The sequence below is a fragment of the Spinacia oleracea genome, chromosome 1 (assembly GCF_020520425.1).
Source record: "Spinacia oleracea cultivar Varoflay chromosome 1, BTI_SOV_V1, whole genome shotgun sequence".
In the NCBI taxonomy this organism is placed as follows: Eukaryota; Viridiplantae; Streptophyta; class Magnoliopsida; order Caryophyllales; family Amaranthaceae; genus Spinacia; species Spinacia oleracea.
Window position 1 is genome coordinate 129,722,589 of NC_079487.1, and position 61,932 is coordinate 129,784,520.

Consider the following 61,932-nt stretch of genomic DNA (forward strand, 5'->3'; position numbering starts at 1 on the left):
TTATGGAACGGTCAATATGGCATAACAGGGGATAGGAGGTTTTTTCCTTCTTTTTTTCCGGGCAGCTTAGGTTTAGTAGGAGAGGGTCCTACTTTGTACTTTTTTTTACTGATCATGAAATGAGAGACTGCCCTTTGCTGGGATGGATGCTTAAGCAAATTATTTAGCTAATATCTTTAACTAACTCGGTGCACCTTCATATAAAAGGCTTATTAGATATAAAAGACAATGTTGTTACAAACTTATAATAAACGTATAACAGTTTCATTTACGTTTTCTTGAAACACTTCAAGCTTCAGGATCAACATGGAACGTCCCTGTTAGGAATATTAATTACTTCGTATAAGATAGAGACCGATTAAGTATTAATCATAAGGCTTCGGAGGGTAAAGTATCTGCTGAATTGAGTATGGTATAAATATTAAATAATTGGAGAGTTTCTATTACTAGACTGTTGGTTAGAGTAGTGATATCATGTACGGTTGTACGTAGGAAGTTGGTATGGCCTTGTAGACCCTGATCAAAGATACACCACTCAGATTTCCTACTCCTTGGAGAAGGAGTACTCTTCTTCTAGCTTCTCTCTGCAAGTCTTCTCTGTTGTCAATAGCAGACTAATAAGTTTACGAAGGCCGTAAGACAAATTACTAAACACCCCTGGATCAGATTCATTCTAAAACTTCAGAACACGCGACTGCAACTTGCTATGATTATCAATACTATAACAGATGACAGTAGTTGTGGATCTTGTTATAAACTCCACTGGTTTCTGTGTATCTTTGTTCTTAACTTTTCCGAGGAGGCAAGCCAGCAAATAAACCTAGCCTGGTGAACATCACAGCTTTGAACTAGGAACCTGAAACATGGAAAACTTGGGAACTCACGCAATTAACATTAACATTATTATAAGCAGTACCAATCTTAAACTTGGCTTATCCCACGCTTCCTTGCTGCTTTACCATTCAGGAAGTGTTGTTCTATACACCTCGAATCTCGACACCAGATATCATCAAGTTAACTGTAGAATGAAGAAGGTGAATTCAGATGTAGTTAACCGTAAACAAAACTTATCGGTACCTTAAAAAAGGGCCTATGTTCCTTTCTATAACCGTCATGAAAGCCAATTAAGTACCTATACTCCCCTTAATCTCAACACCAACTAGGTCCTTGGCATTCATTCTCTGCATCTCATATTCTGAAATTAGAAGGTTCATGACTTTCAACGTGTTGTTGATCACTTCAAAGTCGAACCTCTTATTCCTTCAAACTCTGTAGCTTTTCCCTTGGACATGCTTGAACTGATGCAAAATAAAAGTGACTCAATATTAACTTCCACATTTATGTTTTCTGATGCAAAATAAAAGTGACTCAATATTAACTTCCACATTTAAGTTTTCTGATGCTTGGATGGACAGAAAAAACTAGAAAAACAATACCAGCATAAATGACCTCGTTTCAAAATCCTCAACGAGGCATACAAGCAGCAGCTAGGCGTACGACGTCCTGGACTCGGAACTGGTTCCGGATCCGAAAGTTTGAACCCAGTCAAAACCGTTCCAGTTTCGGTTCTTGACAAAATCGTGTTTCTCATCCCATATTAATTGGAGTGTAATTGATATGGGGTGTTTAGCTTGCATAGTAGTATGTGCTTGGAATCAGAAATAATATCCAAAACGGTATGCGTTTGGAACTCGATTTTTTTTTGTTGAGGGAATTTGGAACTTGATTCTTAATGTTTGGTTTGGTTTAGTTTGGGAATAAGCTTTTTCCTTTCTTTTTTTAATACCGGGAAGGTGTGAGCCAAACTCACATTTCTACTAGGTTTCTAAATTAAATACCTTATGAAGTTGAGGGTTTGAAGTATTGGTTTAAAATTCTATTAAAATCATTAACCAAACACATGATATGAGTTTAGACACTTCATACCTAAAATTCGCTAACCAACCACCCTATAAAAGGTTGTAGTTCATTGTGGGGGTTAAGAACTAGTCTAGGGCTTCAAAATTTTAAGTGTGAAAGCCCAATAATTTCTCTCCAAATCCTATATTTGTTCTTTTTCTTCAGAAAGTTAGATTATGATTACATGTGTACCTTGCTTATTGTATTCTTGACCGTTCCAATTGAGAGAAATATTTTTTGGTTGTTGGGATGTTTTTTTTTCTTCTTCTGTAAATTAGATTATGAATACATGTACACCCTGCTTATTGTATTCCCGATCACTCCTATTGACATAAAAGTTAATACAAGGCTTTATTGAAACATATTAATAAAATGAACGGATTTTTCACCAAATGCCCTCGAGGTTTACTTTAATGCACCAAGTACCCCTAAACTTTCCAAAATGCACCAAATACCCCTGACATTTAAAACAATATCATCAAATACCCTTATTGACCATTTTCCGTCTATTCCGTTAACTTTTCCGTTAACATTTCTTTTCCTCATTTTTCTTTATTCTTTCCCCTTCCCATGGAAATCTTTATCCTCTTCCTCAACTTGAATCCAAATCATCAATTATCCACCAATTTCTTCAAATGTCGCAGCCATCCACTACTATTGTTTGTTGCTAGCCAGAAATCTCCACCCACTATCCTCTTTCTTCCGATCTGCATTTTCGGTCTCCTCTCTTCTTTTCTCTTCCACCCATCCTTGTAGTGAAGCCCAAACCCAAAATTCGTCGGGATTTTTTGAGCAAATCCAAAGCAATTTCGCACAAAAAAAACTGAATTGTATATCGAATTATATACTTAATGAGCTTTAATTTTCATCTGGGTATCTCGAATTTTCTCTTGAAATTTCAACAATGGTGATGCAGATTTCTGGGATTCAAAAGGAAAGAAACCAGATTAAAACTTGTGATATGATGCAAGTTGTGGTGCTTGGAAAACCCGAGGTAGCCGACTGTGAGCACCCAAAAAAATCACCGAACATTGTAGCTTAAACCTAGCAAAAAATCAATTTGATTCAATTGGGATTTTCGTCAATTTCACTTTTTTTTGTTGATATGAGAAAACTAGGTACGATTGAAGTAATGATCGGTGGTTGAGGGATGGTGTTCAAATGTCGGAAGCGGCGGAGCCGTGGTGGTTGGATTTGGTGGTTTGGGGAAATTGGTTTCAACTAATAGAAATTAGCATTGGTCTAAGGGATGCAGTTGGCCGACGTATGTAGCAAGCAAAAAGGGGGAGGGGTTGGTCTGGATGTGGAGGTTCGAGTTTTGACAATGGTGGATAAGAAGAGGATGATGATGATGGCGTTTAGCAGAGGACAGAAGTGAAGAGGAAGCCCAACAGATGTTTTGGGTTTTTTTTTTTTTTTTTTTAAGATAATAGTTAATTAATTATTTTAGGGGTTTAATTCATTTAATTAAGGTTTAATATTAGGATTAATAGAGAAATGGGTTGAGTAAGGGCAAAAAAGTAAACACACGCTAACGGAGACTTAACGTCTGTCAGCCTCAAGGGTATTTGATGATATTGTTTTAAACGTCAGGGGTATTTGGTGCATTCTGAAAAGTTTAGGGGTACTTGGTGCATTAAAGTAAACCTCGAGGGCATTTGGTGAAGAATCCGTAAAATGAAAGGGTTTAAAGTCAAGAACCAGTGGGCTTGGCACACGTAGATACAACCAGAGAATGGCTAAGAAAGGCCCTATTATTCATTTCAATCCATACATCTGTTAAAGCATGCTTACCCCTATCTTTTAAACCTAACTTATATTCCTTTAATCCTCTCTCAGTATATCGACCCATCATATTGCCTAAAGGTACACCGTGTGTCCAAGTCTATTCATACATCCCTTTGTGACTATGATACTTATTACATACCCCGTTACCTTTTACAGAGTAGTCGATAAGGAGAAGATATTTTACTAAGTCGAAAATTATCATAGGTTACATTGACTCGAATTTAGCAGTCACAAGTCACAACTCCTTAAAAGCAGGAGGAATGGTAAGAGAATCTCTACTCCTGAGAGTGAGAGTGAAAAGTGTTTCTAATTTATGACGTACGTTGTTGCTTAAAATCGATTTTAATGACATTATGCTATAAATTTTTGTGCATATGTTTTTATTTTATGGTAATTACTCTATGCACGGGTTTTTGGGAAACTTTTTAGCTAGGAGAATCGAAACATCTCTCACGGGAATAGAAAATGGATCTCTCACCACCGGGCCAAGTAGCGAATAAAAACTACTAATAATAATTAAAGTACATATGATACCTGAAACTTTACCGTGAGTTTTGATTATAAGAACAATCGAATATATAATAGACTTGTAGACTTTTGATTATAAGAACAATTATGTATAATAGGCAATTAGGCATATAGACAAAGGGATAACTACAAAGTTTTTCAAAATAGTTTTCAAGTAAGCATTGAACCCCACTCGGGTGACCAAAAGCTAAATGCAATATAATAGTTCTACTCCGCTTTGGCAACATGTAAAAGGCAAATTCCTAATATTTATACCATATGTTGTTCATTCGTACGTATTACTTACTATCCATATAATAACATATTAAAACAACTGATATGATAATTAAAGTAATGGGATTCATTAATTAATAAAATAATTAAATGGTGTGATTCTCTTGGTCTTTTGACTACCATTTGTTTATCAACACTGTTTAGTGTTTACTTTACTTATCCCTTGGGATATCTTTGTCGATAGGATCATAGACTGTTTGTTCTCCGCGTTCTACCCGCGGTGTAACAATATCTTGTAAGTAGACCTGTCAAACGGGTCGGTCGGGTCGGGTTGTAAAAAAATTATTTTCGGGTTCGGGTTGAATCGGGTCGGTCATTTTCGGGTTCGGGTTTACAAATGCTTGTTCAAGACCCAGAACTTTCGGGTTCGGGTCGACCCAACGGGTTGAGAGATTTTAAAACGCGCATTATATTTTCATTAATTTAGGTGATAAATATACAAAGTATTAGCAGAAATTAACAAATTTTCCCACACAAGTTTATATTTAGTCAAATTCAACTATAAAATGACGTATAAGTATAAATAAAATCATATTACACACAACAATAGTAAAAACAACGTGCTTATTATGCTTAAATTTTCTCATAATCTCATTTTTTAGTATAAATACAATGATTTTCAATCGGTCGGGTCCAAAACGGGTTCGATCGGGTTTTGACCCATTACTTTTCGGGTTGCTCGGGTTCGGATAAAATCGGGTTACGGGTCACAAAATCTTGTTTAGGACCCAGTATTTTCGGGTCGGGTTCGGGTCGGTTTTCGGGTCGGGTCGATTTTTGACAGGTCTACTTGTAAGTGCTCTTTCAACGCCCATGAATATATATATAATGTTATAATTTTAAATATCTTGGTGATTAGTTGATTACTACCCAGAGAACAAAATATATTGACGTTAGAGAGAAAAATTAAATGTGGTATTTCTTGTTTTTCAAAAGAAATGTTGTTTTACACCTTTAAACAACAACAACAAAAAGACGAAAAAATTATTTTCTTCGAAAGTGTTTTACGTCAAAATAAATAGAGCCCGAGGACGCGTGATGATCACCTTAAAAACTAAATTTATGTCTAATAAGTTTAGATACGTTTATATAAGATAAGACAAGTTCAGTATTATTAGATAAGTTACAACCAATTCTAATAAGTTTATTATTTATTATTATTTGTATTATTATTATTATTATTATTATTATTATTATTATAATTATTAATAATTATTATTATGATTATTATGATTACTATTAAGTTCCAATCAGATCGATTAGGTTTGGTCAATTCCAATAAGTTCAGATAAGTTCAAGTCAGATAAGTTAAATAGAAGCACCCTTAATTTAGTTGAATAGTTGTTGGAGTTTAGGTTCTGTCTTTTTTACGGAACTAAATGAATTGAATTATAGTATAATTCAAAAAAATGAATTGGAACCGACTTATAGAACCTAAATTGAACTGATAAAATGAAAAAAGCTTATTTTTTGTAATCTATACTAATATATTAAAAGGCGTTGTGGAGAATGTATATGTGTGACGTAGTACTCTCCTCACGCCACATCATCCACTCACCAAAAATCAATACAATGAGGTTCGAACACCAGACCTCAAGTGTGAATAATAATTCCCATTACCATCTTAACCAACCACCAATTGTGGTTTATCTCTTCACATTAATTTATAAATAATGTTCACATGAAGTCTAAAACAAATAAATTTTTATGTGACTTTTTAATTTCTATGGACTATTTTGAAAAGAAAAAAAATTAAAACATTATGACAAACATGAAGTCATAAGTCTCATAAGAATCAACCATAGGATTGTCTTACATAGCTGCATATATATATATATAATTTATTGTTTATTAATTTGACGCACTTAGTTCCACGAGAAAACAAATTATACAAATTGTAAGATGATATGATTGAAAACTTACTTGCCATGATAAATGACTTAGCGTGTCTGTGTAGTTGACGAACTTAACGGATATTTTTCATTCTATAGAATACAAGTATTTTGGTCAAATATTGAGTTCAAGAAAAATCTAAAACTTTAGTTATTCAATGTAGCAACCGGGGCATCGCCCGGACCACACACTAGTTTTATGGTTATAACATGTAAATATGTAATAAAGCTTGAAGTGCTGTGTGGAAAAACTAGCATAGCATGTAGTTAAAGATTGTGAAAAATTATAACAATGTTTTCACAATCTAACATGATAGTGTTTGATTTAACTTGAAATACTATTACTCCCTCCGTTCTCGAATATTAGTCACATTTTGACTTTTTAACTCAATATTTAAACATAAATATCTCCAAATACGTATGTTAAACAAATATAAAATTTTGATATTGTTAAACTACATATTGAGACGAACAAAGTAAGATCTCACATGAATATGTTTTAAAGTACGTATTTGAAAGAAATTAGAAGATTCTCTTCAATTGTAAATAGTGTCAAGATTTCAAATGAGACTAATATTCGAGAACGGAGGGAGTACTACGTATTTCAAGAAGACATAATACGTAGGGGTGAGCAGAACGTCAGGGTACCCTGAATCGGAACCGGAACCTGTTAGGAACCTGAGGTTCCGGAACCAGAACCTGTTGTGCAGGTTCCGGTTCCGGGTAACAAATTTGGGAACCTTTGCAACAGGTTCCGGTTCCGGTTCTCAATTTTTTGGAACGAGTACCCTGTTGGGTACCGTGTACACACTAATTCTAACATGGAGTACCCAAAATAAGGAACCGAGCCATATAAAAATGCTTTATATGCTCAAAATATAAAACAATTCAAGTTAATTTGGAAAATATAAATATAGAATTACAACTTAAGCTCAAACTAAAAACAATAAAAGCCCAAACCATAAAGTAGATAGTTTTTCAATAACATATCAATAATTTTTTAAATTTTTTAAAATGACAGGGTACCCTGAATCGTTTTCATTTTCAGGAACCTATTGCAACAGGTTCCGATTCCAATTCCTGGAATTGTAACAGGGTACCCTGTTGTATTCACCCCTAATAATACGTTGTAGTTAATTAATTTCATTCTAAATGATTAAACCAATACTCCTTGTGTTCTTTTTTGTTTGTCCGGTTTATGTACTCTTGGGTGCAAAGTTTTCAAAGCAAAATACACAATATATCTATTTCTATAACCACGTAACACAAAAGTTATAAAATTTAATATTTGGAAATTGAAAATTTATGAGACAGAAATTTAATAAGATTACACATGCCTGTTTTTTCATATATATTCCATATATATTTGTTGTATAAGGTTCCATTTGAATTGAGGGACTACTCCCTCCGTATTTTTTTAGGAGTCACAATTATTAATTCCGATCGTATTTTTGTAGAAATCACAATACCATTTTTTTGTAACTTTTACACCCCTCCTCAAAGCCCATTTAAATCATAAATAATTCCATGTTTGCTAACTTTTACACCCCACTTGTTTTTATATATTTCTTTATTATATTGTCAACTACCCTATGTGTATCATTATTACTCCGTATATCAAATTTAACTATATATGCTTCAATTCCTTAATACTTGTGCCGGTTAACATGCGACTCTTTAAAATGTACGGAGGGAGTACTATAGTTTATTAGTTTCTAATTCATAATTGAGTTTTAAAATGATCAATAATAGGCAATATAGTATTATTACGGATGATCTAAATACTCAAGCATCTATAACATAAAGATATGAGGTTTATCTATTTATATTCTAAATATTTAAATTATAATTGTTTGCAATCTTTTCTATCGACCAAATACCAAACACTAATACTCCGTACTCTATAATGAAGTAATTTGTTGTAAAATTATGCATTATTGTTTACTACTCCAATCATACATTTCAACAAATAAAGCCAAAGGAAAAATGGACAATCTCTCCCAAATCAAAATCAAAATCAAAATCAAATATCACTATCACTTTCTCGATAATTCACATATATAATCTTGTAAAGACACAATGAAGAATATTTATGCAATCAATTTTAAGGAAAATACATTAGTGGACATAGAAACGATAGAATGATGATTGATGAATAGTTTATTAACTTATCCTGACCCGACTTCTAAACATGTAATGGGTCCTATCAAGGAGAGAGGATTTGGGTTAGTCTTAATCTCATCTTCAATAATTTACCTCTCCGGCTTAATTACCTATCTATCCACCCTTGCGGGTTTTCTAACTCTTCTTATGTGGTCCTCCTTCTTACTACTTTTGTGTTTCAATGTACATGGACGTTTATATTTACTCATTAAAATTTAGAAAAATTTATAAATTAGTACCTAGGTTTTTAGTGACTTACATATTACTATCTAGCTTGTTACTCCGTAAAATTTATCAATTAATACCTAAGTATTTAGTTATTATTGTCAACTACTATCTTAATCCATATTTCTGACAAATTAATTACTAATCATATCATAATTAACTATTAATCATATTCTTAATATGAAGTTACAAGGTCAAATATCATCTGGCATAAAAAAAACACTCTATCGAATATGGTGTATCAACTAACTTACAAAATCTAACATATTATCATTTTAAATCAAATAACATACTGCAAAAAGTCTGATAAATTACACATTAAATATTTGATCGAAAATCCCATCAAAAAAAATAAAAATTGATCGAAAATATAGATGATACGTGTCATGTGTAATATGTTGACGTGAATATATTAACATCGCACAATTAATCAAGAAGCAAAGCATTTTTAGAAAACCACAAAAATAAAGATTGAAAGTTGATTTGATTGGTTAAGTAACATGGTTAAGCATAAACCTTTGGAGATAAACTTTGATTTAAAAAGGGGTTAAGTACATGATTGGCCTTTAAAAAATGCCAAAGGCCAGAGGAAGATGGACACATGTACAATATGTTTGTTGTATTGAAAAAAGATAAAAGAAAAGATTATCCAAACATATCATTATCAATTATTTTATTATTTATTTTAATTAAATGGCTAAGATTTCATGCTTTTGAAAGCTACAAGTCATCATACCACGTGACATCGTTCCTTGGGTTTGATCTTTGATGTCTTTACATACGTTTACACACAGTTCATTCTCCGCATCACACATTTCTCTATTTTACATATTTTTTCTGTCAATCTTAATTAAAAAGTCCCTAAAAAATAAAATCTTATTAAACAATTCCTATGGGCTATGGGTAAAGTATTCCAGACGGAGTAACATTAAGATATTATAATCTATTCATTGCATTTTTATGTGTAAAAACGTACGGATTACAAATTTTTAGGTACACCTCCACCTAATTAGAATTCGGTGTCATTTGAATAATTACCTTTACTTTTTCATAACTTATCAAACTTGTTGATATTTTTTTAATGGAGATTATACTCATTTATATTATCTTTATTGGAGTACTTGTTACTCCATCCGTCCCGGAATACTTGATCCGATTTGACCGATACAGAGTTTAAGAAACTTGAATTGACTTATTTAATTTAATAGGTAGCAGTTGATAGTGGGGTATTATTTTAATGTAGTTAGTGGGAGGTGGGTTAAGAGGTGGGGTTGAGGGAGAGTAGGGGTTGGATTTTTAATTATTTTTTGTAGGGGTAGGTGGGTTAATAGGGGTGGAGTGAAAAATAATATAAAATTATTAGAGTATTTCCATTTTTAGAAACATGTCAAGTATTAAGGGACGGCCCGATAAGGAAAACAAGTCAAGTATTCCGGGACGGAGGGAGTACGTAGTATGAAATATTGCTCCATACGTACTATTGATTTTCATTAACCTTTAACTTGATAAATCTGCACTTTCTTGAATAAGTAAATTTAATCGGAAACGAACATAACCTTAATGTTCAGAAAAAATAAATCTTATTATTGATTATTCATTGTATAGGGCTTGCAAAATCATATTACTCTATTTCCCTGAAAAACTAAAACTAGTTTTACTTTAGGTAATCATGGATTATTCAGTATACACAAACTTTTCAGAAATTACCATCATAAATTACTCTCTTATAAGAGGAAGGTTATCCGCACTTGTTATAATCTTTTAGTTACCCTTATTGATGTTATCCGCACCTGTTATCCGCACCTGTTATAATCTTTTAGTTACCCTTATTGATGTTATAAGTTTTCTTTATTGTAGTTATAAGTTACCTTATGTTTAAGGCTATTAGCTCAAATGGTAGAGCAATGTATAATATTGTACATGGTGTGGGGTCAAACTCCACGTAGCCTACTACCTATATTACACTTTGTGTATTGGTGTAAATTTTCATTGTTGGTGTTGTACTAGTCACCGTTATAACTTGTAAAAGCATATCACTCTTGATCAGGGCGCTTCATTTTTTATTGTTAGGTCGCATTTTTTCAATGGTTAGGGGTCACATTTATCCTTGAGTAAGGTAACTTTAGTTCTCGAATAAGGTCACTTATATCTTTGGTCTGGTTCACTTTTATATTTGAATGTACGGTAAAATACCGTAGATCGGGGGCACACAAAAGTTTTTGTTCAATATATACTTTCTTTTTATCTTTTAGGTGCTTAGAGCAACTTAAGTGGTTAAAAAATGTATCTGCTAGCAAAAAATAAATACATGTGAGCAGTTAATCAACCATTGGTACATTAATTACATAAGCAACTATTCAAATCTTGTAGGTATTTTGAACAAGTAGTTGGAAAAAAGAAAGGGGAATTTTTTTTGTTTAAATTAAATATTACAGGGAGCTACAACGTATTGTAGAAAACCAATGTAAAAATGCGTAGTTTAAATCAATTGTAGCTAGAAATTGATGTGTCAAACTTAGCTACACCACCTTGTGTAGCTCACCATTAAAGTTGTTTTTATCAATATTGAAAATTCTACCGATTAGTAAGGTCCATAAAATTGTACACATAATAATCTATTGTCCAAGAAGATCCCACGTACCCAAGACCTACAACGGATCTTACAAATTTACAATGCACTTAAAATTACCATCATAAATTTACTCAAGTTTGAAGTTTCTACTTTATCATAGGTCAATCAGATCATCAAGTGATTTTTGAACCTCTTCTATCTTTATAGTGCAAAGTATTATATGGCCTTTAAATTCTTTTACATAATAATCTATTGTCCAAGAAGATCTCCAAGTATTGTTGATCAAACATTTTTCAAACGAACAAAGCCCTTTTATTATTCCTGCATAATACTCCGTACATGTTAGATTATGGCCATTTTTTATCTTTTTACCGTTCAAAGGAGTAAATATCAGAATATATCTCAAAATTGCCCAGCCAATCAGCCATCAACTAATTGAAAAATATACTCCGTATTTACAATCTGCCCACCATAAATAATAATAAATAATAAACTCAATCAAATTAAACTAAACTATCTAGTCCTAGCCACCGGCGGAAACAAAAACCGGCCACTATTACTGGAAACATCAAATCCCACAGATCGACATTTCACGGGAAAATTCGACGCCGCCGTCGAGGAATCCGCCGTAGATGACGGTAAATAATTCGTGGTTCGACGGTACGCGCCGAGCCACTTTATCTGCATGTAGCGGTTCCTCCTCCACGGCGGCAAAGTAAGGGCGTTGATCTTCATCGATCTCCGAGCTTCGTCGCACAATGTCCGTATGATCTTCTTTAGATCCTCTACTTGTCCGACGAAAGCCCTAGGCAACGAGCTTCTCAAAATCCTGTAGTTCTCCGTTTCTCTCGCGATCTCAAACTCGCCGGCAAATTCGGCGTCAATAACATACCTAACCAATGAATTCGGCCGGATAACGTCAATAAATTCGTAATTTCCGGCAGTTAGGGTTCCGCCGGCAGAGGTGTCCCATTTTGTCTTGCACAATCCAGCGTTGTAGCCGATTTCACGGAGGTACGCCATTAAATTCCGGTTAAACATCGATTTACTTTTGGTCCGAAAAATGGAGAAAATCTCGGATGCTTTGATAACGTGAGAGAGAAGCTGGTTCCGAAATGGATCAGCATTGTTCCAAACAATCGGATTAATAACGTCGTTAATTATTGCGGTTGGATCAGAACGTAAGAACTCGTCCGAGTCGGAGTCGGACGAGTCCTGAGTGTGGAACGGGTCGTAGGTACTTTTTGTGGTAGTGTTAGACGGGGAATTGTTTTCTAGAAAGTTCTGTACAAGGTGGGATAAATTAGAGGCGGAGGAAAGAGAAAACGACGGCGAAGATACGACGTCGGTTTCAGCGTCGTGCTCGCTGCCACTACTACTGCTAGTAGTGCTACTAATGGAGCTAAAAATTCTAGCTCGGACTTTCTCATTGAAGGGATCAGTGACTCTTTTGTTGCACCTTCTCATATTCACGGCCATTTTGTGGGTGTTTACCGTTTAGTTTTTGGAGTTGTGATTATCTGATAGTTGTGGAATGTGGACTTGTTTGTGGGTAATGAAATGAGAAGGGATAGTTTGGGTAGGGGGATATATATAAAGGGAATAATTTATTTATTAAAATGAAAAAAAGGGAAAATAGTAAAGTAGGAATTTAGGAAAGGAATATTCGGGATTAAAAAATGAGTGACTCTTGGGATAAAACAAAGGAGGAGGAGTTTATCCGGTTATATAGTTAAAGGGGTGGGCTTTTGAAAGTTTAAGGGGAGAGGATATCCTTTTAAACAAAGAAAGGGAATTGGAGAATGGAGATTAGAGGCATTTGTGACAATGGGAGGGGGTCGAGGTGGATAGACATTGGACTATTGGAGGGTAAGAGAGATAGTGTGATTTTGTTGTGGGGTTAAAGGGCAGGGAAATATGGTACTGGGTTAGGCCGGCTTGAGGCACGACACGGTCAAACACGACATGGACATGTGCACGGGCAAAGCACGCCCCGACACGGTTATAAAGTCGTGGGCCGAGGATTGTGCTCCGGCTGTATTTTTTTTTGGAAAACCATGACACAGTCTTTACATGATAAAACATGTTAAACTGAGTGAAAATATACTTATGCACGAAGACATATGGGCTTGGACAACGTCTAGGCCGCCATTTGAAATTTTTACACCCGATACAAAACAAATGACCTTGTTATAAGTGGGTCCATTTAAGACAACAAACACGATGGCTTAGCATGAATAAAGCACAACCCGACATGACCCATAAGTGTTTTTAGGAGGGCCTAAGGGGAATATGTTTTGAGTAATATGCCATGGGTTGGCATGTGGATTTCACGTGACACTTCAAAGCTACGGAGTATTAATTTTCTTTTTCCATGGATGCAAATTTTTTTACAAACTCCATAATAAAAAATTTCCTTAAACATAATTCTTTTCTGAAAAACTTGACTAAATAAATACTTCGTACTAATAAAAGGGTCATAGAATCATGATGATACGGATTGCATGTTACGGAGTAACCAATAAAGTATTTCTAGCATCTTTCACTTGTATAGAGACTTTTCTAATCAATAGGAGTACAATAGTTGCATTGAAATTTTAATTTGGAACATACATGAACTTAATTAACGAGTTTTCAAATGATTTATTGTGAGACATTAATAATTGTTATCTTTTAAAAGAGGTCAGTATTGAGGATGTGGAATATTCACTTCTTAAAGCGTAACAATAAGTTCACCACGACGAAGCCGTAACAATTTTTCCTATCCATTAATTGATAAACTCGTGGGATATTGACATACACCAAACGGACAAAAAAACATATAACTTATTGTACAAGCCCCTTTCTCTCTCACGTCGTGAAGGCCCTAGTTATTGGGCACTCACACTCAATCAACACATCAACAACAAACCATAATGTATTGATGTGGTATACACCAATGAACATGTATGTAGTATATCATAAGCCCAGTAAAAACATGGGCGGAGACGGGGCGGGTGGGGGCGGCCGCCCACGATAATCTTTTAAAAAAACTTATTTATAGTATTAAATATTAAAATAAATCACTAAATGCTTTTTATTCAGTAATTCAATGGTTCTTTTTTGGTTTATTAACTCGCGAGGACTCTTTAGTCAAGGATTAGAATCAGGGGACCTTCCACAGAGGCCATTTGGCGCCAAGCCCCTGATAATTTTTTTGAAATTATAAACTATGCAAGTTAAAATATACATATAAAATGACAGTGACATATTAATTGAATGCACTTATAATTTTATATTCATTAATATGTTAAAGTTTTAAATCTTGGCCTCTCGTAATTTTTTGGCCAAAGTCTGCACTGATTAGAATCCTTTATACTACAATATTACTATGCCCTCATTTGTAATACTCCCTCCATTCCTAAATACGTGTTCAGTTCCCATAAATAGCGTTCCCTTATAAGTGTCTAATTTTCATTTTTGGACATACAGCTTTCCCACTTTTCCATACACTTTTCCCACTTTTCCACACACTTTTCTCATTTTTCTATAAATCATTATTATTTTTTCTTACACATTCTACACTTTTACCACTTTTCAATCACCACATCCACTTTTATATATACTTTATTAATAAACAATTATCTACTTTTTCCTTTCCCCCCAAAAAAAAAACATTCTCAATCATTACCTCTTACACACCATTCAATTTTATTAATTACCGTGTAAATGTCCAAAGTGAACACGTATTTAGAAACGGAGGGAGTATTTTTTTTTATCAATTAACTCGTATGTTTCATATCATGACACCTAGCTATAAAAGTAAAGAAATCCTTGACAACCCCCTATTTACCAATACCCCCTATTGCATTTGTAAAGTATTGATGTATATAGATGGACCATCTCCCTTAGCCCTTTGCTAGGTTTGGTGGGGCAAACTCTTTCATAAGTGTGAATGGAGATAACGATTGGTCTATCCAGGAGGGTATAGAGTACGCTAGAGTTCACCGGTTAAGCTTTATGCTAAATTAAAGCTACCACTTGTGCCTTAATTGTTTGGTTTGTGTTTACAATTAAGATGGTCATGACTCATGAGTCATGACATTGTGAGGTTGTCCTGTTGTCCAAATGGCATCAGTCAATTATGCGGATTTGGGTATAGAATTATCCTCCCCAAACACAGAATTGCTTGTCAGTCAATAATAATCTAAACTTAGCACAAGATACAAAACAAAAAAATTAAAAGAAAATCAAAGAAACGTAGCCATATTTTTTTTGTGGTCCCAAGGTGAGTTCATCCCTAAGATAATTGACTATATAATACTAATAGTTTGTCCCAACAAAATGATCATAGAGTTTATTAAGATCCTTTGCTATGTTGTGGTTGGTGCCATGTACAAAGGAGGAGGAATATGCCAATATGGTATATTCTTTCATGTAATAAGAATGATAAAGTTAATTATTAATTATGCTATTTGGCACGTAAATGTATTGTCGACCAAGATGTTAGCTAGGATTTTGTGGAGAATTAATTAAATAGCGAGTTTGTACAATAGGTTATGTGTTCAAATCTCTCTCTCTCACTTGTAAGTTGTAACTGTCCTTGTAGTTCATTCACCCATAAAAAACTTTATAATGGGTGCCTTTAATCATCAGAACTTAATAAACCTTATTAAAATTTGATAGGACTTGATTGAAACTTATTATACATTATTAAACCTTGTAGTATTGTATTAAAATTGGTTGGACTTAGCTACACCTGATTATCTCTTATGTTATTTACTACTACGTATCTCATATGTTATTTACTTTGACTAACATATAGTAATATTTTACAACTAAGAGAATATATTTTAACAAGATAGTTTTTTTTAAAGGTAACAAGATAGTTTTTTTATAAGAGCGTCAAAGGTCTTTTAGTGCTCTTTGAAACTTAGGTACTTTAAATTAGTTTTGGGCCTTGACTAAAGAGAGTTATCGGATAAGATAGTATGGGTATGGTCATATCTCTTTTAGAATGGATATTTTTAATAAGGAAATTTTGGTTATGTAATTTGATGAAAAAATATTAATAAGGTTATTATAATATCTAATTTAATTTTTTTATAATATGATTGATACAAAAATATGTGTACCTTTATATTTTATGATGGACGAAAACTAATGTTAGTTACGTTCTACAAATCTATAGGGCGAAGGTGCATGTTGTTAGGCAAATCATTGGTAGCAAAATAAAGAGTAAAGCACACTATTTTATATGTTCATTTTTTTCCATCATGTAAGACAATGAGTCTAATTTTTCACTATTTAGATGTTTTAAATAGAGACGATGTCTTATTTTTCTTTAAATTAACTTTGTGAATAATTTTGCTTGCCTATTATTTGTTGTAATGAGTTGTGATAATGCAATTTTTAGTTTTTAAAAGAAATTCGCACGCATTGCGTGCATATAAGACTCGTTAAAACTGGTTGGACTTAGCTACACCTGATTTCAAAAAAGTAAACTTATACACTTGATTGCTATTTATCAGAACTTATTAGACTCTAAACTTAGTACATACTAAATATTATACACAAACTTTTCGGAAAGGCCGATCTACGATAATATATTGTGTGGCGGTCTAAAAGAGGAAGGTTATCCGCACTTGTTCTGTTCTTTTAGTTACCCTTATTAATGTTATAAGTTTTCTTTATTGTAGTTATAAGTTACCTTATTTTCAAGGCTATTAGCTCAAATGGCGGAGCAATGTACAATATTATACATGGTGTGGGTCAAGCTCCACGTAGCCTACTACCTATATTACACTTGTGTATTGGTGTATATTTTCATTGTTGGTGTTGTATTGGTCATAATTATAACTTGTAACAAGCATATCACTTTTGATCAGGGTCACTTGATTGTTTATTGTTAGGGTCGCGTTTTTCAATGGTTAGGGTCACATTTATCCTTGAGTAAGGTAACTTTAGTCCTCGAATAAGGTCACTTATATCTTTAGGCTGGTTCACTTTTATATTTGGATGTATAATAAAATATCGTAGATCGGGGACACACAAATTTTTTTGAATATTACATACTGTTTAGAGACACCGAACACGTCCTAAATATTATTACACTGTTTCCATATAAGCCTTTAATTGTGTTCTTACTTTTACAATGTCACCAAATTTGAAGCCGTTTGAAGTCTTAAACTCTTTTAGAAAAGACCCGCCTAATAGTATGTATATAAAAAAATTAATTAGTGATTGAATTCGTATAAGATAAGAAGATATTTAACGTAGTGCAACTTAGACAAAAACAAAAGGTCAAAATAATACTCAATATTATGGGTTGGACGTTATCTGAAAATTGAACGTGTTATCTTTTAGGGTATGGTTAGTCAAAGTATTTGATATAATTAATTAATAAATTAATGAAAGTGACATGATCTAAAGCCAACATGGATAATGCGTTAGATTGTCAAGCTGGCTTGAGTAACCTCATTGGGCAAGTTTTCATGGCCAATTTGCTGTTTTTTCTTTTTCTCTTTTCTTTTTAGGGGTCAAGTGACCTTTTCTACTCGACCTTCTCTTCTTTTTAATGTATTTTTTTTTAATATTTACACATTTATAGTATTTATTTTTGTATTCTTGCGGTTGACGATCTGCCATTGAACCCACGTCTTCTTGCACATTATTCTAGAAACTGTGGAAATATCTTATATTGCCCTTTATTTTAAGGGGTGCTCTTTCAAGAATTGGTGTGGTTCATTGCATATAGTTCAAATTTTTGCCTATTGCCTTCTGCATGGTTGTATAAGTGAAGTATGGAACGTAAATTAAACCGATTGGTTTTATAGTAGAATCCTGTTGAATATCTTTGTGATCGGACTCTCCCCCGATAATTAAAGCCTATTGATACAATTAAGCCCCATAAAATATTTTCAACTTGAGCTTGACTGGTGTATAATATTTGATCACGGAACACAGTACACGTTCCTGACCCTTGCCAACGCCAATCAAAGAAGGAAGGGTTTAGTGATTTGGAAAATGCAAGACGAAAGATTTGAAGATTTGTTTGGAGAAGAAACCCCAACATAATTGACTGCTCAAAGTAGGAGTTATTTAACCTCATGTAGAAAACACAGAAACCAGAAAAGAACCAACGATAAAGTTATTATCCATCATAATTGCAAGCAATAGATGGACTAACGCGTGACTGATATGAAGGGAATGTTGAGAAGAATAACTCACACATGCATCAGTTGAGACTAATTATCCCACGTAGAAGGATTGAGAGGATGACTAATAAAATTAGTGAGCTATTCTACATATCACAAATGAACTTTAAGAATGAATCCAGTCAAAGTTATATGTGGTTACAGGTTAGACTCTCCCGACATGGACTCGAGGTGTTCTTGTACAAATTTATCACAAGTTCTATTTATTTGAGCGAGTTATGGATGAAATAAACAAGAGAAATGTTTGGTTAACTCTTAGGATTGGTAATCTTCCAGCTAAAAAAGTGTAGATATAATTTAGTAAGGAGTAGGTGAAGACTAGAATTCAATTTTGCTTGTTTCAATTTTTTATATTTTTTCACAAAGGCTAACTAAATAACATTATGGGACAATGTCGATCTTTCCCGCTCCTTTCTGGTTTTATTGGTGACAATGACGATCTCCTACGACGATTCATGTTAGATAACCCCAAAACATTTGGGACTAAGGCTTTGTTCTTGTTGTTGCTAACTAAACAACATTACGGGAAACTAGAAAAGGAAATTAAATCTCGTGAAGCTCCGGTTGCAAGAATATGACCTCGACCCACCTGCTCCCACTCTATCTTGTGAACGTTGCACCAAGAGAAATCGTTACCTAGGGTCTTGATTTCTTTTAGTGTACGAAATAACCTGAATTAAACTAAACACACAAAACTTAACTAGAAACAAACCCACCATAGGGGTACTTACTAAAATGAAACAATCAAACCCACTATAGGGTACTTACTACACTGAAATTATGTATTTTTTATTGAGATCTAAAGCAAAAACACAACATAATTGAAAGAGAAGGGGCGGAAATAACCAAATTTCCGAAGAAAATTGGCTATTTCCGCCCTAGAAAACCCTAGTTTTGTAAACCTTAAAAAGAGAGAGAAAATAGGGAGAGAGGGGAGAAGCGGCTTAGGTAACAAACTTTTGTTAATGTACTTAAAATCATATATTTTTCTTCATAAATTTTCATTAGGAAATTTTGTCATAAAGGACCTTTTATATTCCAAAAATTGTGACAAAGGACCTTTTAAAAAAAAAGTTGTGAGATAGGACCAAAATTAGATTTTTTATTGTGAATAGGGACCATAACCCATTTTCCGGCAGTCAACTCAATTCTCCGGCGTTGACCGGCGCGTGCACTGCACGTGACCCTTAAAAAACATACTTTTTCCCTCCAATTTCCCCTTTAACTACCTAAAGAAAACCTTAACCAAAAAAATTCCCCTTTTCTCTCTCGTCGTTGCTCTGTTTCCATGACCTGCTCCAAGCTTCTTCATCAATTCGTTGCCTCCTGTTAAAAAAATAATAATTCATAACTTCCCCCTTGATTTTCGTTGTAATTCGTACTAGGTAAGAGTAAAAGCCCTAATTTTTTTGATCCAATTCCTCCAATTTCTGAACTGTCGAAATTAGGGTTCATAAGTTAAATTAGAGCCACCTGGAAGGGCATTTTGTATTAACGGCCTCATAACGGATTGCTACCCCGGTCTACAATGGAGTTAATCTTGATGGAATTTCATTAAAGGACTCGTTAACAGCTGTTTGCAATGCCACCGAAGTTGCTGCGCAAATTCATCAACTCTACGGGTCACATTCTTTTAAGAGGATTCAAATTAGGAAAATTGGTAATGGTAAAAAGGAAACCCCAGATGAATATGCTCTCTCGGTACTTACCTTGAAATCCCACAAGCAGGGCCAACATGATGAACTAGTTCATGCTGCTGTTGTAAGAATCCAGAGGCAAGAGACCAATACAGCAGCCCGCAGGCTTCTCACCACTGTGAGAGATCAAGGAGATGAAGGAACTACATAAGTGCATCGATAAAAGTTAAAATATACGACACTTAATTCTCTTGTGCTTATAGAATATTCAGGTGAAGGTTTTTTTAGGTAGCTTTTCATGTTTTTGCAGGATGAATGTAGTGGTGTTATCGAACTGTTGAGGAAGGAGAAGCAATGAGGAGTGAGAAATAGAGGGTTTTTTAAGGTTTTCTTTAGGTAGTTAGGGGGGAATTTGGGGGGTGGGGGAATCCATTTTTGAAGGGTCACGTGCAGTGCACGCACCGGTCAACGCCGGAGAATTGAGTTTGACTGCCGGAAAATGGGTTTTGGTCCCTATTCACAACAAAAAATCTGGTTTGGGTCCTGTCTCACAACTTTTTTTTTAAAAGGTCCTTTGTCACAATTTTTGGATTATAAAAGGTCCTTTCTGACAAAATTTCCTTTTCATTATCACCTGTTATCGTTTGGGGAGAAATATTTGGTTACAAGGATCTGGCTTGGATAAGGCAGCATTGGATTCTTCTTCTGAAAAAACATAAAAGTATATGAAGGTAAAAGATAGTTTTTAGAGAAAAAATATTAAATTTAAGTCAAACTTAAGGCCCGTTCAATATCTTTTTTTGTTTTTCCAATTTTCTATTTTTACAAAACTAAAAATCAAAATATAAAAATCACAAAAGTTATCACTATCAGCTTCCTATTTTTGGTTTTTAGATTGAACAATGAACTAAAAGATAATCTTACTTATAGTAATTATGGTAATTTTGAAACTGACAACAAAAAAACTGGAAACTATTTTTTGTGATTTTCATATTTTGGTTTTTAGTTTTGTTAAAAACATAAAACTAGAAACAAAAAACGATACCGAACGGACCCTTAATTAGTTTCCAGTTTTTGTTGTCATTTTCCAAAATCAACATGATTACTACAAGTATGATTATTTTTGGATTCTGCAATATAAATCATATAACTATCAAACCCAAAAACAAAAATTGGTACTGATATCAAACGAGCCTTTAATAAATTTATATTATCTCTTACCGATGCGACACAGATATACCAATTTTTTTGTTGAGAAGCTACGATTCTGAATGGTGAGTTCAATCTTTCCATCTGATTCATCTCCAAATACAAATTCTTCATAAGGCATCCATCCCGACCGCATAAACCCAAACTCACGGATTACACGGGGAAGTGTCTGAAATTTTAGTTCGTCATCAAGACATCCGGTACACACAAATTTTGCACCATAAGAGACATCCCATCCAATAACTTTAAATCGAACAGTAACTTTACTTCCCTACACAAAAGTCAAAACGTTATAGTTAAAAAACATTCAATTGCAAAAATTATGGTCTAAATCAATCAAAATAGATTAGAAATAACCTTTGTAAAATGGAACTCAACGCGTTTCCTTCTTGTACGAGGAATGTCCAAATGCCCTCCCCTGATCTCCCCATGTTGTCCATCAAAAGGAGGGATGCCGCCGTATTTTTCAGGAACATGTTTTGGATCAATTATCCTAATAAACATCAACATACACATCACAAAGTATAAGAAATAATAATTGAGGATTAATTGTTCCATAAAACGTTCATATTATGCAAAAAACACGACTACTAAGAAAATGCACATGTGTGTAAGAAAAACAATCATTGTTGTATATTTTTATGTAAAATAGGAGAAAGTGAATGGTTGTTTAATTAAAAGGTACAAAAGGTTGGATGTGGGATGGTAAGGGTTTCTAAACCTCGGGTGGCTTGTGTTCATATGGACATAAGTGATCCAAATACAAACATCTTGAGTAGCAACACATAATATGTCAGTACCAAAATGCAAATTTGCTCAAGTACCACCAATACAAGTGATATTGTGTTATTGGTATTCACATAATATGTCAGTACCAAAATGCAAAATTGCTCAAGTACTCCAGATTATATATTGGTAGTCACTTGTGGAGTTGTGTCCATATGGACACAAGTCACTTGTGACAAAGACTTTCTCGTGAGATGGTTGGGTGGGAAAAGGCAAATGTGTATAGAAAAAACAATCATGTTTTAATTTTTTTCTTGTTTTTTTGGCATAAATTTTTGAAAAAGTGGGGAAAATGTAAGACTACAAAGAAAAAAACGTTTTGTGCAACACCAAGAATTTGGCTTTCAACCTAATAAAAAATAAAATATTTTATGTTTTCTCTCTCCCAAACACCACAGCCAATACCAACAATATTTAACAACATTTATCAAACACCATTTCTAAAATTTCACTTTGCAATTATAACATCACCTATAAAATTTCATTTTTCATTTAAAAAAGTAAATAATATTGTTTGGTCCCCTCATATGCCACATGTCAAGTTTTCCATGCATGAAATTGGTGTTCCATTTGGTGTTCATTAACACCAATTCTTAAATGGCTTCACTCTCTCTCTTCCTTTTTCTCTCATCTTTCTAACTACTCCCAATGTCCCTTAATACTCGACCTGTTTTGACCAGATACGCTTTCCGATGCACAAATTTGACCACCAATTTCTTTAACTACATGTTATAAAAACGTATAAATTTTTAATATTTTGAAAATATATATTAAGATGAAGCCAACAATATATTATATAGTAACATTTATTTTCATATACTAAAATAAAATAGGGTCAAAGTGAGTTATATGAATAGTGCAAAAAGTCAAAATAGGTCGAGTATTAAATGACAGAGGGAGTATTTTATTGTATTTTATTCAATTCTCTCTCTTGAACACCAAAAATTGGTGTTTGATAAACATGCTCTAAGACTTTGTTCCTTTGTACTTAATTTCAGTTCCATTCAGTTCAGTTCGTTCAGTTCGAAAGAACTACGTTGTGTTCATCTTCATCTTTAATAATCTTATATTATTATTTTAGTTATTATTATAATGTTAAAAATTACTATTATTATATTGCAATGTTCATCTTTATGTATTTATTACTCCATCCGTTTCTAAATACGTGTCCAGTTCCCATTTATGGCGTTCCCTTTTATGTGTCCACTTTCCGTTTTTGGACATACACCTTTTCCCACTTTTCTATACACTTTTCCCACTTTTCCATACATTTTTTCCACTTTTCTATACATCATTATTACCTTTTCTTACACATTCTACACTTTTCCCACTTTTCAATCACCACCTCCACTTTTATTTATACTTTATCAATAAACAATTATCTACCTTTTCCTTTCCAAAAAAAACATTCTCAATCATTACCTCTTACACACCATTCAATTTTATTAATTACCATGTACATATCCAAAGTGGACACGTATTTAGGAACGGAGGGAGTATTATTATTATTATTATTATTATTATTATTATTATTATTATAAAACACCAAAACGTTACAAGCTTAACAAGCTACAAAGAACAAGTGAACTACAAGAAGTTGGAGGGGAGCCGAGATACAATCTGGGCCCCCACTCCTCTAGCTATGGCAAACCCGATCCTGCTGAAAATGTGGGCAGCTGCCCGCGCCCCAATGTCCTGAGCCCTGGAGTACGCCTGGACCCGCTTCAGCAAAGAAACAGCCCCTTTCTCTAATTCCCCAAAAGAAGAGAAGGAAAAAGGAAAGAAACCGTAACCCAAAGCCCTACAACGTGCCGCATACTTATCCTGCTTCCGTTGCGCTGCAACCGCCACAACCCGACCCGGAACGAAGCCTGACAACCCCGATTGCGTCATAGGGGAAGACCCAGTCAAGTCAACACACACATCTAGACCGCCATCCCATGAGTAAAGCAAAATATCTGCAGGACGAAGTGCTCCATCACTCTCACTAGTCAGCCCAACATCAACCTCCTTGCGAGCAGAAATCCCCGACCGATAGCAAATATCCAAAAGGGTATCATGAACAACATTATGTCGATGTTTGATACCCACAATCCCAGCACAAGACACGGCATGATCCCCATAAATGTCCCCGTCGAAAACCCGAGAGCAAGCAGAACACGGCGTCGAATCATAGAACAACGGAATACCCAACCGATAGCAAAGAACCGAACGATAAGTCTTACCGTTCATAGTCTGGCCTAAACCCGAGATGGGGACTGCCCGCAACCAAGCTGAGGAGTGATCCCCTTGCTGTGATTTCCATAGGGCAACAAGACGTGAAGATAAGGAGTAGGCGGATTCCGCATCAGCAGTAACCTTCGTTAAATATATGTATGCCAATTTCTTCATGAGTGTGGGGGCAGCGATCTCACTAGGGCTACGCATAAGGTCGGTCTCCACGGTCCTATTGAAAAGACCAAGAGCATCATCAAAGGTCGGTCCCCGACCATCAACACCTGAAAGCCGAAGAAGCGAATCCTGCAAACCAGAAGACTGCAAACGGGATGCAAGAAAAGCATAATGGCGAACATCACCAGCTGAATAAACACCCAATCCTCCATAAGAATAAGGCAAGGTGGCAAGGCGCCATTGCCAGTCACCGAACCCAGGTCCCGAAGCAGTCACGATGCGCTCTAAAGAAGCCCGCAGAGCCACATCAAAAGATAATTGGGCCGCTTCGAAAAGATGAGGCGGACAAGTGCGCATAGCAAAGTAGAGTTTTGAAACTCCAGTACACGCACGAAGAAGCAACAACTCACACTGGGGATCATTAAGCTTGGCTACAGCATCCATCAACACAACAGTCTTCGCCACACGCTTCGAAACCAACTCCTTACAAAAAGAGGAATCCGTACTGACTGGGCCACCAAGCAACTTAACACCAAGCGCAGGACGAGCAATATCCGTAGGATAGACACCCTCTAGACGACTGCGTGGGTCCTCCGAAGGCCAGAAAACCTCCGTCTTCTCAACATTAACATGGAGACCTAAATGAGGACCCTCCTCCAAAATCAACTCCAAGACCTGTCCAACCACCAAAGTGTCACCAACGATAGTGCCATCATCCAAGTACCAAGTCTGAAGAGATAGATCAAATGAGTCTCTGATTCGACACACCAATGGATGTAGAACCAGAGAAAAAAGCAAAGGGCCGAGAGGATCCCCTTGCTGCACACCCTGACAAGACCACAAGGTATGCTCCCCATAATACAGCCGCGCTGGAGAAGAGTAGCAGAATTCAACCCAACGCGAAAGAGCAGGACAATGTAGCCGAACCTCACGCAACAAAGCCGATCGATCAACTAAATTGAACGCATTCTGAAAATCCACCAATAACATAGAGAGGCCAACATCGGCCCCACGAGCCTCAACCAACCGATTGACAGCATGGAGAATGGCCTCACCACCTGCTGGAACCCCAACTCCAAACTGAAGACCCCCAAAGTAGTTTCCTAAACGCGGACCAACCAAAGCAGCCCCGACCTTAGAAACAAGGCGCCTCCAAATAGTGCCCACAGCAATAGGCCGAATACCCCCACCAGGCTTAACAAGTGGCGTAAGAGGAGCACTAGCAATGTATCCTCCAAGCTCAGCAGGACACTTTCCAACAAGAAAGAGATTAACTACCTGAGTGATAGCATCCACCAACTCATCAGAAATAGCTACAGCAGCACCACCCAAGCAATCCAAAAGGTGTTGAGCACGCAAGCCATCTCTACCGCACGAAGTACCACGCGGAAAGCCCTTAATCTGCTCCAAAACAACGGCGGAGGAAGCAGTAAGGTGATGATCAACAGGGATATCCGGTAAGGTAGGGACCGGAACGGAAGGGTGCTTTGCTTGCAAATCTGCAAGAGTAGCACCATTGTAAGGGGCAAGACCTGAGGAAGAAAGAACCCTAACGGCAGCAGTGTAGTGACCATCAGAAATCTTCCTCTTGCATTGCTTAATATTACGCTCCGCCAAATCATGGTCTTCGTCAACATCCAATAGAGGGGGAGACACGCTAGCCAATGTGTCTATGACAAGTTGCTCAGAACCACCGGGCACACCCCAAGAACGAATAGCATAGGTGATACTCTCTTCCTGTTGTCGCCGCCTAACACCGGAGGAACACTCACGATTACTTCGTGGAGAAAAAGTCTTGAGGACACAAAGAGGTAACACGAGCAACTGAACCCAACAAGCAATGTCATCTGGTCTGCAAATCACCTTATCAAGCGCCCCTTTCAGAACTCGCGAAAAACCCAAACGACATTTGAGAGGGATGGATTTCACAGAACGCAGCCGCTTAGACCATAAAGTGTTTAGAAGAGCAACATCAAAAGAAAAATGATGTTCTCGAGGCGCATCAGAAGTAGACAACTCGGAAACAGGAGCTTGCGGTTTTTGAATACCGAAGAGAGTAAAACGAATAGTACCATCCCCAGAATCAGGTGGGTCCACAAAAACCGTACTAGAACCACTGCCATGTCGACACCTGCACATAGCCAAATTCCCATACGACGAAAGGTCACCTCAGCCGTAGAAAAGACCTGCAAATTGGTAGTAAGGGAATGACGGGTTACATCCCGCACACCATTGCAACAATGACGATCCCGTAAGTGAGTGATCAGAGAACTCCTGACCAGACCACGCCCACCTCCATCCTGGCACCCGCTAAGACCCACAAAAGGGCAATGAAACCTCTCAACGGAACTAGCCATAGCAAAGCACTTCAACCAAAAAGTAACCACACCAAGTAACCACACCAAAACACCACTGAAACAACCAAGATCACCAGACAAACAAACTGCCAAATATCGTACACCAACCACGAAGCCTGCCACCGACAACCACACAAACAGCAACACAAACAACCGCACAAGACAACCACGTAGCCAGCCACCGACAACCACACAAATGCCACACAAATGCCACACAAACTGCCACACAAAACTGCCGGCCAAAGCAGACCACCAAACTACCTACCGGCGTCAAACAAGCCGCCGACGAACCTCCTGCACCCAGCCAACACCCTGCCAAACAACGCACACCAGCCACGTAACAGAACCTCCTTCGAAACTCCACCAAACCAGATCGTCGCCCGCGAATTCACGTAAACCAGATCACCAAACACCGGTTGAAAAACCCTGCAAAACACCCTGGAAAACACCCTGAAATACCCTGCAAAACAGACCCAAACAGCACCTGAAAACCCCCTGGAAATCGCACCAAAACACCCCGTGAAAACACCTGGAAACCGCCGACGAACTCCTACACCGCCGCCGACGCACCACCTGGGAACCTCCTGCACCGCCGTCGACCTATTATTATTATTATTTATATTTATTAATTACGGAGTATTAAATTGGAGTATTAATTATTATTATTATTTATTAATTAACGCAAGGAGTATTATTTATTATCTACTATGTAGTATCTACTATCGGAATATTATCTATGATCTATTATCTACTCCCTCCGTATTTATTTAAGAGATACACTTTAAATAAATACGGCCGGAAAAGACAAGTGTATTACAAAGGAAGTAAGTGTATTCGGCACATAGAAATTTCTTTTGGAAACAAACTTTCAAGTCGAACTCCACCCCGCTCATTTCTTGGGATACTATATGTAAACCTAAATCCCTAGGTGGATTAGGACTTCGTAGAACAAGGCCTCTAAATAAAGCTTTCCTAGCAAAACTTGGTTGGAAAATTCTTCAAGACAACAATAATCTGTGGACCTCTATTGTTAGGAAAAAATACCTATCAAACACGTCTTTTTTCAATTGCAAACCAAACCCGCAACAATCGCAGATTTGGCGAGATATTTTGAAACAACGGGATATCCTAAGGAAGGGAATTAGATGGAAAATAGGAAATGGGAAGGATATTAACTTCTGGTTGGACAACTGGGCGATAAAAAAAAGCCTACTGACTGCTCTCAACAAAAGTGTAGACATTGTTGATACAGAACTGATGGTGGCCGATTTCATTCTTCCTTCAAAAGAATGGGACCTACCCAAACTTCTTACGTTTCTACCTCTCTCGTTGGTTCAAAAAATTAAGGGAATCCCAATCCCTTCCCTTGACATAATTGACACCCCAATCTGGGGACCCACGACCTCAGGTGAATTTTTAGTCAAGTCAGCAACATGGATAGCTCATGATATACCCGATGGCCTTGCTCGCTGGGAATATCGATGGATCTGGAGTCTTGACATCCCTCCTAAAATACAGATTTTCCTATGGCAAATCTGCCATAATAGTATTCCCACTAGAGATATCCTTTTCCAACGAAAAATCCTACCTTTTAATGTTTGTCCGCTTTGCGACACCTATATCGAAAGCATAAACCACCTCTTCATCCAATGTCCTACCGCAAAACAAATATGGAATCTCGATCATACCAAAAAATGGCTAGATTTTTCTATTCCGTTTTGTGACTTTTTTGAAACTATTGATTACTTGAGAAAGTATCAACAAACTCTTTGCAAATTTCTATTCATCATTTGGACGCTGTGGAAAGAGAGGAATGACTGCATTTTTAATAATTGCAATTTTAACACTCTTCGAGTATTCTGTAAAGCTAATTTTTATTTTAAAGAGTGGCAGGTAAGAACAAATATTGACCAGCATCAACTTAAGGGTACCCCACTCACTTCACACACCCACACAAATATCACTCACAACCCTCCGGTACTAGTTCGTTGGTACCCTCCCCCTCAAGGTACCTTCAAACTCAACTTCGACGGCTCTTGTAATTCTTCATCAGCAGCGGCTGGGTTTATCATTCGCGACAATAACGGCACCGCTATCAGCATTCGTACTTACAACCTAGGAATTACACAAGCTTTTATGGCAGAAGCTTGTGCCCTTCACAAAGGCCTCAAAGAAGCAAAGAACCTCAACATCAAAAACATCTATATTGAAGGTGATAACCTATTGGTCATCAACGCAGTCAAAGGAACTTGGAACATCCCTTGGAAACTCCATTATATTATTCAAGACATCCAGGATATTCTCAAATTTTTCGACACTTGGAATATCAAGCACGTTTTCAGAGAAGCAAATCGAGCAGCAGACTGGGTAGCAAATGTAGGGCATCTAGTTAGTGACACTATGGGTATTGAACCTTGTAATAGCTCCCATTTACTGTCCATTTTAGATAGTGATTATTTAGGAGAACTCATCGTGCGGAGGGGCTCCTAAGATACTTTTCTCCTTACTTTTAAAAATAAAAAAATAAAATAAAAAATTACAAAGGAAGTATGATCTATTATACTTCGTATATTATTTATTATTTATTCAGTTCCGTTCCATTCAGTTCATGCAGATAAAACTAAAACTTTCAGAAGAACAAGCCTAAAATTTGCAAAAGTTATAACTAAAAAAGCAGGAATATACTCACTTAAAAAGATGCGAGGCAGCAAGGTCCAAAGATACACGTTGTTTCTTCTGGGTTCTAGCTCCAATGATGATAGGGACGTCAAAAATTCCACCAATATAAAGCTTGACAAGAAGATAATGGAATGTTAAATTAGAAAACACAATGAATTACAATCTAAACTACAACAATTAGGAATTCTTAATCAAGTTTCATACCTCGTTTTCAAAGAAGACCGGGTAATGAGAGTTGATCCACTGAAAATATTTCCGAAACTGTTTCCTTTGAGCGAAAGAAGAACCCGTCCAATCAACCACAATAAAGAAACTGAAACATGTTTGGATTGCAATCTCTAAGGCCCTATTTGGTTCATTATTAGTAAAGGAAAGGAAGAGAAAAGAAAGGAAGGGAAAAGAAAGGAAAAGAAATAGGTTTTATTTTCCTGTGTTTGGTTTAGGGGAAAGAAATGAAGGGAAGAGAAGGAAAAGCTAAATGACAGCTTTTAATTTTCTCTTTCCTTCCGAATTCCTCCAGTTTTGAAGGAAAGAAAAGTGAAAATTTTGTAAAGGAGTTTTCCTTCCAATTCCTTTCATTTCCTCTCACTTCCCATATAATTATTTGTACCAAATACAAGAAACCTTATTTTACCTTTCCTTTCTTTTCTTTTCCTTCCAATTCCTCCCAACCAAATAAAGCCTAATAGTTGGCTTCGGCTTCGGCCGATGATAGATCTTGGTGGTTAATCAGCTCCGCAACCGTCAAATACCATACGGGCCTAGCCTACTGTAGCAATCAACCCCTCTTATCTCAATCCCTTTTCGTTTCAATTTATGCACACTCACAAGAGCTTCAAGTTGAGTTGCTCTCCAATCAAATACTTTTTTGAACCGTTTAAGTGAAGAGTCTATGTTGTAATTTTCCAACACCAAAAATTTTCGCAAAATCAATTTTGACTTATAATTTTCTTGTAATATATCAACCCCAAATATTTCAACACTTGGTGAATTCGCAAATGCAGTATGATGTTTAATCTCTTCTCTGAAAGTACTAATCTTTTGAAACAACCGTTGTTCGTCCATCTGATCTATAATCAAAACATCATCAAACAAAAGCAAAAACTTGCCAGTGTACTTATGTAAATTGTAAAACTATACTCCAATAATTAATATCAGATGTTTATTCTAACACATTAATTAGTATTCGATCCAAAAGCTTTTGTGAAGAATGAAGATGAATCACAGTGATTAGTTAAAAGAGCTTTTTGATCGAATCCTTTCCAACCCATTACAAGAAAAACAAGAAATTACCTGCCGTAAGTTTTGAAGCTTCACTTTGTGGATGTGCTCGTTGTATTGATGAAATATTCTTTAAATAGGGTGGAAATTCTAGGGGTTCGAAACCGTAAAGAAAAGGAGTTGGAGGGAGAGAGCAATTCCTGAGGAGTTTAGGGAACTGTTGGATGAAATCTATGTAAACTGAACTGTTGGATGAATAATCCCAACTTTCACCCATCTTCTCAAAATAATCTCAACTGTGTATTATTCCAAAATAATCCCAACTTTTGAGGGGACTTTCTCAAAATAATCAAAACTTTCTTTTTCTTGCCTACAATAATCCGTTTTAGGTCTGTAATATGTTGAAAAATGATATTTCGGAAATAAGGATTATTCTAAAATAATTTTAAGTTAGGATTATTTTGAGAAAATGGGTGAAAGTTGAGATTATTAATGTCAAATTTTTCTAAAAACAAAAACAAACATAAATACATGCAACTAACACTTTTTTGAATGGATTGCAAGCAAATCATCCCTCTAAGTATGTTGCGTGGTAGAGAATTTCCTTACGACTATTCTTGTTACTCTTGTACCTGCAAATCGATTTATTAAAACATTGATAATATCTTCTTGATTAGCATATCAGAAGATATTATCAAGATAAATAAAGATTTGGTCCTTCACTTATCACTTTAGCCGTGCGATATTATCAAGATAAGTAAAGACTGGGCCCTTATCGTTTTTAAAATGAGCAAAATCCATTTGTTATAATAAATTCCAATATATACGAACACTCTATTACGGAGTGGAGTATTAGCCAAAGAATATGACCAATTAAACCCTTTGTTTCGTTCTCTTTTAGTACTGTGCTTTCAACTCTTCGGCCATAATTTATTTCTGATTATGCACATTGCGATGAATGATACTCCCTCCGTCCCGGAATACTCGAACCGGTTTGACCGGCACAGAGTTTAAGGAATTTGAATTGACTTATTTAATTTAACATGTAATAGTTGATAGTGGGGTATTATTTTAATGTAGTTAGTGGGAGGTGGGTTAAGAGGTGGGGTTGGGGGAGAGTAGGGGTTGAATTTTTAATTATTTTTTGTATGGAGTAGGGGTAGGTGGATTAATAGGGGTGGAGTGAGAAATAATATAATATTGTTAGAATATTTTCATTTTTAGAAACAGGTCAAGTATTAAGGGACGGCCCGATAAGGAAAACAGGTCAAGTATTCCGGGACGGAGGGAGTAATATTCTTTTTATTTCAAAACACGTTCACATTTTTCATTTACCAAATTTGATTATTATTAATAAATTATACAAGTATTACTCATTATATTAACATTTCCTTTGACGTGAATGGCATCCAAACACAATGAACTTTACGATTACGGAGTATACTACAAAAACAATGCAGCAGGGGAAGAAAATATTGATTGTTTGGCTGTCAAAAAAAAAAAGAAGAAAATAATGAAAGATGATCATTTGCGAAAACATATCAAAGTTGAATAGTTCATTTGTTCAAGGAAGTCACACACACAAGATGAAAGCGAAGCAAAATTGTATTACTTGGTACATAATTAACGGGGTGTTGAGCAAACGTCATCTGATCAGTAACCAAAACTTCCAACTGTAGGAGAATGTGTACCCCAAACAACTTAAACAAGAGTATCAGCACACAAATTGTTACCAATCCTAAGAGATTTTAGATTTCCAGCTACACAAGACTAATTGTTTCTATCTTAATAGGTAGTACTAGTAGTACTAGTAGCAGCTAGTAAAGCAAAAACTATGTCTGAGTGTTCTACAGGGCTATAACAGAAGCAGGAGGATTAGCAGCTAGGACAGGAAAATCTTTGTCAGTTGGAATGCGCAGTCGCCTTTGTGGAGGTGCACGAACAGGAGCACTTGTCCGACCAGGAGCATCACCATTTTTGGTCTGGTCACTGAACCCACCTTGGTCACCACGACCTCGCCCCCCTCCACCAACATTCCGTCGAAGGGAAACTGGTTTGAAGATTTCATCTACCTTGACAGCCTGCGCAAGAATAGATTCACACCATTTCAGTACAATCAACCTAACTAAGAACCTTGACTGAATAACTTATAAGAGTACATACCACTACTTTACGGCCTTTTTCCTTCTTCTCAAGGCTTCCATCCTTCTTCAGCTTTTCCTCCTCAGATTCCTGGAATACAATTTCAATAAACAAACTTTTAAAGATCTTATTCAATCCATTCTAGTACAAGTTTTGCATGAAAACTAACACAGTCCACTTCAGACTCACCAGCTTGGTATCACTATTATCGACTTCACTCTTGACACCATCTTTCATCTTCCGCTTGTCCTTAGCAGATACCTGGCAAAGCATATAAAAATTATGAAAAGACTGAATTTTACACGTTGATACCAAAGCTTAGAAATATTAATTGAACTAACCCATAGTTCCTCAGTGTCAACTGGCTTTTTCTCAATCAGTTGCATTCCTTCAAATTCCTTGTCAACAGACACTGTCCTCACTTCCGTCTTCTGGGAATTCAGTGCCTGCTTCTTCTCTGAGAGCAGTTTTTCATATTCATCTAGAGTCATGAGTGCAGCTTCCTAAATAACAGCAAGTGTGACGGGAAAAAGTTGATTAGTCTTTAAACCAAAGAAAAATGGCATATTATCTTACTGAGGAGGTAACAGATGAAGTACCTTCTTTGCTTCCTCTTTCTTTTTCTGTTCCAATTCGTTCTTTACTTTCTGCTCTTCTGTCTCCACCTTTAGGTCTCTAATATCTTCAGTGACCTCATCAGAAGTGTTGTGAACTTCAGTTTCAGCAGATTTTGAAACTTCTAAGACTATTTCAGTATCCCTGCTTAATCATTAAAACAGTAAAAAACCAAAAGATGTCAATTCAGAGCAGAGCATAACTCCTCTTTACAAAGAAAACAAGCACTGAAGAATAAGGAAATAAAAAATCCCACTTTCATAGGAGCACGAGATACAACACTACTTGCATACACTGGAGTCAAATATATGCACTAACGTTTTGGTTTTTCACCAAAGTTTTTTCCTACCTTTAAGGACCTCAATCAATCTTTTAGGTGAGTTAACCACACATTTAAGATGTATGACTTTTGCACTCTCTCTCAACAAAACATAACAGGAATGAAAACCAGCATGTCCATCAGCACAAATGATGTGCTTCCTGCTAAATCTTTCAGTCGTCACGACCAGCCCTTGCTTTATTTAAGTTAAAGTAGATATTTATTCTCGATTATTAAATCTACCTCCCTCAAACAATCAGGTATTGAAGATACATCATTTGTTGTCTTGAGCATTGTGGCATACACACAGACCACATAGACTCCAATAGAACACCAAACCATAATCCAACTAATTCATAGAATAAAATTGTATACTTGGTGCAAACATATGTAAAGCTACCATGACTCACGGCCATTGTGGAAATTATGACCTTATTATTCAAAACCTATGGCCTATGAGTTGAGGCAAATAACAAACAGAACACTGAAAAACCAATAAACAAATTTCTGCAATAGCAACAGAAATATGTTCACAACAGAAACAGATGAAAAATACTCCATAACTCTGAACACATTAACAGATAAACCTTCAAAGCCAAGCAACATGATAAAATACATAATGAGAAAGGACTGCATAGAACTTTGCAACTTACCATCCAGAACCATTGACAAGGTCAGCTTTGACATCTTGCCCATCACCAGCATTGTCATTCTCATTCAATTCACCACTACCAGTCCTTCTGTACTCAAGGCTACCTTTTTTTCCCCTGCTTCCACCATAATCTCTCTTCTCACCACCATCATTCCGATTTCTATTTCTGTAGTTCCTCACTTCACCTCTGAATTGATTTCCTTCATTTACCTCCACTTTCCTGCTTTTCTGTTCAGAATTGGCATTACTATCTTTAACCTGATCCTCGTAACCTCTCCTCTCACCCTCAAAGCTCTGCCTTCCATTCCTGTATCTCCTCCTCCCATCAGTAGCATCATTATCTTGACCTTGATTCTCATTACCTCTCCTCTCACCACCAAGACCCTGGTTTCCATTTCTGTATCGCATCCGCCCATCAGAAGCACTATTATCTTGATTTTGATTCTCATAACCTCTTCTCTCACCACCAAAACCCTGGTTTCCATTTCTGAATCTCTTCTGTCCATTACCTTGAACTTGATCCCCATAACCCTTCCTCTCACCATCAAAGCTCCGGTTCCCATTGCTGTTATGATTATCATATCCCTTCCCATGACTCTTTGATACATCCTGCCAACCAGCATCATCATCTAGAGTTTGAGTTTTACCATCTCCAGCAGCCTCATTGACATTACACTCCCCATTCTCACCGCCAAAGCTCTTCCCATGGCCTTGGCCCCGACCATGACTTTTGCCATCTCCAATTCCATACCCACTTACATAAGAATCTCCACTATAGTTCTTTCTATGGTCATCACCACCCTGAAAATCATCCCAACCACTTCCATCTCCATCCCCACGGCTTTCACCCCTACCACTCCGGCCTCCTTTTTTACCACCGCTATTATTGCGAACTAATTCAAATCAACAAACAGCAGGGAAAAAATGTATCAGTAATTATCAAATACCTAACAAATCTCACAAGTCATAACATTAAACATAAAATCTATAATCATGAAATACAAAATATACACACATGTTAAAAGAACAGTAAACAACGATGAATTCAATGTAATGGTACATCCGTAAATGCAACTTGTTATCATGTCAAAGAAAGATTAATTTTAGACAAAGACAAATTATTCGAATTCGAGTACAGTAATTCGAGTCGGGTCAGTTCTGAAGGTTGACTATATACTCCGCGCAATTCTAAGTCTAAACCCAACAAATAAACTCCAGCAAGAACATCAAATGAAAAGGCTACAAAAAAAATACACAGTATATGAAAAACATCTCATTTAATGCTAAAAGTGCAATTGTACTGCTTAGAATCCAACGCATGATTCATAACAAATATAATAATCTTTTAAACCACAAATTTCAACACTAGAATAATCCAACAGAAATAAAATAAGAAAATTGTCAAAACATTAAGAAAAATACATTGAACCGAATAAACTAAACAACAAAAGGCACAATGCAAACCGAAAATTAAAGCAAAATTTAGCCCTAAATATTTCGCAAACGAAAAATAAACAAGAAAATTACCTAAATCCGAAGATTCAGTCTCATTTTTCACATGCATCAACGAATCACCGACCTTCTTGACTAGGCGATCGACGAGAATGTCGACGTTGTCGCCTTCTTCGTCGTCGAGTAAAGCGAACGAGTTCACAAACTTCGACATTGATGGAAAGAAAATCTTAAAAAACAGAGGTTTTTATCAACAGTGGAGGATTTTGGGGTGTTTTTACTGAGACATTGAGAACGAAAATCAAAACCCTAATTTTGATTAGAGTTGAGAGAATTCATAATTGGGGTTTAAGGAGAGAGAAAAACAGGGGAGAGGAGAGAGAAAATGGAGTTGGGAGGTTTGCTTGGGAAGCAAGAGTGTGAGAAAATGAAAAGGAGGCTGTGGTATTTATTGTGGGGACGATTGATAATGACCTAAGGAGAATTTTGTGCATAAATTATTAGTCAGATCTTTGAAATTAAACCCTAAGGCTATAAAAGATTTTTCCTAAATTATGAAAATCTTTTTTAAAAAAAGTAATTAAAATATGGTTTTTTTATATATTTTCCGCTCTAACAAAAAAATTAAATATAAATAAATACAAATTGGGGAAGTATGTTTATAATTTGTTAAGTTAAAAAAAATACAAAAAAAAATATTTTAAAAAGTTAAACTATAGTCTCAGGTAAATTATTATTATTTTCGTCTAGTAATCAAATCGGGTTTAGGTCTAGGTGGTGTTAGTTATATACGGAGTAGATCACATGCATGTCCACCAAGTCACAACTCATGTAAAAGCCTAGTTAACTTGAACGAGAGGGGGATGATAAGAAATTATTTTTCACCTAGTGGATAGTTGGACGGACTCTAACAAAATAATCAGCAATCTTCGTTCAAATTTTAATTTTTGTTTTTTAGTAGAGGAATAAGATATAAAATCACTAAATATTTCCTTCAAAAAAGGTATCTATACTCTAATGTTTCGTCAATGCCGCCAATGAGGAGGTCTAATAGGACCTCCAGCATAGAGCCCAAATTTTGGGGGGTAAAAAAAAATTAGAGTTAATTCACATATCCCTATTATTGGTTATATAGTAAATCGTGCAAATAGATGACACTTTATTTGTTTGTGGATCAATGGTACAATTCTCTTAATCATGGGTTGTAGGATCGACTCCCAATATGTACATTTTTTTTTGTGTTACTAATCATTTTATTAAGAAAAAGACCTTTACATTAAAGAAAAGAACATGACCTCCAAATTCCAAAAAACGGCCCTATATTTCGGCATATGTTTGAAAAGTTAAAATAACGAAGAAATTATTAAAATAGTTTAGCACGTGTGACTGGTGAGAGGGAGATTGGAAAAAAAAGGAGCTAGAGTGATATAGAGAGAAAGATTATGCGAGATCCATGATTAATTGATTGATTTAAGGCACGCGGACTCTCTCGCGGCATCGCATCACATCAGTACCATTACCATACACTACAAGAAATCGCTTGATTACCAACTAAATTTACCGACCGCCATAAAAGTAGTTGGTAAAACATAATTTACCGACCGATTTAGAAGCAGTCGTTAATTTACCGACCGATTTAGAAGCAGTCGTTATTTTTTAAATTTACCGACCGCTTCTAAAGCAGTCGATAAATTAACGTCTGCTCTCCCATGTGTTACGACTAAATAGCAGTCGATAAAAACCCGACTATTTCCGAATTAAATTTAAAATTTTACCAACCGCCTATTTGAATAATTTATCGACTGTGTTTTAGTTGGTCGTTAAATTACCGACCGTATTTTATACAGTCGTTAAATTACCGACCGCTTTTACCGACCGCCAAGAGTATTTATTTATTTTTAAAAAGATTTTCCTAGCTAGAAACCCTAAGAAACTCCTCCTAATCTCTACCCACGTTTGTACGCCGTATCCCTCCCTATTTTCTTTCTCTCTCTTCAACTTCCCTCATCTCCCCTTCTCTTTCTCTCTCTTCAACCTCCCTCAATCTCTCTCTCATCTTTCTTTTTTTCTTCTGTCACTCATCTCTCTTCAACGTCCCTCAATCTCTCCTCTCTCGTCTTTTTTTTCGTCACTCATTAAAATTGATATTGCAAGCATTAACGACTTCCGTTTCTATTTTTTTTTCAATGTCAATTCTTTTATTTAATTAACTTCAGTGATTTGATTTTTTCTCTTTTTATATTTTTGTGTTTGAATTTTAAATCTGATGAGTTTGTGTGTGCTGAATTTTTATGTAGGTGAAGAATTTGAGTAGATCTTCGATATGATGGAGTTAAGCATTGAAGAACAAAGCTCTAAAGAGAAGATCTGACAGAGAATTACTTGGAGGTGAAGAAGGAGAATAGATCTATGTGTTTTCACAATAAGGTAAGCTTTGTACTTTTTGATTATTTATTTATTTATTTGAATTGCAATAGTGCAGGGCATTTTCAAGGAATTTAGTGATAATATTTTTTTTTAAAAATATATTTGATTTTTTTGTTTAGGCTGTTGAATTTTATAGTTGGACATAAAATTGTATTTATGTTATTTTTTAACTTTTTTAACGATCTAATATGTATGTTAAAACGTGAACTTGCAGGGATTTAATCTCGACATTTGTTGATACCAAGAACCGTTGATTTGATAAATTTGGGAAGAAGTTGGAAGGAAATAACTTCAAGCATACATAGTCTGAGGTTTATGTTTAGTTTTAGATCGATTTTTTTTAGAATTATTCTTACTCATCTTTGTAATTGTAATTCAAGTGAATTGTGTCATAATAAAAGTTCCTTTTATTACTTTACATTGCAAGTGAATTATGTCATAATATATTTTAGTATTAAATTGGGAAATTTTTTATACCTATATAATGTACTTCGTATTCGGCTATGAAAAAAGTAGCTGGGTCCAATGTTTTTTTTGTTGCGTTAACTCAATTTACCGACCGACATGCAGTCGGTAATTTAGCGACGACCTTTGGTAGTCGCTAAATTAACGACCGCATGTCGGCCGCTAATTTAGCGACCGTCAAGGCGGTCGCTAAATTAGCGACTGCTAAGACAGTCGCTAAATTATCGGCTGTCTAGGCGGTCGCTAATTTTGCGACTACTTAAGCGGTTGGTAAAATAACAACTACTAAGCAGTCGATATTTCAGACGGTAAAATTTATCGACCGCTTTCCAGTCGGAGTTTCCCAAATTACCGTCCAGGAGAATACTGACCGGGCTTTTACGACCGTTGGCGGTCGCTAAATAGTTTACTGACCGTATTTCTTGTTTTACCAACCACTTTTGGCGGTCGGAAATTAGTTCATTTCTTGTAGTGATATCTAGGCATTTGGGGGCACTGTTAACGAATTGGGGGTGTTTGGTTATGAGGGGTTTGAGGCAAAAAGAGTTTTTTGAGGTGAATTATAGGTTTGACTTTTTCAAAAAGCTACTTGGGAGTGTTTGGTTATGAGATGTTTGAAAGAGAGTTTTTGGGTGAAAAAGTTAATTCTCCAAAAGCTCAACAAATGAGCCTTTTGCAATTAGAGGGTTGAGAAAGTGAATGTAAAATTACTATTTTGTACTAGTACGGCTAGTTTGTTTAGAGGGATAAAGAGGAGGGATAAGGATTTCTTATCCCTATACTTTCCATTGTTTGTTTATAAGGAATTGGCAATTTATGAGGGATAGGGATAAGGATTAAATGCCTCGGCTCCTTATCCCACTAATCTTGTACCTAGGGGGGCCTAAAATTACAGCACTTAACAACCTTAGCATTCTACATTATTCCTTTACCCCATTTACTATTCGTTACTTGTAATAAAATTTATATTAGTACGTTGAAGTACTTAATTAAAACTATTGCAATCATGCTTGTAATATCATTGATAGGCTGTCGTACACCCGTCAAAAATAAAATCCTAACGAAACCTCCTAACAATGTAGTAGGGTAAGCAGGGTCGAATCCACAGAGAGATGGCTATTTAAATCTAGCTTTCAAGGTATGGCGAAACTAACAATGTCACGAAATTTAGGATTCAATGTTTAAACTAAAATAAATAGAAAAATAAACTAAAATATCTAGGGCAACGGTTCACCATATTCATAGTTCAGAATCAATCAAAACATCATCAACAACTCAAATATTCAAATTATCTAGAGCACAAGTTAATCCTACGGTCGGGTCTTAACACTCTCAATTCAACATATGCAGTACGATCGCTAACATAATCAGAATTGCTAGTTGTAGGTAAGCCTCTAAAATTCGATCTTTCGATTCTAAATCCTATTAGCATGATTTAATCAAACAATTGATCAGATTGCAAAGATTAACAATATAAACCTAATCAACTAGAAATATCAATGAATAATCAAACCATCAACAATAATAATAAGGATTCATAATATAAACATGGATTCCCAAACCCTAGAAAGCGAACTACTCAATCATGAAACGAACAATGAAAATCAATTCTAATAATGAAAACATAATTAAAAGCAATAAATAAAATAAAGAGAAAAATCAATTATACCTCAAAGAATTACATTGATGGAGTATGTAGAAAAACTAGGGTTCATGAAGAAGAAAAGAGAGAAAAAGAACGTGAATTCGAAATCTAGGGAATTGAAACATCAAGGAAATAAAAGCATAAGGGATAAAAGCATTCCCTTGAAGTATTTATATGCTTCCTAAATTCTAAACAAAATAGGAAAAGATAACAATTACATAAGCTAAGATTTAATTGGACGATCACCAAGACGAAAGCATGAACCCGCGTGTGGAAGTAGTTGGGCGGAGAAACCAGCGGGCCCGCTGGTGGGTCGCTGGTTTTCGCGCCCAAGGGGAAGATTGGGCCATCGTTTTGGGCTTCGGGCGAATCGGATAGTCGAGCCATCTTGTTTATGTCATAACTCTTGTTCTACAATGCCTATAAGGACGTGTGACCTGTCGTTGGAAAGCTCTTGAAGTCTACTTTCTAGGCCAATAAAAATCGCCTCATTCCGACATGTAGAACTTGAGATATCATCAAAAGAGTGAACGCTTGTCCGTTTTGATGCTTAGAAAAATAGCGTTTAGCTTCGTTATTGACTCAAAATTATCCCTAGAGATATGCAATGATCCTCGAGTCAACATTCCATCCGTTCATCATCCAAATCAACTCATAACACTCCGAAAGCATCCAAATGACCGTAAAATCACCTGAAACATTAAGAAAACACAAACGGGGCGTAATAGAGTACGAGAACGATAACTTATGCAAATGTGATCCTAAATGCAACTAAAATGATATAAATGCCTATTAATGCAACCTAAATGCGCCTAAAATACCCTATACAAATATGACTCATCAAATTCCCCCAAGCTAGACTGTTGCTTGTCCCAAGCAACACTAAACCAAAGGTAGAGAAACAAGACGCACATGACTTTCACAAAACCATGGTAAGACCAACCCAACTCTCGAGCAAACAATCAAACAGAGTTATTGAGACAGAAATCTAGCTCGGATACAAATAGAACCACAAAGCATCGTGATCCACAATCGAAACAACCAAGCTTAGCCACAAACTATTCTCAATCAAGCTAGTCGTCGCCGCATACCTTGTAGAATATAAATATATGATGCAACATGGGGTAAGATGACAATAGCAAGAAACGATTTTCATTCAATCACAAAACAAACATGCCGATCAAGAGGTCTTTATAATAAGCTTGTAATGGGGATAGGTAAAAACAAAGGGTAGGGTATAATTTGGGAAAAAGTGAGAGTAAGGTCCAACTTGGGGAGCAAAGGTGAACTACATGCGTCGGCGTGATAATGCCGCAAATCCAACTCCATCGAACCATGAAACCCGAACAATCAACCAAGTTATAACCAAGGGAAAAACATAATATAATGTCAATGATCTTTCTTCATTCCCCTTTCCCAACTTTCAGACTACATACAAAAACGAAACATATTTTTTTTGATTTTTCTCTCTTTTTTTTTCTTTTTTTTTCTATTTTTTTTCTTCTTTTTTTCTTCTTTTTTTTTCTTTTTTTTCTTTTTTTTATTTATTTATTTTGGTATGAAAATGAAACTAGATAATGAAATCGAAAGTACATAATAAATCTAATGCTAACTGTTACAAGCTTGGGTGCCAACAATAATATACACCATTTCCGAACCACAAATCCAAACATAGCCTCGAACCACGAACTATTGGCTTAGTGTGCCAATCAATCAACATCAATGAAACCATTACGAACACCGAAGCTCCCCCAAGCTAGATTCGGGACAAGTAACCAACGGGGCTAATAGGGCTCAATTTTGTGGAGTTAAAACAATAAACAGACAAGGCTACAACATGGGTATGAAAGGCAGGAACTGATGTTTCTAAATTCGTCTGAAGGCTTCCTAAGAGAATGGCCTCTGTCATACGCGGCATGCGTGAGTTGCAACTAAACTACTAATGAATCTCAAGCCAAAATCATACGATAACAAGTCACATCAATCACACAAACACATAGTAAGGTGACCTGCAAGATAATTGGCTAGCTATTCTTGACACGAGACCAACATCTTACCGCATACCATTCAATTGGTTCACACAATGCCAAGCAGTTATCAATGTATAGCATGACCGACTGAATTTCAGAATCATAACTAAGTTCAAAAGAAGTTCAAGAGAGTCAAATAAAGCCCGAACATAGTTTGAAAGTCAATTGCACAATGCAGGGTATAAAGACATATGAATGCAAGTAAGAATGCAACTAAATTGAACAATAACACTAGGAAAGCAGTACATTTTTTTTCGTTGCACGTAAACTCCCACCCCTAATGGATGGTACAAAGCGTACAACACCTAAACAAAACAATAAAACTATACTAGAAAGCAACAAAGATAGATATCCCTCCCCCAAGCTAAGCAAAACACAGTGCCCTCACTGTGAAAATAGCAACAATATAACTCAAACAAGGGAGAGGGATGGAAAGTGCTCACTCGTGATGAGGCTCGTCTGCCGAGGATGACTCGGTAGAACTGTCGACAATAGAAGCAGTGTGGCCAGAAGCTTCAAACTGACGACGCAAAGAACCATTATCCATAGATGTGGTGGATTTGGGTGATAGCTAGTGGGTTTAGTTGTTTTCATGATACAACAACCACGATTTAAAATACTCCAATCAACCAACATGGTGCATAATTCAAGATTCCACGATCAATCCCAACAAGCAATCCAAGCAATGACAATATTCGCCCAATGCTAATAATTCAAACTCAACAACCAACAAACGTTAACCAATCTCAACAAATAATTCATATAATATTCACAACAACGACAACCATTTGAATTCAACAACCAATATTGTAATCAAAATTTCAATTTTCTTTTCAAAAAATGATTCAAGTGAATAAACTTTAGAAAAATTAAAATTTTAATATCTTGTATGCATCGCAAAGACCATAATTTAGTTGCGAACTCACGTGAATTCCGCAAACGAGCCACAATACTACACAATTTGTCAATGCCCACAAAGAATCAAAAACCCCCAAATTGATTTCAAAAGTTAGGGTTTAAAATTCAAAAACAAAATAATGGTGAATATGGGAGATTGGAGAGGATTAGAGGAGGAGGGAAGGTGGCAGATGCGGGCTGGTGGTGCGGCGCGCCGACCACCGAATTGCAGGCGGCCGGCGGCGGTGGTCTGGTGTGGCTGGAAAGAAGGTGGTTCGCGAAGGGAAGGTGGGTGAGGAAGGAGAATGCGCGAGTGGAGGTGAATGGCTGGGCGTGCGCGAGTGAGGGAGAAGTGGTGGCGCTGTCCGCCGGTGGTGAAGGTGGAGAGCCGGCGTAACTGCTGGTTGGTGAAGACGGGGATGGTGGCAGGAGGGAGTTTGGCGGTGGGGTGCTGTCGGTGCGGCGGATGGGCGAGGAGAGAAGGCGAGGGCGTCGTGGGTGATGGAAGGTGGTTGGCTGGTGCTTCTCCGACCACCGGTGCAGCGCCGCCGGCAGTTCGCTGATGGTGGGGAGAAGTTGACGGCGAGTAATGGTGGTGCGGTTCACTGATGTTGGAGAAGGCTGAGGGAGGTAGTAGGTGATGAAAGACTGAGTTTTTTTTTTTTTTTTTTTGAATTTGGTTGGGAGGGAAATCCAGCTAGGGCGCTGGTCCGCCAGCGGGTGTGGCAGTAAGTGCAAGTTTTGGGTGCTAACAAGCCAGCGGGCCCGCTGCCTACGCGCTGGAAAACGCGCACACGAGCAGCGACTGAGCCAACGAGGGGGCTGGTTAGCGCGTGTGTTGGGGCGAGTTGCTAAGGCTTGTCGATGCATCAAAATTCTAGGAATTAACTTGATCGTGCACCTACACATCCTAAAAAAAATCAAGCACCACTAAACTCAAAAATTAGAATTGTTAATAAAAATTAAACACACAAAAATAAATAAATTAATACGATTAAAGAAAAATTAATCTAAAAATGAAATAAAAATATGAATTCAAGCGAACTCAAAGGAAAAAAATCGTTAGTAAAATTAAACGCAAAATAAATAAATAAATACGATTAACGAAAACTAATCTAAAAAGGAAATTATGAATTCAAGTGAACTCAAAGGAAAATATTTTTGTGCTTTTGTTGTTTTTTTTTTTCCCCAATAAATTAACCAAATAAAAATAAAATGGAAATAGATAAAGAAAATTGAAATGAGGGAAAGATAGGAATCGGGTTGCCTCCCGATAAGCGCTCGTTTTAAGTCATTAGCTTGACTCCACTCAAATTGTTAATCAGAAGAATCCAACGCCTTGAGTAATTTATCAAATGCCCCTGCAAACATGTCATTGAGCACTGCGTATGGCTTGAGTAAAACCAAATTCATCCTCGCATATAGGGTATTAGATAAATAAACAGAAAAAATAAAACCAAAAGAAAAAGAATCAGAAGTAGAGGAAAAATCAAAAGAAAAAGAAAAAGGAGAATATTTACAACTTCCCTCTAATTGCTCCTCGGGCAATGTAAACGTTTTAGAATGAGCATCAAGGCCGGCAAGGTCAAATGTATCATGGAATGGAGACCTATTGATAAAGTGCGAAAGACTTAACATGGGGGATGTAGGAAAAAGATCAAGCCTCCGCGAGAACGGGACATAGGCGGAAGGGGATATAGGCTCAACATTGATGCTTTTACCTATAATTCCACCCTCGTGAACAAACTCGTCACTAAAATCGTCAACCAAAAGTTTCGCAACCAACGGTTTCTCAACCATCGATTCTACAACCATTAGTGATTCTTCATCCTCCAAAGTCTCCGTTATATCCAACTTTTCCTCATCAGTACCAAAAGCCAAATGATAACCTTCCTCTAATGAACTAAGATTCTCAAAAAATCCACCATCATCATCATCATCATCATCATTATAAAGGATTTTCATGTCATAATAAGATGGTTCGAGTTGGAAATTTTGCGTATTAAATCGAAGGAAAGGGTTGACAGTTCTAACATATGACTCGCTATAGGGACAAAGAGAAGTATCATGGTCATGACAATGACACCAAGAACAATAATACGGGGGAGGGGTGTGAGTTTGAGGAATAGGAAAAGAGAAATTTTGCAGAGTAGGTTCAACAAGCATTGTCATCTCCCACTCATATGTATCCCTAGCTAATTGCTCAATCAAATCCCAACACTCTTCTGGAGTCTTCTCCACAAATATATAACTACTCATGGAATCCAACAACAATCTTGTATCTTCATTCAATCCCTCATAAATCACCATACATAGTTCCCATTGTTCAAAAAGATGATTTGGACCAAGAAAATCTCCGAGTCTATAATAATATCTCCAAAACACTTCATTCTCAAATTGAGGAAAGAAAATAGATGCCATTTTATATTATAAAAAAAAGGGAAATTTTATACACAAACGAAAAAATATATACAATGTAGTCTCACCAAAAATAAAAGCTAAAAAGAAAAATAAAACTGTCTCCCCGGCAACGGCGCCAAAATTTGATAGGCTGTCGTACACCCGTCAAAAATAAAATCCTAACGAAACCTCCTAACAATGTAGTAGGGTAAGCAGGGTCGAATCCACAGAGAGATGGCTATTTAAATCTAGCTTTCAAGGTATGGCGAAACTAACAATGTCACGAAATTTAGGATTCAATGTTTAAACTAAAATAAATAGAAAAATAAACTAAAATATCTAGGGCAACGGTTCACCATATTCATAGTTCAGAATCAATCAAAACATCATCAACAACTCAAATATTCAAATTATCTAGAGCACAAGTTAATCCTACGGTCGGGTCTTAACACTCTCAATTCAACATATGCAGTACGATCGCTAACATAATCAGAATTGCTAGTTGTAGGTAAGCCTCTAAAATTCGATCTTTCGATTCTAAATCCTATTAGCATGATTTAATCAAACAATTGATCAGATTGCAAAGATTAACAATATAAACCTAATCAACTAGAAATATCAATGAATAATCAAACCATCAACAATAATAATAAGGATTCATAATATAAACATGGATTCCCAAACCCTAGAAAGCGAACTACTCAATCATGAAACGAACAATGAAAATCAATTCTAAGAATGAAAACATAATTAAAAGCAATAAATAAAATAAAGAGAAAAATCAATTATACCTCAAAGAATTACATTGATGGAGTATGTAGAAAAACTAGGGTTCATGAAGAAGAAAAGAGAGAAAAAGAACGTGAATTCGAAATCTAGGGAATTGAAACATCAAGGAAATAAAAGCATAAGGGATAAAAGCATTCCCTTGAAGTATTTATATGCTTCCTAAATTCTAAACAAAATAGGAAAAGATAACAATTACATAAGCTAAGATTTAATTGGACGATCACCAAGACGAAAGCATGAACCCGCGTGTGGAAGTAGTTGGGCGGAGAAACCAGCGGGCCCGCTGGTGGGTCGCTGGTTTTCGCGCCCAAGGGGAAGATTGGGCCATCGTTTTGGGCTTCGGGCGAATCGGATAGTCGAGCCATCTTGTTTATGTCATAACTCTTGTTCTACAATGCCTATAAGGACGTGTGACCTGTCGTTGGAAAGCTCTTGAAGTCTACTTTCTAGGCCAATAAAAATCGCCTCATTCCGACATGTAGAACTTGAGATATCATCAAAAGAGTGAACGCTTGTCCGTTTTGATGCTTAGAAAAATAGCGTTTAGCTTCGTTATTGACTCAAAATTATCCCTAGAGATATGCAATGATCCTCGAGTCAACATTCCATCCGTTCATCATCCAAATCAACTCATAACACTCCGAAAGCATCCAAATGACCGTAAAATCACCTGAAACATTAAGAAAACACAAACGGGGCGTAATAGAGTACGAGAACGATAACTTATGCAAATGTGATCCTAAATGCAACTAAAATGATATAAATGCCTATTAATGCAACCTAAATGCGCCTAAAATACCCTATACAAATATGACTCATCAATCATTACTAGCATTTCTCTATTTGCAAATCAATAATTATGTATTTAGAATTTTAAATTAAGAATTTTTTTTTATTTTTATTTTTTAAAAGGGAAAAAAAATTATTTTATCTATTCGATGCTTATTTAAAAAATAAAGAGAAGATAATTAACATGATACACACTATTGTCTAATGCTAATAAGAAGCAAAGTATCCGACAACAAAATATCCTTAATGGTCATTTCACATATTAAACCGCTAACAACTAACAACTAATTTACCAAACACGTGTACATAAACATCTAATTCAATCAGCTAGTCAAACTAACTAACATGTACGAAGTAACAATTAACAACTCCTAACCAAACAGGGCCATTATAAGCATCTGAAGTACCATTGCACTACCTAACTATTAATTACTCCATAACTGATTGATGTTATTGCTTTCAACTTTGCCAATACTTCGTGTATGATTTTCCGCAAAAAAAAAAAAGAGATAAATGTCATTTAGGTATAGTACTCTGTATTTGGTAAATGTATATTAATTACGCTCTACAAATACCTCATTATTCATATTTACTACTTTTTCTGTGAATGAAAATTAACCAATTTCTATGTGGATTGAATTACCGTTTAATTACGAAATGAAATTTTCAAAACAAGAAAAATAGAAACCTGTTTAAATCACCGGAAATCTAATATATATTATATAAAGAAAGCATATTTGCTGAATTATTAGAGCGTGATTACTAATGATTTCTGCCAATGAAAAATAAGATTTCTATTTTTATTTTGAATTAAAAAAATTGAGTGCCACGTAGATAATTAATTATGTGTCATATAGATATTTTAATTAATTAGTTACTAATATATACAACACCATCCAAAATCAAACACTCTGATAATTAAAAAATAAATCTAAAATAAAATTAATCCAATTAAAATCAAACACTAAACTAAAATAAAATTCAATCCAAAATCAAACACGAATCCAATATTAGAGCGCCACGTAGAAAATCTAATGGTTTCGATCAATGAAAATAAGATTTCGGAATTATTTATGAATTAAAAATTATCGAGTGTCACGTAGATAAATAATTAGGTGACACGTAGATATGTTTATTAATTAATTACTAATATTACACATATACAACTTTATCCAAAATCAAACACTCTAATAATTAAAAAATAAATCTAAAATGAAATAATCCAAAATTAAAAAAACTAATCTAATCTAATAGCAGTTGGTAACTTGGTATGCATAGGAGTTTTATTTTAACTTAGCAATTTAATAGACTCCTTGCATCGCACGCGCTAAAATCTAGTGATAAAATATTTTAGGCTTGATATAATGTCTGATATTCTCTTATCGCAAAGGTTCATGTCCAACCTTTGACCAACCCAAACAAGACCTTCCCATTGTTGCACAAAAAACAGTCCAATGCCCAATTTGTTTATTACGTTGACCACTTCTCGAGTAGCACGACCAGAAAAGAATGTAAGACTCAATTTTGGGCTTTTACCCATTACTTGGTCTTGTTTAGCCCAAACATCCTTGAGCCAAATGGGCCAAACATTCGCATTCAAATATTCACTCTTGAGCCAAACGGGCCTTTTTTTGGGCATAATCCCGGCAAATAACCTAAGCTGGATTTTTAGTCATTTCACAGAGCTGTGTGACTCACAACCTCACATACTTTGTGTATATATAATATAATTTTTTTTGGGTAAGGTAAGAAAAATAACTTAGAAAATCTTTCGAACGAGGAAAATTCTCAAGTGATCACAATCAAAGATAATGCATACTATTATAAGGATCAATGTACATACTAATATCAATTAAAGGGCTTACATCCACTGTCTAATCTGCTGACTTATTTACTTCCCGGTATCTGCCAAGAATCGAACTGTTGGAGAAGAATCTCAATATCACTGATGTTGTTGTGAAGCTTCTAAGCAATAGACCAGGACCCCCCTAAATAGTACACATGAATTAGTAGTTTGATTTTGTATCACCACTTATCGTCTGTGTCACTAATGTTTATACATGTATGTGTGCGTAAAATAATTTGATTAATTTTTATAATAGAAACATTTTTTGATTTTTTTTTTTTTTCCTTCTTCTAAATATAGATGAATTATATCTCCTGCGGCGCTAGTGTATAAAATAATGAATCAAAAAGCACCGACCAACGCTATTAAAATATGAAGAGATCTTAAAAGAAAACATAAGATAAGAACAAATTAAAGTAGTATAAGTGTTAATCAAGAGTATGAGGACAATAGACAATTAATAAACAACATAAAAAGGAAGATGTAAAAAAGGCAAAGACAAAGAAAAGCAGTTCAACAGCATCACTAATGTCACTATTAATTGTATGTACTAATAATTCCTTAAACCATTAACTAAATTCATGATTAGTTTAGTTTAATTACTTAATTAGAGAGATAAGACAATAACAACTTGTCAATTAAAAGGATGAAGAGTTGTTTATGTTGTACGTGTAGTGTTAAGTTGTAGACAAGAGGTACATAACTCTAAGCATTTATATATAAAGACATTTTAGAAACTATTATTAAAATTAAATTGTGCAAAATATTAAATTTTATAATTAGGGTACAATAATGAGAGTGAAAGTACGTACTAGTAAGTAACCCCCCTTCCCTCCAATAATAGTTGTAGGGAAAAAAAAAAAGCAAATGAGGATGGCTTAATTAGTTGACCTAGGCATAACACCTCTTATGTTGGAAGTATGTCCTAATTAAAATTTCTACCATCAAATAAGTCTAAATCATTAACCTATTAGAAATATCTACTTCGACTACATGCATGCAAACACTACAAGAATTTGTATCTTTAACGACAACTTAATTACGACGGGTCAAAAATCCCGTCGTAAAAACCTTTTGCGACGGGGCTAACAACCAAACAACGACGGGAACAACCGTCGTAAATGTTTTTTACGACGGATTAGCGACGGGATTTTCTATTAACGACGCCCCCCTTTCATGACGGGTTCGCGACAGGAAATCCCGTCGTTAATCAACGATTATTGGCCTTTCGCGACGGGATTTTCCGTCGTTAATAGTACAATTTCTTGTAGTGAAATATGCAATATGTGATTCATTTTAAAAACGTGTACGAACATTCATAGTATATTAACATGATTATCTCTATTCTATAAGAAAATTGAAATATTAAGGTCTTGACTTTTTAGTGTCTCCTGTGATATTTCTATTACACTATTTACACCCTTACTAACATATGTGGAGTATTAAGTTTATTTTGATGAATAAAATCATTTCTTCTATTTCTAAGATAAATGATAATTTCTTCGAAATCAAAACATAAAAAAGTTCCATTTATCTAATCAACAAATCCGTCTGTCACAGAGTACTCACCCCGGTTTGATCGACACATAGTTTAAGACAATTTAATTGACTTATTATTTAATTAGGTGGTAGTTGATAGTGGAGTATTTTTTTAAGTATAGTTAGTGGAAAATGTGGGACCTTAGATTTTTTGTAATGTTTTTTTAAGATATTAGGAATACAAGTAGGACCTTAGATAAGTGAGAGAAACAATATAAAATTAGAAAAAAAAAATGTAATTTATAGAAACGGGGCAAAAGTTCCGGGGCGAATTTATAGGAAAACTGCGGGGAGTATTCCGGGACGAAGGGAGCACATATTGTGTATGACTTTTGTTTATAAAATTGTAATATTAATTAAAAAAAGGTTCGTAACACGTGCATATAAACACTAGTATTAATATGATCGCATTGCATTGAGGTTAAGAAGAAGAAGCTCGAGTCGAGTTTGAGTTGGCCCGATAATCAATTAATCATCCCTATGGCGTATATATAGATTTACGAAGTATTTAGTGGCGGAGCTAGAAATTCAACGCTGGGGACGAGAAAAAAATGGAACTGAAAATAAGGGCGGTGGGAGGAAAAAAAATGAAACTAAAAAGAAAGGACATGGTATAAGGATTTGAACCCTATACCAAGAAGTACACATGAGTTATTAAACTAGAAATAACCATTAAGACAAATAGCATTTGATATATTTTAGTATTTATTACTATATATAAGTGTTTTTAAAAATTATTGTTGGGGGGGGGGGGCTCCCACCCGCCCCCTATCTCCGCCTCTGTAGTACGGAGTAATTGCTAATATATCCCGTCTCATCATTTGTTACTTTCAACTATCTCTCATGTATTATTTTTTACCTTGAACGGGTAATTATTTATTGGTTGTTAATTACTTCTTTTAATGTGCTAGTTTTATTGAGAGTTTGTGGTTTCAGTGGTAATACTTCATCCGTTTCAGAAATATCGAACCATGGTTAATTTTTACTCTTCTAACCATTAATTTAACTCTTAATATCTCAAATCATGTGCAAGTAAAAATTATAAAATTACTCCGTAATATTTAGAAAATATATATCGATACGGATCTAACATGACCCCACATGACTAAGATTTCCTTACGTACGAATCACATAAAATGACCAAAGTCGTAGTGTGAATAGTGTAAAAAACAAATGTTGCAATATCTCCGGAACAGAGGAAATATATGATTTATATAGAGGTGAAATTTGAAAGTTGAAAAAATATATTTCATATAAGGATTTTTTGGATAAAACCACCTTTTAAAGTTCAACTTTTTGAAAAAACCACCTTATATGTTTTTTATTTTAAAAACCACCTTTTATGTTCAAAGTTTTAGAAATCACCACCAAATACTAACGTCCGTCTACAATTCCGTCTGTGGGGCCCACAACCAACGACCCAAAATTAATTTTCCCTCCTCTTTTTCTTCCTTCTTCCTCCCATTGAACAGAGCCTCCATTGTCAAACCTCTCTCCAAAAAATTGCTCAAAAATTCGCAACCTTACACTCAATTCTCTCCCAAATTTTCAAGTACAATTCATTAGCAATCCATTTTCGGCGCTTTCCCCCAAAAATCAACATAGTTCGCGTGCTTAAACAAGTAAATTGAAATTAGGGTTCTTAAATTGTTGAATTTGGGGGTTTTCCAATTTGGGATTTTAACTCAATTGAGGTGAAATTTGAAAGTTGAAAAAATATATTTCATATAAATTAGATGGCAAACTAATATTGAGTGATAAAAAAATGAGATGAAGTGAAAGATGTTGAATGAATGTATGAATTGATGTCAGATGAGGAAGTTGAAGTGGAAGAGGTGTTGAAGCTGTAAAATACTTCGCATAACAAACAGCAAAAAGAAAAATTGATAAGAAAAATGTGGATGAAAGCTGGAGGTGATACAAGTCATCTAATCATCTATAATTTTACTAGGTATAGATTAAGTATAGATTTGCAGAGACTACAATATTTTTATCATCATTCAGGCACTTTCTCTACGAGGTCGATTGGCTCTGACTAGGGGAAAATCAATGATTTTGTGTATTGGGCCTTTTATAAATATAAGCAGTGTATAGTTACCACTATAAAAAGTTCATGATAATTGTTGAAATTAAAAATAAGTTCTAATTAGTACGAATAAACTTTTCAGTTGTCTCATTTTTTAACTGATTTCATTTCAATAAAAATCAATTAAGTGTTATAGACAAATCCTTATGCATTGTAATCGAAACAAATACCCCCCCCCCCCACCCAGGTCCCAACCCAAATATCTTATGAAGTACGTGTAAATTTCAATTCCCAACCAATTTAAATAGTTAAAATCGTAAGAAATAATGTCTTGTCTGAATCACATATACACGTCTATAACACTACAATACGTGGCTCCCGTCTACCATCCAAGTCCCAGGTCTCCTCTACATCAATTTGAATATATTAGTAGTATGTATTCAACGTTTCAAATCCTAAGAAATCTTTGATGTCATATTAGCATTATGACCTCCTCCCAACAATTTCAGGTACCTACAAGAACATCAACCAAAAGTGCCAAGATACAAAATAAAGATAAGGTTTTATGTTTCAAACTTATTTTCAAAATATTCATCAAATCAAAAAAGGACCACCCACTTATAAAACCATACAATAAGATCTAAGTACCTGGTCCACGAAGGAATTTCCGAATTTCTCTAGGCTTGAATTCATGATTTTGTACATTTCGTGTCCCCAAAGTTTCTTTAAATGCCAAATTAAATTATATTTTGTTTCTATTTTGTTCTACTTTGAAAGATACACAATGGATATTTATTTATTTGTATTACGTAGTATAATATTATATCATATATTATATCTTATGTGATCTATCTCCATAAGTTTTGGTCTAGGAGAATGCACTTCTTTCACTTTCAAATTTGTTTTTTCCTTAAAAGTGAGAAATGGCTAGGTGTGATGAACTTGTAACTAACTTATAAAATATCAAACAAAATGCTAAATTCATTTAATTATTTATAGTGATCATTAAAAAAATGTTGGATACTAAAATGATGAAAATGAAGAAGGCGAGCATTTGTACGTGTACTATAAATATTTGGTTTGACGAAAAATATTTCGGTGACAAGTTAGGAAAAATACGATTTCAAACTATTTTTTTATATCTTTTTCTTGGTTCCTTACAAAAATAAAGTCATAAGGAGTAGTTAAAAGAAAATAATGTCCTTCCTTCCAAATGTAAAATGCATGATTTTCACCACTGTCAAAACAATCAACAAACCATGATTGAAAAGGAAAAAATCATTTTCCATGAAAATAGGATTTTACACCAAACCAAACATACAAATAATAAAACTTTCTTGATGTATCGACTTGCAAATACACGCTAGCAGATAAAGTGTCAAATTTGATTACATATATTGGCTAAATAAGGCAGTATAGGTTTCAATGTTTCTTCCCTCTTTTGTTTATAAAAGAAATTCTTTTAACTCTATATGTGAGTATATTTGCAATTAATAGAGGAATCATCTTGAGACGGTAGGTTCATATGGGTATATAATTATTTATCCGGACATAACCCTTTGTAAGAAAAGTAGTATAATTACTTTTTTTAAAATATTATTTTCACTTATTTCAGAAAAAATAACTTTAGCTCAATTCATAAAATACAAGAACTTTTGAAGTTCAGTTTTGCAACTAAGATACTCCGTATATAATAAGTTTAGATAAACAAAAATCAGGTAAATAAGACACCCCATAATCAGAATAATGTATTGTGAATATATCAGTCCCTTTTATGTGTAATAGGAAGTTTTATTATTACTCTTTTCAAACTAATCCAATATTATTAACAATTTCATACAGTCATGCCCCGGAGAGAAAACAAGAAGCACCTAGTCATCACTGAAATATCATTTAAACTCTTTATATAATAATATAACATCAAATTATTATCTCGAAACGAGATTTTGCACTTTTAGTTTTGATCCGTTTTATAATGTTCTTTACACTTTGTTTTATTCTATTTGAACATACTACCTCCGTTTCATAAATATCTTTACGGTTATTATATGCACAAATATTAAGACAAACATGAAAAATTTAGTTGAATATAATAAAAATATGTACTCCGTATAAAATAAGAGAAATGTGTAAAAATGTGGGTGGTGTAAGTAAAGTAAGAGTTAGTTTTAGTATGTTTGGTTTGTCGTTCACTCGTAGTGGATTTATGTTGAATTAGTTTGTTGGTAAATTTTTATGCGGAATCGCGACAAATATCAATTTTTCGAGTACATCCAGATAATTCAAATGGAAATCATCTTCGCGGCTACAACAAATCGTTAGACCCTCTCTCTGAAAAGGCTGCATGTTTCAGCGTTATATACGGGAGACGTTCTACAATGCAAGATGTATTCAACGACCGTAGTTTTGATGAAGGAAACCTTTATTTGATCCAATTTGCCATGTATTTGTTAGATCTATATTTCTCTTGTAGATGTCGTATGACTATTTATTAATGAATTAATTTTCCTTTCAAAAAAAAAGTAAAGTAAGAGAAAGTGAGTGGAAAATTGTAAATATTATGGGGTAAGAAGGATTATGTAGTAAATTTTCATGTCTAAAACTAGAATATAGCAGAGTGTAAAGAATATTATGAAACAAACTAAAACGAAAAGTGTAAAGATCATTTTGAAACAGATGTAGTAAAAATTTACTACCTTACCCTTCTTACCCCGATAATATTTTTAAATTTTCACTCGATTACTTACTTATTCATTTTTTTCTTACACGTAGACATTTTTACACATTTCTCTGACTTTATTCATATTTTATTATATTCAACTAAATTTTTATTTTTGTCTTAATATATGTGCAAATAATAACCATAAAAATCTTTATAAATCGGAGGTAATATATCTTAATCAGAGGTTGTAGCTAGTTACCAAAATCTTGGTCGAGTTGATTCTTAAATGGTCATTTGGTCAAGACACCTTTGCCTATTGGATAGACCGAGTTGGCTAGTGAGCCAGATGGGTGTGGGCCGAGTACCCAACATATCAATTGATCTGACCCAACTTGACTAGTTCTGTATTAAGACCATATATTATTTAGTTAAACTTTGTTATTTTCATCCGATATGATATGATTTTTCTAGTTTCTGTTTAATCTGATATGAATTTTTTTGATTTGGTCTAATAAGCATTGAGAATAAGATAAAGAGAATAAATCCTTAGTTGTGTACTCATTATCAATAATGACTCCGAAAATCACCATATAGACATGTGTCCGATGTACTAGCTACACCACCCTCCCAATCCAACCCAACCCAACCCGACCCGACTTGACTTGCAGGCCACCTTGATGTGCTACATTTTAATATCCACATACACAACTACAAGCATGCACAACTGACCTACGTCGATAAGAAATTACGAAGTACTATATAAAAGTAATCATTGATAAATTATTTATTAAGGAATGATAATCATAATTGTAGTTGGTGATAAGTTCCATAAAAAATCTAGTGATAAGTTGCTTAGTTATGGAGTATGTGAACCCGACCGGAGCCCGGTTGAACCGGTAGAGAGGAAGAATTAATTGGTACAACTCCATATGATTAAAAAAATAATGAAAGAACAATAACGTAGTAGCTTGCATCATACTATTTTGACATTATATATCGTGCAGAGCATATCACCACATTCTTTCAATTTTTTTACTTTAACAAGTTATCAAAACTAATTGCATTACTCTTGGATTTTGCAACTTTTTTTAATTAAGATACTTTGGTATTAATTAGCTTGCTTTGACTTTGCTTAATAAGCTTTGACTTTGCATAAGAGGCAGTACTACACTACTACGGAGTACTTGGTAACTATTTTTAGATACACTATTGAAAAATCGATTTAAAATTAATAATTTGCTTAGGTGTAAATTAAACCATTCAATAATGCTTTTTAGTTACTTTCTTATGGGTTACATGATTATACTCCACTACTTAACTAATATCTCTATTAGTTAAATAAAAGATATTAACAAACAATAAAAATAGCTACTTCATATATGAAAATATAAACAAACAAATAAAAAATAACTAAAGATATGAACAAATTAAAAACACAATGATATACGTAATTTTATATACATGGAAAACTCTTCGTTCTCTTGCGAAGTACTCCGTATATAGGGAAAATATAATCTCACCAACCAAATTATCCTACGTGAGTAGTGACTCTCTTGATGATCTCTCGCAAATCGAGTCAATCCACACACTCACAAGATATTTCTATACATCAACATATATTTTAATACTTACCCGTTACCAACTTATTTACCTTCGTGAAAAAATTCAAATTTTGTCAACCTTAATTCATTATTTTGGCTTGAATTGAATTAAACAATTTCTTCTAGCTATTCACCCTTTTCTCCCTCTTCCGATCCACGATTTCTTTTTAAAATTCTCTATTATTTCTTCAATCTACTTGTATATAGTCAAACACACCGCGTAGTCTAAACCAATCTTCCTTATTAGACTAAGTATTTACCGGGTCTAAACGGCCCCATTATGCTCACCTCTTAATGTCTACTAGTGAGTAGCCCTCGAAGGAAAAAAGGAGTGTTTTTAAAGATAGGGTCGGGCCCTCGGCACAAACCTCAAAATAACATCCAAACTGTGAAACTGCTAGTGGTGATTTGGGGGTGTATAAGAGCTCAAAATTCCACGCAGAGTTGCCAATAATGTAACACCGACCAAAACGAGTGTTTTTAATGCAAATATGCAACAACGAACGCAAATATGCAAAGTCACGCTGTTCATAAATTAGCCTTTAAGATTATCACATATAATTTATCCATTCAATCATCCACAATTTGACCATAACCCTACGTTCTAATGGCAGGCCAGTCTATTATGCTATCAACTCTCATCTTTTGAGTTCGGGAGGTACTTCTTGAGGGGTGGTTATCGCTCGTGGTTTTTGACCGATTCTATTGATACGATACTTTTTAGTGTCCATTTTAATCTTTACAACATATTCTCTTCATCTTAAAAATTAATTAAAAGTCAGTTTCAATTAGTTAAAAAAAAAAATTAATAGTAAAAGTAACTACTACGTACTTTATTTAATTAATCATTTTTAATAAGTGATCATCGGTAATTTCAAAGAACAATTAGTAAAAGAATTTTCAAAGTATTAAAAGGCGACACAGTTGGGACGACTGTCATTGTTATAACCTACATAAATGTACGGAGTTATACACTCCTTGGAAAATGATTATCTAATTTTCAACCATTTTACATTGGTTTGCCAAAAGATGAAAAATAATTTTTCATAACTCACTTAAAGATGGAAAAATCCTATTTAAAAGGGAGGGAAACCACTTTAATTTCCACATTTCCTCTCTCTCTTCCTCTCAGTCTTCACTATCTTCTCCCTTCTTTCAAGGAACCAAACAAAGGAAAACTAGATTAAAATTGTCTTTTCCCTTCAAAAATATTTTCTATGAAAAATAATTTTGCACTGAAAACGTTTTACACCAAATTAAACAGAATCTTCTAGAGAGAAGTTTCACCCAATATAACATATCAGATGACCGAAAACAAAACCCTATGCGATTAAATTTAAATACACATATAGTATTGAAATAACACTTTAAGTAGGTTTCTTTTAGCTACCATCTCAAACTTATTTTATGTGTATTCGTAGTACGTAGTGCAAGTGTCAAGTGTGCAGCAGATATTAGAAGATGCGTAAGAACACCGCAAGATGCCAATTTGGAGTGATTCTAATTGTAATTTACGGCTTTCCTTTTTCTTTTCTGTTTTGTAATTTACAAATTAATTAAACAATAAAACCTAATATTAAAAGGAAATAATAGTAGATCAGATGAAAAATATTCATACTCTTTTTCCACCGTACACGACCGATAATTTTTAATACAATCTCAAACATACAACTGGATTTTTTTAATTATTTTTTAATAAAACTAGTCAAATAGACGATACAACTAATACACGTAAAATTTAATTACTCAAGGCAGTAATATGTAACCTGTAACCGTGTTAGAAACAGAAGAATAACATTACTTTTAAAAGGAATTTGGTGAAACATTTTCTAATTTCTAGGCTTTAAGCCCACTAGACGCCAACTAACATGAGGTTGGCCGTTAATTAGCCTCTTACAACTTGTTAACCTTTGATGGATGCAATAAAGATTAATGGAGAACAACCACTAAAAAAAACACTACATATTTTAGGTGGCCGGTTTACTAATATCGTGCTTGAAAACTGTTAAGTGTATTCGGGTGCACTTTGTATCAAGGTATTCTATCCGTTTTTTTTTGTTCTTTACGTTTGGTCTTTTGCATGTTTATTAACGAATAATTAATGTACATTGAGATTCCTCTATTTTTTTATTTAAACAAGGAAAATTACGTTTATTTATAATGTTCCACTCTTATCAAAATTCTAATATTGCGAAAATGAGAAATATTTAATGTCCCAATAGAAAAGTGAGAGAGATTAAATGACCCAATAAATTTAATTGGTTAAAATAATCTTTTGACACAAATTTTGATAGATAAAAGGAAATGTAAAGAACATTTTGAGACACCCAAGAAGAAAAACGTAAAAAAGAAAAAGAAAAAGAGGGAGTAATTTTTATTCACATTGATGGTCTCTATCACATTTCTCCCTTGCATGTAGTATGCTCTACACTGCGTCGGGCCTACAATCACCTGTTGAGTATAACAAGTTCTATTGTTCTTAAGGAAAACATATTACATTACATTCTCACACTTGGTATATGATCTAGGAAGTTTAGGTAGAATGTACTCCGTTGGAAAGGCCCTGACATTAGGCTAGTTTAATTAATTTTGTTAATTACAACTTATCTTTACTACGGAGTATATACTAAAAGAGACACCAGAAATGACACGTGTCACTTCCTGGTAAAAAAAAAATTCCCGCCAAAAACTCTTTCCTAAAAAAAATATTTACTTTATTCTTTTTATATTTTCTCTATCTCCTTTTGTATACATGTTTATATATGAAAAAAAATATCGGATTATGGAATATGCCATTATTAAAATTTTGGTCAATAATAGAAAATATTCTTACTCAATATTTTGGTCAAATTAACATATTAAATATATCAAATATTTTAGTCAGATCATCATATTAAACATATAAAATATATAATACATATATATGATAAAATGAGTACATTCGAGATTATTAATTACGCAATAAATTAAGGGATAAATAATTCAATTAAATTTTTTATAAAAAGATGGTCAAATAATAATTTTCAAATATCCGTGCGTGCACGGGACCTAATCTAGTACTAGCTAAAACTTAATTTTGCGGAATAATAGGGCCCTTTCGTTATATTTTTTGTTTACATCATAACCTTTAGCATAATAGGACTAGAACACAAGTTAATAGATGTAGAACATTTGTAACTAGTATATGAGTGCCTCAAGGCACCCTAATTTAGCGTCATTATAGGTTGATTAGAGGAACAACGGGGGGATTGGAGTTTAGAAATTGAAGTAGAGAAATCACTCGAGGCAATCCGATCCCGTGATGGGTTGATACAGAATTTAACTGAAAGCGAAAGATGGTACGTGTTATTTGATGATGGAAATTAAAACTTTTCTCGAACTTCCATCCATGTTCAAGTAATAATATATAAACTTAAGTGTCATATTAAGTTTAACTAGCTTTTGAGCCCGTTCAATGAACGGACGATTATACAGGGATTGTCAAGCCGTATTTTAAAGTGCTGATTATATTGATAGTTTGTGATTTTAGTGGGAATATATGATTTATATAGAGGTGAAATTTAAAAGTTGAAAATATATACTTCCTCCGTTCCGGAAATATCGCACTATGGTTGACTTTTACTCTTTTAACCATTACTTTGACTCTTAATATCTCTAATCGTGTGCAAGTAAAAATAATAAAAAATTAATATTTAGACAACACTTATCAATACGAATCTAACATGACCCCACATTGCTAAAATTTCATTACGTACGAATCACAAAAGATGGGCAAAGTCGTAGTGTGAATAGTGTAAAAAAACAAATGGTGCGATATTTCCGGAACGGAGGAAGTAGATTAGATGGTGAATTAATATTGAGTGTTAAAGCGGGAGATGGAGTGCATGACGTTGAATGAATATATGAATAATAGTAAATTGATGTTAAAGGAGGAGGAGATCAAGTGGAAGAGGTGTTGAAGATGTAAAATAAATACGGAGTACTTCATATAACAAATAACAAAAAAAAAAAAAAATGGATGAAAGATGGAGGTGACACGTGTGGATGAAAGATGCAGGTGACACGTGTCGTCTACACAATCAATGGTCTTCCTTTTTAAATACTAGGTATAGACTAAGTATAGACTAGGTATAGATAGATTAAGCTATCATTACATATACTAATAACTAAATAATACATGTACACGTCAAGGGACGAAAGAGAGTACTATGATTATCAAGCTAGCCAAGTTTTGTCAGAAGTGTTATTTGATAGGGTTGAGAACAACCTGTCAAAATTTTAGGAATCGGAATCGGAACCTATTGTAACAGGTTCCTTTAAATGAGAACCGGAACCGGAATCTGTTGCAACAGGTTCCTAAAAATGAGAAACGGAATCGGAACCTGTTGGAACAGGTTCCGATTCAGGGTACCCTGTAATTTAACATTTAAATGAATTATTGTTAATTTATTGAAAAAAAAGCTATTTTATGGTTTGGGCTATGATTGTTCTATATGGTTTTGGCTTAATTTGTGTTTCTATGTTTATATTTTGTAAAAATTAGCTTGGATTGTTTTCTATTTTGGGCATATGAAGCATTTTTATATGGCCTGTTGCCTTATTTTGGGTATTTCGTATTAGAATTGGTGTGTACAGGGTACCCATTCCGAAAAGTTGAGAATCGGATCTAGAACCTGTTGCAACAAGTACCCAATTTTGTTATTCGGAACCGGAACCTACACAATAGATTCCAATTTCGGAACCGTGGGTTCCTAGCAGATTCCGGTTCCGATTCAGGGTACCCTAACTTTTAATGTGGTGTGAAGAGCAGGGAAAGTATG

The 61,932-nt window shown here is 35.0% G+C and overlaps 3 protein-coding genes and 1 long non-coding RNA gene across 17 annotated transcripts; 1 reads left to right on the forward strand and 3 right to left on the reverse strand.

The window, feature by feature from the left end:
- Positions 1-224: 224 nt before the first annotated feature.
- On the reverse strand, positions 225-31,560 carry LOC110802369 (uncharacterized). Of its 13 annotated transcripts, XR_008920790.1 has the most exons (9): positions 30,889-31,336; positions 29,800-29,908; positions 29,606-29,706; positions 27,401-27,500; positions 21,740-21,875; positions 21,395-21,653; positions 20,808-20,878; positions 20,246-20,349; positions 19,238-20,133 (listed from the first exon to the last, which is right to left on the reverse strand). XR_008920790.1 is itself a non-coding variant. In XM_056828192.1 (8 exons), exons 1-7 carry the CDS (start codon positions 31,091-31,093, stop codon positions 20,811-20,813), a joined length of 978 nt encoding a protein of 325 aa, XP_056684170.1. In that variant the 5' UTR covers positions 31,094-31,336; the 3' UTR covers positions 18,630-19,217; positions 20,808-20,810. The 13 variants fall into 13 exon arrangements, 8 of the variants coding, with proteins under 8 accessions (XP_056684179.1, XP_056684170.1, XP_056684180.1 ...); XR_008920795.1 differs by lacking the exons at positions 19,238-20,133; positions 20,246-20,349; positions 20,808-20,878 and adding exons at positions 228-1,018; positions 1,133-1,298 and having other exon boundaries at positions 30,889-31,337; XM_056828192.1 differs by lacking the exons at positions 19,238-20,133; positions 20,246-20,349 and adding an exon at positions 18,630-19,217.
- Positions 11,630-12,897, reverse strand: LOC110802361 (uncharacterized). The gene has a single exon (XM_022007816.2). The coding sequence runs from the start codon at positions 12,817-12,819 to the stop codon at positions 11,854-11,856; it is 966 nt and encodes a 321-aa protein (XP_021863508.1). The 5' UTR covers positions 12,820-12,897; the 3' UTR covers positions 11,630-11,853.
- Positions 31,561-32,403: 843 nt separating the features above from the next.
- On the reverse strand, positions 32,404-36,425 carry LOC110802343 (uncharacterized). 2 transcript variants are annotated; one of them, XM_022007799.2, is made up of 7 exons: positions 36,072-36,425; positions 34,546-35,437; positions 33,558-33,717; positions 33,300-33,461; positions 33,148-33,219; positions 32,980-33,048; positions 32,404-32,897 (listed from the first exon to the last, which is right to left on the reverse strand). In XM_022007799.2, the coding sequence occupies exons 1-7, from the start codon at positions 36,208-36,210 to the stop codon at positions 32,664-32,666; spliced, it is 1,728 nt and encodes a 575-aa protein (XP_021863491.1). In that variant the 5' UTR covers positions 36,211-36,425; the 3' UTR covers positions 32,404-32,663. The 2 variants fall into 2 exon arrangements, with proteins under 2 accessions (XP_021863491.1, XP_021863490.1); XM_022007798.2 differs by having other exon boundaries at positions 33,558-33,720.
- Positions 36,426-37,522: 1,097 nt separating this feature from the next.
- Positions 37,523-38,841, forward strand: LOC130466218 (uncharacterized). Its single transcript, XR_008926228.1, has 2 exons — positions 37,523-38,423; positions 38,638-38,841. It is a non-coding gene; the product is annotated as an uncharacterized lncRNA (long non-coding RNA).
- The last annotated feature ends 23,091 nt before the right edge of the window (positions 38,842-61,932 follow it).

Coding starts and splice junctions, on each gene's coding strand:
- LOC110802361 (XM_022007816.2), bottom strand. CDS start 12,819: ATGGCCGTGAATATGAGAAGGTGCAACAAAAGAGTCACTGATCCCTTC.
- LOC110802369 (XM_056828183.1), bottom strand. CDS start 31,093: ATGGGTGAAAGTTGGGATTATTCATCCAACAGTTCAGTTTACATAGAT. Junction 27,501..29,605: donor GCTGCCTCGCATCTTTTTAA/GTGAGTATATTC, acceptor ACGGCGGTGCAG/GAGGTTCCCAGGTGGTGCGT. Junction 19,863..21,394: donor GGTATATCTGTGTCGCATCG/GTAAGAGATAAT, acceptor TTTTTTTAACAG/GAGGCAACGAATTGATGAAG.
- LOC110802343 (XM_022007798.2), bottom strand. CDS start 36,210: ATGTCGAAGTTTGTGAACTCGTTCGCTTTACTCGACGACGAAGAAGGC. Junction 35,438..36,071: donor GACTGAATCTTCGGATTTAG/GTAATTTTCTTG, acceptor GATTTGAATTAG/TTCGCAATAATAGCGGTGGT. Junction 33,220..33,299: donor TTGACACTGAGGAACTATGG/GTTAGTTCAATT, acceptor ATGCTTTGCCAG/GTATCTGCTAAGGACAAGCG.